The following is a 72,089-nucleotide window of genomic DNA, read 5'->3' on the forward strand; positions in this document are numbered from 1 at the left end:
CAGCAACAGTGTCATTAGGTATGGAAGAGGTGGCCGTAGGTGGGGACGGTTTAGTGGTGCTAGCCGTGAAAACCTGAGGAGAAACCGGATCAGGTTTCTTAACCATATAATCATGATCTGAGATAAGACCATTTAATTCAGAAAAGGCAGTAGGAAATTGACGTCCTAATATAGTGGACTTCAAGGTATTGTACTCATTACGAAGGCCGGTCAATACATGCATAACTAGATCCTTTTCTTTTACCGGTTCTCTGATGTTTGCCAAGGCTTCAGCATACCCTTACGCTCTTGTGAGATATGCTGTAACAGTTTCATCATCTGTCATCTGGATTCTGAGAAGTTGTTGTTTTAGCGTGTACTCTCGAGAGGATGTGTTGGGAGCAAAAACACGCTCCAAAGCCAGCCATAATTCACGAGAAGTGGTGCCCTGAACATGTTGAAACACACCTTCAGAAATTGTTGAAAGAAGCAACATACGTACATGGGCATCATTGGAGACCCACGTTTCATAATTAGGGTTCGGTTGGGTTGTGCGAGGGATTTCTTTGCTGGCAGAAGGAGTTGTAATGGTGGAATCTGGACACGGGATAGTTCCATCTACATAACCAAAAAGTTTATTGGTTACAAGAAAAGGTTGAATCATTGTTTTCCAATTACCATAGTTAGTGGAAGAAAGGGTGAAACCGAATTTGTGAGAGTTGTGATTGGTCTTTTCGGCTGTAGTGAAGGAGGGAAGCAACACCATTGATTTGTATTTGCTGGAGATCAATTGATCGAAAAAGAGGAGAGGAGGGTGATGGTGGCGGCTGTTTTAGGGTTGCAGAGCAAGGCTCTGATACCAAGTTAATCTTGGTAAAGATGTATTGTGTATTGTATTACGTAACATCAGATTACAAAGGATATAAGTAATAAACATAATTACACACAAGCCCTTCTAATATACTAATATGTATGTATATATCTAAACCGTCTAACACACACACATATATATATATATATATATATATATATTCAAACTAAACTGATCATCCAAGAATTTAAGCATATGTAAAGTACAAGTATTTTCCTCAAACAATATATACTTCAAGAATGAAGATAATCATGCAATAGATCCATGTAGGAAAAAGAACATGAAATAAAAGGTTTTTAATTTTTTTTAATAGTTTCACTAGGGAGATATTTGTGAAATTTACATTCCTTGATAAAAAGCATATGTATAAAAGAAAATGTATAAGAAAACTAAAGTTTCAATCATTTTCGTTCAAAATTTAGTGAAACGTTTTTTAAATGAAAAAGAAAAACATTTTGTCATGCTTTTGGTAGGAAATCCATTGCATAATTATTGATATATTTAACTGTTTACATCATTTTAGGATGAAACTTATACCTTTTTAAGATGTATAAATATAATTTGAATGCTAATTTTTATAATTAATGTGAAAATATCTTATTAAGCAACCACAAAAAGAATAAGTTTTATTGCATTAAAATATATGTTAACCAAAAATAGCAAAAGAGATAGAGAAACCATTTTTTCTAAAAAAAACATCACAACTTTGGTAAATAATATTCCCACCAACCCACCAACACTCTTTTAGAAAAAACTTCACTTTAGACAATAACATATTGATTTGTTAGCCTTTTCAACCAAAAAAAGTTAATGCAAATATTTTCTTTTAAAACTTAATTTGAAAAAATCATAAGTTAATAAACACTTTTGATAAAAAAAAATAAACACTTCTAAAGTTATTAGGGAATCCCAAAACTTTTCAGGGCGTCAATATAATCTCTAGCCAACCACATAATTAATCTCACACATAATAATCCCTAATTAACTAAATGGGGACTGTTGTGTTGTACTCACCACCAATCATGGGCCACCTGGTTTCAATGGTGGAGCTCGGAAAATTCATCATCAAACACCATCCTTCATACTCCATCATCGTCCTCACTCTCACCAACTCTTTCAACACCGGCAGCCTCCCCTCCTACATCCGCCACATATCCGCCACCATCCCCGCCGTCACGTTCCATCACCTTCCAGATATCCCTCTTGATCCCGCAACTTACCCTTCTATAGAAGCCGTAATCTTTGATCTTATTCAACGTAGCGTTGACAACGTCGTAGACGCCCTACAGTCCATTAATCCTACCTCGTTAATCATCGATCTTTTTTGCACCTCCTCCATGCCCGCGGCTGAAAAACTTAACATACCTGTGTACTACTTTATTACTTCAGCTGCTTGTTGCACTGTTGAGCTTCTATATTTAACGACGCTTGATCAGGATTATCCGGGAAGCTTTAAAGATTTGAACAGACTCGTGTATTTACCAGGAATGCCACCGATACCATCATCCCAAATGCCGGTAGCGGTTCTTGATAGAAGCTCTAAGGATTACTCTGGTTTTCTTGAAATCTCAAAATGCATGCCTAAAGCAGCAGGGATTATTGTGAACACGTTCGATTCGCTGGAACCCAAACCGATTAAAGCGATTCGTGACGGATTGTGCCTCGAAGGGCAGCCAACGCCACCACTTTATTGTGTTGGCCCGCTGCTTGCGGATGGAAGTGACGATTCTCATGAGTGTTTGGCTTGGCTCGATTTGCAACCTAAAGAGAGTGTTGTGTTCTTGTGTTTTGGGAGCGGGAGTTTGCTTTCGGCTGATCAGATAAAAGAGTTTGCTAAGGGGTTGGAGATGAGTGGACATAGATTTTTGTGGGTGATACGAAGCCCGACACCGAGTAAGGACGAGGATTTTGATTTGACATCGTTGTTTCCGGATGGGTTTTTGGATCGTACGAAGGAAAGGGGTCGTATGGTGAAGAGATGGGCACCACAGGTGAAGGTGTTGAATCATGACTCAGTTGGTGGGTTTGTGACACACTGCGGGTGGAACTCGGTGTTGGAAGCTGTACGTGCGGGTGTGCCGATGTTGACGTTACCGTTGTACGCAGAACAAAGGATGAATAAGATTGTGATGGTTGAGGAAATGAAGTTGGCTTTACCATTAGACGAATTTGAGGATGGGCTGGTGGTGGCGGCAGAGGTGGAGAAGCGGGTCAGGCAGTTGATGGATTCGGCGGAAGGAAAGATAATTAGGGCTGCGGTGAAGGCTCGAAAGGTGGAAGCGGAGAGTGCCTTGAGCAAAGACGGGTCCTCTCATGTCGCAATGGCGACGTTGGTCAATTCGTTACAACCGATTATATGAAGCCTCCCTCGCCATTGCAAGTGTTTAATGTATTGTCTTGTAAAGACAAACATGCATGTGGCAATTTATGTGGTTGATTTTATCTGCTTATATTGAATTACTGGCTTTTGAAACAACGTAATATACGAGATTTGTCAAATTTAAAATAAATAAGTTAAGTTATTTGAAATAAACGAACTAAATTAATGGTAACAGATTAATTTAAGCAATAAATACATGAAGAAAAATATATTATACTACGTTTATCCATGCTATATGTACAAAGAGGTTTTGTAACTACAATATACAAATTTGAAAAATTCCTTTACTCTTTATTTTGAACAATACAACATGTTGTTTATGCGAAAAAACTGAATACCTAAAGAACAAATAATCCCTATAAAGACTTTGCTTTTATTTATCATTATTGCAAAGCTTAAGATAAGACAAATAATTAATGATACTAAATAGTTAAATTTGGCCGTACTTCGTATGGTTGGAGTATAAACAACTACTATGTTAATCCATAAATTTCATAGTAAAAGGAAAACAACAATATTTACATAACTTGATTAATTAGCCCTTATTGATTAAATAGTTCGAGTGGCCTATGTTTAGTGTGGGAGGATTGGGTTTGATTTATTGTAAACTGAGGTGTGTTTGGATAGGTTTTTGGAGTCTTGTTTTGTTGTAGTTGTGTTTGTAGTCTAGTCTCTGACTAGACTTTGTTTGGTTGTCTTTGGTTGTGTTGCTTGTTTCTTAATATATTGTTATTCGTTGGCTGTTCAAAAAAAAAATTAGCCCTTATTGATCATAATTTTTTTGAGAATTAGAAGTTTAGAACCACTAAAAGACATGTTCATTCCATGCATTTTCAAGATTCAGTTAAAGCATAAGAGATAAGAAAGGCGTGAGCCCTGCTTGCGGTGCGCACATATGATGTATATATGTGTGAACCCTCGGGTGGGCAAAAGTGAAATTGCACTAATTTTGACGTTATTTTACTAATCTCGTGAAAATAACGTTAAAAGTGACGGACGGTTAATCAGGCATCATGGAGTGGCGTTGATAGCCGAAAGACAAGGGTACATGCACCGATCAGCCGGTGTCCCGATGATTGAGTGCTATGTGCCTTATGTCCAAGGCTTGATGCAAAACTACTATCGAGCCGGGGGTCTCACCGGAAGCAGCCTCTCTATCCTTATGGGGTAGAGGTAAGGCTGTCTACATCTTACCCTCCTCAGACCCTACTATAGCTTTGCTATTGGTGGGATATACTGAGTACGATGATGATGATGATGATGATGATGATGATGATAAGAAAGGCGTGAAATAAGAATGTATTCAGGGCCTACTAAATGATTTTGGAGGCTAAATTGAATTAAGATTTAGTGGCCATTTCATTAATTTTTTTTTCACTTATTACAGCTATAGGTCTTGAACCTGTGACATGGAGTATAACTTAGCAACAACCAAATTTACCAATAAACCAATACATAACTCTCATTTTACTTTGCATATATGCATATATATATATATATATGGAGAGGATCAAGAGAGAACTCTTTCTTAGAGAGATAATTAGAGAATTTATAAAGAGAAAATTTTAATTTAATTAAAAAAAATATTTTTTTATTTTTTTTCATCCTTCGTTATATGTTGTTAGTTTTTATCAAAAAAAATACATATATAGAAAAAAAACCCCTTGTGGTACACATACGCAATACATCGATTTTTTTATTTCATACATGCAATAATGTTGAATAACATATATGCAATTGTTTGTATAATTGTATATCTGTAATAGTGTTATATAATATGTAATAACTAAAAAATCGATATGCATATGTGCATTAGTATTGTATTACATATATACAATAGTGTGTATTGCATACATGTATGCAATAGTCTTGTATTTGTATAAATTTATATTAATAATGTGTATTGTATAACCCAATTTTACGTGTTGTATACTTGTATTATATGCAATGCGTACCACTTGCATATATACACTAGATCAACAATTTTATTAACGAACAATATAAATTTATTAGAATGTTGAAAAAAAAAACAAAATTATATAATATTTATTTTAAAGAAATGTTGAAAATAATTTTTATTAGTTATTTAATTCTCTATTTATGAAGAGTTCTTCATTTTCTTTTATATATAATTTGGTTAGGCGTGAAGTCCTCGTATAGTTTTAGACAAACCCAACTAATAATAATTTTATCACCATTACATATAGATATTCATGACCAAATTCATTGAAAATTATATATTTCACTGTTTTACATATAGTAAAATATAATCTTAATTATTTCCAAGATTAGACGAATCAACCGGATAAACCACCACCTTGGTGGTTGTCTTTGCAAGACAAATTCATGAAGCACTTAAGAGGATAAAAGAGGCATCTTCTGCATGGACTTAACCAAAGCCGCAAATGCGATACGAGAAGACCCACCGTCGCTCAACGCCATCTCTGCATCTACCTTCTTAGCCTTTACCACCGCCCGAATGAGCTCGCCTTCCGCTGAATTCATCAACTGCTTGACCCGCTTCTCCACCTCCGCCGCCACCACAAGCCTGTCCCCAGACTCGTCCAATGGTAAAGCCAACTTCATTTCCTCAACCAAAACAATTTTATTCAACCTTTGTTCCGCATACAAAGGCAATGTGATCATAGGTACACCAGCACGCACGGCTTCCAACACCGAGTTCCACCCACAATGTGTCACAAACCCACCAACTGAGTCATGATTCAACACTTTCACCTGCGGCACCCATTTCTTCACCACAAGATCCCTTTCCTTCGTACGATCCGAAAACCCATCCGGCAACAACAATGCCAAATCAAAATCCTCGTCCTTGCTCGGTGTCGGGCTTCGTATCACCCACAAAAACCTATGTCCACTCATCTCCAACCCCTTAGCAATCTCCTTTATCTGATCAGCCGAAAGCAAACCCTGACTCCCGAAACACAAGAACACAACACTCTCTTTCGGTTGCAAATCGAGCCAAGCCAGACACTCATGAGAACCGTCACTTCCATCAGCAAGCAGCGGCCCAACACAATAAAGTGGTGGCGTTGGCTGCCCTTCGAGGCATGATCCGTCACGAATCGCTTTAATCGGTTTGGGTTCCAGCGAATCGAACGTGTTCACAATAATCCCTGCTGCTTTGGGCATGCATTTTGAGATTTCAAGAAAACCAGAGTAATCCTTAGAGCTTCTATCAAGAACCGGTACCGGCATTTGGGACGAATGTATCGGTGGCATTCCTGGTGAATACACGAGTCTGTTCATATCTATAAAATTTCCAGGATAATCCTGATCAAGCGACGGGATATATAAGCATAACAATGGAACAAGCACCCGAAGTAATAAAGTAGTACACGGGTATGTTAAGTTTTGCAGCGGCAGTCATAGCGGAGGTGGAAAAAATATCGATAATTAACGAGGTAGGATTAATGGACTGTAGGGCGTCGGCGACATTGTCAACGCTACGTTGAATAAGATCAAAGATTACGGCTTCTATAGAAGGGTAAGTTGCAGGATCAAGAGGGATATCTGGAAGGTGGTGGAACGTGATGGCGGGAATTGTGGCGGAGATGTGACGGACGAAGGATGGTAGGCTGCCGGTGTTGTAAGAGTTGGTGAGAGTGAGGATGACGATAGAGTATGAAGGATGGTGTTTGATGATAAATTTTCCGAGCTCCACCATTGAAACCAGGTGGCCCATGGTTGGTGATGCGTACAAAACAATTGTCTCCATTTGGTTAATTTGGTGTGGGTGAGAATATAGTCTGGATACATATATATATATATATATATATAGATGGCTATGACATGGCCAACTCAACTACCTTCGTATTTTAAAACGATATCTAATAACTAGGGATGGTATCAATCATGTATCAGTATCAAAAATTTTGATCCTGAAAATCACAAATTATTGGTATAAGTATTGAAATTTTCGGTTCGGTACGGATATAATATCAGGACGGTACCGGTATCTAAGGTAAAATTTGGGAAATATCGTACCGTCAGATCTGATTATTATTATTACGTCGGTGTGTTTCATTAATCCGTTGAAAAAAACGATAAACCGTCGGATTCGACGGAATAACATGATTCGTGGCGCGTCCTGATAGGATCATTAATTAATCAGTTGGTTCAGAAACGGTTTCATCGGATCCGACATGATATTTAGGCTAATTTGGGTTTTTGTTTGGTATTGAGCTCTTTCTGGAAAATCATAATTAAAAGAGACTATTTTAGAAAATTTTCCCCAAATTAATTAAGATGCTCTCATTATTTAGTGCAAATACATAGAGGTGTACAAACCGGTTTAAAACTTAAAACTAGTTCGGGTTAAAATCGGTTCGGTTTGGTTAACAAAAGTCAAAACCGGTTTATGATCGGTATCGGTTCGGGTTGAAACCAGTTTTTTACCATGTTACGATAGGTTTCGGTTCGGGTTTTGATCGGTTTCGGTTCGAGTTTTGACCGTTTTTGTCCGGTTTTGGCTAGTTTCGGTTCGGTTAACCGGTTTTAGTGGAGAAAACTACAAACCGGTTCCAAACCTTCGGTTTGAATATGTTCCAAACCGGTTTCTACATAATCGGTTTAAACCAATTCGGTTTCAGTACGATTTTCGAGTCGGTTCGGTTAATCGGTTTGCTTGCCCACCTCTGCAAATACATAATTATTGATTATAATTTCTTACACATTGCCTAATTCGGCCGATAACTCACATCCACACGATCTACCTAAACCTTTCATTTCTTGCTTTTTTGTTAATGGCAGCTTTACCTTTTACTCTTAATCCACTATTCACTCACATACCATTAACACTGAGTTTGATTGAACGTTATATTATTAAATAGATTTTTTACTCGGCGTGTTGCGCCGTAGCAGTTGGAAAAATCTCAACGTTAAAACCTGGACGTCGGTTAAACCTGAGCGTTACGATGATAATCTGACACGAATCACGTGGTTGCATCGCCAAACTTATTCTTAATTATTGTTATTATATATAACTAGGGTATAGGCCCGCGTGACACGCGGGTAGAATAACTAATAATTTGGTTATTTATTTGTTTTTTAAAGCATGGATGATCACAATTAAAATATTAAGTTCTCATTCCTTATATAAAACTCTATATCACCATTCCTGAGATAGACTTATTCTTTTGGTTGCCACCACATTGCTTTGAGTTCTATAATAGCCTAGAAATATATATATTCATGGTTATCAAAGAAAAGCATTAGAGTTACTGAAGTTTGATTTTACACGTTTAAGGTACAGATAACCATTATGTTATTTTTAACGTATGACTACTTTATATGATAATTTTATAGCATGGATTTCTTTTTTTTTTTTATATGAACCATTAAACTTCAAATTGAATTGAGTTTTATTGAATCGCTATTCTACGTTTTTGGACCTCTAATGCGAAGAATTGTTTTGATATTAAATTTCGTCATGTGTTTTGATATTGAATTTCATCATGTGTTTTGACATGTTTTTGATTGTTTTTGCCTATTTTAAGGGTTTATCATTTTCGACATATTTTTTTTTCATGAGAAACGCGAATGAGTTGAGACGTATAGATTAATCATGGGAAAAAATACATCGTCGTACTACCGAATGCTACAGATTGATCGTAAGAATTACTGAATTATTGAATTACTTGAGACGTATGTATCTATCCCATGAGAGAAGATATCGCCCCAAGCATGCCATTATGCAACCTTGTGACACAGTTATTGATTTTATATTTTATTATTGATGATGAACTTTGATATGGAGTTATTGTTTATACGATTGATCAAAGCTACGAATTGATATGCTACAAATTCAAATTGATAAAATATGTTTAAGTTTACAAGTTATGATGAATATTTTTCCGTTATCCGTCCACCGAGCGTTTCGCTCGGACGTGCTCTTATAGTTTCACTAGTGTGTGGAGATATTTGTAAATTCACATTCTTGATATTAAGCATATAGAAAAAAAAAAATGTATAAGAAATCAAAAGTTTCAATCATTTTCGTTCAAAAGTTAGTGAAACATTTTTTAAATGAAAAAGAAAAACATTATGTTATGCTTTTGCTAAGAAATCCATTGCATAATTATTGATATATTTAAATGTTTACATCATTTTAGGATGAAACTTTTACCCTACTTTGCTAAATAACTAGTATTTTAAGCCCCGTGTTGCAGGGCGGGGCGTCTATTTCAATGTTTCCAACTATCACCATTGAAGTTGAAGAAACACCGTAAAGTTATTATATAAAACACCATAAACTCTAAATTATATTAAGACATGCAAACTTTGGATAGCATGTCTGAAGTTAAATAAGATACCACAACACTTTGTTCAATATCAAACCATAAACTCAGTATGTCAAGTTATTATACTTTATTAGGTAAAATTTATCCACACATTAGGACTTGTGTCACAACATAAACCAAATAACATCAAATTCCTTTTCTAACACAAATGACTAACCAACTTAATTTTGGTGGAACCAATCGATTAAAGACCACAGGTTATAAAACCCAAATTTACATCATAACTAAATTCAACTACCAAAACAATAAACTCATAAACATAGGACATTTTTGACAGCCAAAAGCAAAGCAGTTGTCATAAAGAAACCATATACTTGGGCCATCCATTTACGATGAAGGTTACCAAAGGTTCCAAGTCAGAACCCGGCAGCTACCGCCACCAACGGTCGCGAATCGAACATCGATAGCAATAGATGAAGACCGAGCAACGCCTCTGACGGGCACATCCCAGATAGAACCTGGCAGCGATAAATCCGTCCACAATCAAAGCGAACCAACAACAAATCTCATGTGCTAAAGCGGTGTAACATCCCGAAATTTCTAAAATAATGTTTAATATATTATTCGCGTCGGGTGAAATAAACGAGTTAGTGGAACGATAATAATACTAATAAAATATGAAGGCTAAGTAGGATAATTAGATGGGATTAGTTATGGACCAAAAAGGAAAGATGAGCCTTAGGTCCATGGGCTTAAGGGAGTACAAATACACCCTTAAACCCTAATCCTTTCCATTTCCATCCATCTTATCCATCCTAATCTCTACACACTCAAAAACACACACACTCATCCCTATTGCGGCCGTGAGAAGAAGGAGGAGATCCGAGATCGATTCTAGCCTAAATCTTTGATATACAATCAAGATACAATATCGTAGTTCATAACCAATCTAAACCGTGACCTAAAAACGGGCAAAGGTACGTTCTTTATCGTTAAAGTTTACGTTTTTATAAACGTTTAGTCTTGAAACTTAGAACGGGAATAGATCGGGTTTAAACGAGACGTAAAGTTGTAAACTCGATGCTAATAAATCCCTAAACCTGTGCGGCTCGATTAAATAAACCCTTAAATCTAGTATTGAACATTTTAAGCTTAAAGGCCCAACCTTTATAGTATGTATGGGATATATATATATATATATATATATATATATATATATATATATATGAACAAAAACGTTTGGGAGACGATGTGGTTGATGTCGAGCCGTAACCAGGGTATTAAAGATCACTGATGCTTGTTTAGATTGATGAAAATCATCCCGTTGCTGGACAACTTCGCTGCAGCTAAGTTCGAGTGCAGTAAGTTCGCCTGATGATAAGTTCGCTTAAGATTAAGATCACTTAAGATTAAGTTCGCTTAAGATTAAGTTCGCTTGAGATTAAGTTCGCTTAAGATTAAGATCGCTTAAGATTAAGTTCGCTTAAGATTAAGTTCGCTTGAGATTAAGTTCGCTTAAGATTAAGTTCGCTTAACATGTATGTCCGCTCATAAATACAAGGTAACGAGTCGGATGGCGAATCTTACTTAATTCATTATGAAGAATGAGCGTATGAATTAGAAAATAAATTAAAATCCTAGTGGAAAATGTGTTAAGGCAGTTATTGTAAATAAAATTTTTTCCAATCTGACTTGGCAGCTCGACCCCAACCGGGGGCTCTAGAACCCCGCTGCCCCCCGGACCCCCGTCCGTTGAGGGTTATAATTAAACTAGAAATACGATGAATAGTGATAGTTAATTGATACATGTAATCATTATACAGTTAGCCGTACACAGCTCAGGAAGGAATAACTTAGAGCAGAAGAAGCAGAGTTCAGGTGAGTTTCTAGCCCCACTTCCTTGTTATGTTTTCGGGGCTGTGTGCATACTCGATGTGATAGTTAATACACTTACCTTAAGTAGTAAGTGTATGCTTAGTATGATTTATATATGATGACTGCTTGACGGTGCGTGAACGATCTTCGTATATTGCATGTACCGCCAGGTGATAGTTAAAGATAGGATTGCTATAGAAATGATGTATGTATGATATGTACATGAACGATCTTCGGATATTGCATGTACTTTTGAGTTCTGATTACAGATATGTATGGTAAAATGTATGGATGATATTTGTATAATATGAGTAGGTATAAGGGATAGTTAGGTTTAGGTAGAAAAGGACTGAGCCCTAATAATACTCAAGGCAGAAAGGGACTGACCCTAATAATACTCAAGGAAGACAGAGACTGAGCCCTAATAATACTCAAGGAAGAAAGGGACTGAGCCCTAACAATACTCAAGGCAGAAAGGGACTGAGCCCTAATAATACTCAAGGCAGAAAGGGACCGGACCCTAGCAATATTCGAGGCAGAAAAGGGACCGAGCCCTAACAATACTCGAGTCAGTAGGGCGTGACGCTCTTTAAAACATAGAAGTAGGTAAAGTATGTTATAATATAAAAGTACGTGAGTAGGTATGAAAGAAAGATAAGCGGATTAAGAATATAGTATGTATCTTTGGAGGCATATGTTTACGAAATAAATGTATGTGTTGTATGATTAACTAGAACTCACTCAGCGTAGCTGACTTTTAGTATGCACGCAGGTGAATATGTTTATTGTTATGGCACTCGGATGGCACATGACATTGATTGAATGGCTGGCATCTGAAGATGGAAGATAAATGATGATTTAAATAAGATGTTGAATATTATGTTTTAACGAAAAGATCAAATGTTTTGTATCAAATGATTAAAGTTAACATTCCGCGAAAATTTTAATAAACTCTGATTTGTAGAACTGTGTTTATGAGCAAATCCGACGCTAAAGTAGGGTTACCGGGTACGGGGCCTTACAAGCGGAAATCAATTCAAGAAAACCAAGCCAACAATCAAAAGTTGGTAAGAAATAGATTTACAAATAGGCTTTAACATGTCATCATCATAGCCTTTATCAACCAAGCCAACCTATTTCACTACCACTCTATTGCCACCAACGGTTCCGAATAGATTCTCATATTGGTCATGGGTTGAGAACGGGAATGGAACTCTATGAGATCGAATCTCCCATTGTTCCTCAGTAGCTCAGTGGTAGAGCGGTCGGCTGTTAACCGATTGGTCGTAGGTTCGAATCCTACTTGAGGAGATTTGAAAATCGCCGTCAACACCCTGGTGTAGGTCCGGGATACTCCTTTGTTCCATAGCCCTGGGGCTATTTACAACTATCCAATTAAGAATTCTCAGATGTACTAGTACTAGCAGTGCATCAAAGATGCAGTCATCGATTCTACCGAGAGGCCACAATTGCTGCGAGCAAACATATTAATGACGAGGAACGCGTTTTTGTTATGCTACTAATACTTGTACTTGCTCTGCTATTCTGCCCCATCCTGGCTGAGGAAGAGTTACGGGCGCGTAAAACAAAAAAATACGCTGATGGGGGACGGACATACGCATACTATGTGTAATGCTTCACTCATTTACGATAAATAATAAATAGAAAGTCCATTCCATTTCGACAAAAGACCCACACCCAAGTTCCATAGCCCGCTATCCCGATCATGATTTTCCTACCCCAGAGGGAAAGGCCCTTCCCTTAACAAAAGACACAACGGATGAAACCACAGGGACACCACCACAGCCTACGACAAAATGGAGGTTGACAAAACGATTATTAAAGCGGCAACCGCCCTAAACAACCGTAACTTTAACAACCACCGTTACATGGGATTTTGAAGTCGAACCGGCCAACGTTGGCAAATGGAAGAATGGAATTAAACGATTGGTGGTACGCACGACCACCAGAACACCAACGCCACCAACGACTACAAAATGCAAGTCGCTAAACACTGTATCAGCCGACAACCATCTTCAACAGCATAAGTTTAACAGCCACCGCCACCTAGGAATTTGAAATTGAACCCGATAACGATGTCAAATCGAACAAAATGACCTCCGGCCACCGTCGCCTTAGGTTTTGAAATCAAACCCGGCAGTGACGGTGAGTTTAACCAAACGACCACCATCAACGACCTTAAACAGTGTCAGATGAAGCGGCGAACATTTATCCTACCAGACGACCACCACAACATGTGCACAACCCCACGATCACGAACATCCATCACAACTGAGTTTCATAGAAAGAGAGAAAGAAATGTTTGAGAAATGAATTCATAGTTTGAAAGAGAGAGAGAGAGTATAACTAAAATAATATATATATAAAAGCCTGTAAAGATAAAAATAGCTGGAAAACAGACACGTAGTTAAAAATCACTAACACCTGGCAAGCAAAATTAGTGACACTTGGCAAGCAAAACAACACAGCCACATATGTGATGAATACTTACAATTGACTATGCAGGATGTACAAACCGGATTGCACGACATCTCCCGATATTGTAAATATATAAATATATATACATCTTAAAAAGGTAAAAGTTTGATGGCCTGGTGCGAATATTATTTACCAAATTAGGGTAGATTCAAAACTATTTATTAAAACGTGTGTTTTTAAATGTTTACATGTTTTAGTAAATAGTTTTGAATCTATCTTTTCGTAAATAATATTCCCACTAGGCCACACACTTTTAGGAAAAAATTTCACTTTCTTGACAATAACTTATTGATTTGTTAGCCTTTTCAACCAAAAAGGTTAATGTAAACATTTTCTTTTAAAACTTATTTTCAAAAAATCATAAGTTAATAAACATTTTTGATAAAAAAAAACCGCAACTTTAAAGTTAAGTAATCCCAAAAGGCCAAAAGTCACTTTACGGTTCGTTAATATAATCTCTAGCCAAGCACATAATTAATCTCACACACAACAAACCCTAATTAACTAAATATGGACTATTGAGTTGTACTCACCACCAATCATGGGCCACATGGTTTCAATGGTGGAGCTCAGAAAATCCATCATCAAACACCATATTTCAAACTAGGGGTGTTCAAAACTATCCGAATCCAAATTATCCGAATATCCGTATCCGAACTATCCGAAAATTCGGATATCCGAAAAATCGGATTCGGATATCAGTTTTTAGATTTTTCGGATATCCAAACTATTCGAACTATCCGATATTCTAATTTTAATATTTTTTAATTTTATTTTATATAAAACATAATAAGAAAACCCTAGATGTGCCATTAACATATGAACATAACATCAATCATCTCTTTTCTTCTCTTCTACTCTTTTTTTCTCTTCAGCCACCATCGTCCGTCAAGCGTCAGCACCGTCGCCCGTCAGCCACCATCGTCCGTTTCCTCCAGCCACCACCATCGTCCGTCTCCTCTACCCACCACCATTGCCCGTCTCCTCCAGCCACCATCGTCGGCGGTCATCTCCACTGTCACCATACGTCTTCAGCCACCGTCAGTCCGTTTTAGTTTGGAAACTTGATTTGTTGTATGTTTGATTTATTTGGGTTTGGAAACTTGAATTCATGAGGTATGATTTTTATTATTAAAACAATTTTTTTTCTTTTTCGGATATTCGGATATCTGAGGTTCGGATATCCGAAGTTTCGGATTCGGATTCGGATAGTGATTTTCACTATCCGAAAGGTTCAGATATCCGGTTTTGAACAGCCCTACTTCATACTCCATCACCGTCCTCACCCTCACCAACTCTTTCAACACCGGCAACCTCCCTTCCTACATCCGCCACCATCCCCGCCATCACGTTCCATCACCTTCTACACATCCCTCATGATCCAGCAACTTACACCTCCATGGACGCCTACTCTTTGATCATATTCAACGTAGCATTGACAACGTCGTAGATGCACTATAGTCCATTAATCCTACCTCGTTAATCATCGATCTTTTTTGCACCTCCTCTATGCTTGCGGCTGAAAAACTTAACATACATGTGTACTACTTTATTACTTCATGTGCTTGTTGCACTATTGAGATTCTATATTTAATGACTCTTGATCGGGATTATCCAGGAAACTTTAAAGATTTGAACAGACTCATGTATTTACCAATGTTGCAAAAGTCGTTAGGCGGTCCCTAGGCGGCCGACCCCCTTTGGAGGGAGTACTCGGAGTACTCGGGGAGTACTCGGACATGATAAATATAAATAAAATTAATTTTTGGATAATATATATATTTCAAATATCATAAGTTTACTAATACTTATAACAAAATAAGTGAATATCAATATAAATAAGAGAAATACATTTTTAAACAATAAATTATTCTAAAAAATGTTAATCATTAATTAAAAAAATGATATTCGTTCTTTAATATTATGAAAATACGAATTATGTTGTATTTTTTAAGTTAAAATAGACCTAAGTTAACCGATTAGATGTGATTATGGCTAATGTTGACCACCTTTGAACAATTTTTAGTAACTAGGCGGAGTGAAAGAAACTCCCCTCGGCATCATACCTTGTAGTGAGTACTCGGCCTTGTAGACCTACTTTTACAACATTGGTATTTACCAGGAATGCCACCGATACTATCATCACAAATGCCGGCAACGGTTTTTGATAGAAGCTCTAAGGATTACTCAGGTTTTCTAGAAATCTCAACATACATGCCCAAAACAGCATAGATTATTGTGAACAAGTTTGATTCACTTAAGCCGAAACCAATTAATGCAATCCGTGACAGATCGTGCCTCGAAGGGTCAGCCAACGCCACCACTTTATTGTGTTGGCCCACTGCTTGCTGATGAAAGTGACGATTCTCATGAGTGTTTAGCTTGGCTCGATTTTCAAATGAGAGAGAGTGTTGTGTTCTTGTGTTTTGGGAATGGAAGTTTGCTTTCGGCTGATCGGATAAAGGAGTTTGCTAAGGGGTTGGAGATGAGTGGGCATAGGTTTTTGTGGGTGATACGAAGCCTGACGCCGACCAAGGACGTGGAGTTTGATTTGACATTGTTGTTGCCTGATGGGTTTTTGGATCGTACGAAGGAAAGGGGTCGTGTGGTGAAGAGATGGGCGCCACAGGTAAAAGTGTTGAGTCATGACTCGGTTGGTGGGTTTGTGACATACTACGGGTGGAACTCGGTGTTGGAAGTTGCATGTGCGGGTGTGGGTGTGCCGATGTTGACGTTACTGATGTATGCAGATGAAAGGATGAATAAGATTGTGATGGTCGAGGAAATGAAGTTGGATTTACCATTAGAAGAATCTGAGAATGGGCTGGTGGTTGCGGCAGAGTGGAGAAGCGGGTTAGGCAGTTGATGGATTCGGCGGAAGGAAAGATCATTAGGGCGGTGGTGAAGGCCTGAAAGGTGTAAGCAGAGAGGGCTTTGAGCAAAGACGGATCTTCTCATGTCGCAATGGCGACATTGGTCAAGTCATTGTTGCCGAAGATATGAAGCCTCCCTTCCCATTACAAGTGTTTAATGTATTTGTCTTGTAAAGACAAACATGCATGTGGCGATTTATGTGGCTGATTTTATATGCTTATATTGAATTATTGGCTTTTAAAACGGTGTAATATACGAGATTTGTTAAATTTAAAATAAATAAGTTAGGATATTTGAAATAAACGAACAAAATTAAAGATAACAAATAAATTTAAGCAATAAATACATAATGTATGAAGAAAAATGTATTATAATACTTTTAACCATGCTATATGTACAAAGAGCTTTTGTAATTACAATATACAAAATTAAAAACTCCCTTTGTTCTTTGCTCTAAACAATACAACTTATAGTTGTCCATGTGAAAAAAATTGAATACCTAAAGAACAAATCAACCCTATAAAAACTTGGCTTTTTATTTATCACTATTGCATAGTTCAAGACAAGACAAATAATTAGTGATATTAAATAGTTAAATTTGGCCATACTTCATATGGTTGGAGTATAAACAACTACTTTGTTAATCCATAACTTTCACAGTAAAAGGAAAACAATAATATTTACATAACTGGATTGATTGGCCCGTAATGATCATAATCTTTTTGAGAAGTAGAAGTTTAGAACCACTAAACTGACATGTTCATTCCATGCATATTCAAGATTCAGATACAGCACTTGAGATATGAAGGCGCAAAAAGACATTATATTCAGGACCGGCTCAACGATTTTGAAAGTTAAATCGAATTAAGATTTAGTGGCCCTTTCATTTAACAAATATCACTTATTACAGCTACAACCAAGTTTACTATCAGACGAACACATAAATTTCAGTTTACTTTGCCCATATATATCTATATCTATAATATATATAATGCATGAGATGTGGAAAAATTAAGACACCTTTGTTTAAAATGGTATTTCAAACATAAAATCTCACGTAATTTTAAATTCTTTAGAAATATTGTACAATTTTTCACCCTCAACTTTACTAGATTTTTGTTAAATTAAATAATATTTGCAAGTTTCGCCCCTCATCTTTCACTATATGTTATTTTTATTTTTATTTTAAATCAACTCTCCCCATGATTTTTAAACGGCCATAAATTTTTCACACCAATAATTTTTTAAAACCTTACATTATAAAAACGAGAATTTTATTCTCTTTAATTTGAGTATGATATTGTTGCAATTTTTTTCAATTAAAAAAACATGTTATGTATGGTTGTTCACAACTCGGTTTTGACGATTTTTAAGTTAAACATGTGAGGCAAACCGTTAGTAACGATTTTTTGTTGACGAAAATCGAAACTAAACTGTTATAAATTGAAACCGGAGGTTAAAGAAAAAATGAACCGTGAAACCTGGGATGACCGGTTTAAACGATTTTAAGTTTTAAACCGAACCATGAACACATATAATTGTTCAAAATAATTACAAGTTTCATTCCTTAAAATTACAACATTGGTCCTTAGTCTTTTACTTATATATTATTTTATTTTCACTTTTAACCCAATCACCCCACGATTTTTAATCGGTCATAACGTTTTCGTACGTTAATATTTTTTAAAAATAAATGGCATTATAAAAACGAACATTTTATTATCTTTAATTTGAGTATGATAATGATATAATTTTCGAAGTAAAAAAAATTATGCAAAAGTGTTTGCGGTTTGCTTTTGATGGTTTAAATTAAACCACGAGCCAACTTTACACGCTTTTTCATTGCCATCGAAAACCGAAACTAAATTGTTTCTAATTAAAAATCAAGTAAGCTGAACCATTACCAACGATTAGGTTCCGATATAGTTTGTACTTGCACTTCGATAAAAAAATTGAGTTTAAAATTTAAAATAAGAATTATTAATCTACATATACCTTCACTTCAAACTGAGCTTCAACTAATATATTATTAAGAGAATCATACTATGAACAAAGATAACTTTGGTCACATAAATAATAAACCTTATTAGAATAAATAGAAGGCAAAATCATAACAAGAACAAAGATTATAAAAAATCATACTGGAAATTTGGCTAAATTAAAGTTGTAATAGATGAGTTTGCTCGTATTAAATAAAACTTTGGTTAACTATATTTTAACTATGTCTAATATATATTATATCTAATACTAAATAAGTAAATAATTAACATTTCAATATGTACGGCCAGCTTCGGTTTCAACCACGAAATCAAACTGGTGAACGGTCTAACAGTTTCAAACGAAATAACGAACACCCAAAAATTTGTTACATGATTATCAAAGTATTTGTTTCTATTTCCCGCTACATCGCGCGGGCACTCTTCTAGCATATATATAGGGAGATATTAAGAGATAACTCATTTTTAGAAAGAGAGAATTAGAGAAATAACATATAAATAATTTTAATTTAATTAAAAAAACATGTATTAAATTTTTTTCTTTAATCCGTCTTATATATTGTTATTCTTCACTAGAAAAAGAGATAAAATCAAAAAATAAAAAAACTCATTGTAGTACACATATGCAATACATTGATTTTTTTTATAAATGCATATGTGCAATAGTGTGTATTTTATGTGTAATAGTGTTGAATAACATATATGTAATTGTATATGTGTAATAGTGTTATATTATATGTAAAAAAGTTAAAAAAAAACAATATAATGCATATGTGCATTAGTATTGTATTACTTATATGTAATATTGTGCATCGCATAAAGTATGTAGTGTTGTATTTGCATATATTTAATAATATGTATTGTATAACCCAATTGTGTTGCATTATCTATACAATATATAATGCATGTGTGAAGAACTTCTTAAATTTTAAGAGGTACAAATCACTATTGCTTAAAGTATAATTACAAATGCAATCAATTTTGAAAATCTATGGATAGTATAGTCTTTGCTTATTATGATCATGTACGGTTAAAATTTAACAATTTAGTTTGAAACATACTTACAATTATGGTCCTTAAACTTAAGGTTAAATTTTGTTAACTTATTAAATAGTTACATATTAACCCTCTTATTCTTAACCAACAACCCCACGAAATTTTAACGACCATAACTTTTTTACATGTTAATATTTTTTTTAAAAAAATTATACCATAAAAACGAACATTTTGTTCTCTTTAATTTGAGTATGATATTGTTATACTTTTTAGAATTATAAAAATAACATGTTATGTGACATGCAATTAGGGCAACAACGGATCTGGTGGGCTTGGGTTATGTTTCAAACCCAGTTATCCATTCACCGACGAATGGTTACACGTCCGACGTCGCATTACATGCAAAATATAGTCAAGCTATGTGCGTACTATAGTGAGGTCACCGCTTATGCGCTCGATGTCGTGTTTGTGCATGTACCTCGCCACATCGCGCGAGCACTAAGCTAGCTAGTATGCAATAAAACAGTATTGTATATATGCAATGCATACTACATGCATATATACACTATATCAACAGTTTTTTTTAAACAATATCAACTTATTAAAAGAATGAAAAAGAGAAAAAAAGAAAATTACATAATATCTATTTAAAAAAGTTAAAAATAACTTTTTATTAGTTTGTTAATTCTCTATTCAAAAGGAGTTCTTGTTTTATTTTATTGTAAGACAAACCCAATTAATAATCATACCATTACATAAATATATTCGTTGCCAAATTCAGTGAAAATTATATATTTCACTATTTTACACCTAGTGTAACATAATCTTAATTATTCTCAAGATTAGACGAAATCAACCAGATAAACCACCACCTTGGTGTTTGTCTTTGCAAGACAAATTCATTAAACACTTAAAAGGATGAAAGAGGCATCGTTTGCATCGACTTAACCAAAGCGGCCAATGCGATACGAGAAGACCCACCGTCGCTCAATGCCATCTCTACTTCCACCTTCTTATCCTTTACCACCGCCCTAACGATCTCCCCTTCCGCCGAATTCATCAACTGCTTGACCCGCTTCTCCACCTCCGCCACCACCACAAGCCCGTCCTCAGACTCGTCCAATGGTAAAGCCAACTTCATTTCCCCAACCATCACAATCTTATTCATCCTTTGTTCCTCATACAAAGGCAATGTGATCATAGGTACACCGGCACGCACGGCTTCCAACACCGAGTCCACCAACAATGTGTTACAAACCCACCAACCGAGTTATGACTCAACACTTTCACCTGTGGGGCCCATCTCTTCACCACACGACCCCTTTCCTTCGTACGATCCGAAAACCCATCCGGCAACAACAATGTCAAATCAAACTCCTCGTCCTTGGTCTGTGGTGGGCTTCGTATCACCCATAAAAACCTATGTCCACTCATCTCCAACCCCTTAGCAATCTCCTTTATCTGATCAACCGAAAGCAACCCCTCACTCCCAAAACACAAGAACACAACACTCTCTCTCGGTTGCATATCGAGCCAAGCCAAACGCTTATGAGAACCGTCACTTCCATCCGCAAGCAGCGGCCCAACACAATAAAGTGGTGGCGTAGGCTGACCTTTAATGCACAGTCTGTCACAAATCGCTTTAATCGGTTTGGGTTCCAGCGAATCGAACTTGTTCACAATGATCCCTGCTGCTTTGGGCATGCATTTTGAGATTTCAAGAAAACCAGAGTAATCTTTAGAGCTTCTATCAAGAACCGCTACCGGCATTTGGGACGATGGTATCGGTGGCATTCCTGGTGAGTAAACTACTCTGTTCATATCTTTAAAGTTTCCAGGATAATCCCGATCAAGCGTTGTTACAATCTTGCGGAATAATATGAACATATACAATATAAGAACTCTCAATTGACTATTATCAAGAACTGATTAAAATGTTTACAAGATGAATTGAAAAGAAACGAATTACAAAAATGAAAAGAAGAATGAACTGAACTAACTCTAATTGAGAAATCCCCAATTATATATGCCCTAATCAGTTAACAACGGTTAACTGATTAATCTTTAAGAATTACCAAAAAGACCCCTGAACTATTGAAGACTTGTCAATAATAGCCCAAAACATTATTAACTTCTTTAACCTTCAACAACAGTTGACTTTCATTGACTAACTATATTAAGTCATATAACATGACACTATTACACTCCAATTTCCAGCTCAACACTTAACAATCTCCACCTTTGAGTGAAAATTGAAAATTTCCATTAATGCCCCTGATGCTAAGTAATCTGCAGTAAATTCAAACAATGCAAAAACTTATTACTAGGAACACATTTAGTCAACATATCTGCTGCATTATCCCTAGTGTCCACATATTCCACCCTTACTTCCTTTGAACTTAGGACTTCTCTCACCCAATGCAACTTTACACTTATATGTTTAGACCTGTCATGAAAAACTTGGTGTTTAGATAACTGAATTGCACCCATATTATCACAACGAACCAATCCATCAGCCACAGACAAACCCAACTCAGACATAAAACCCTTAAGCCATATGCACTCTCTAACTGCTTCTGTCAAAGCAACAAATTCAGCTTCTGTAGTAGACAAAGCTACTACCTTTTGTAAAGTTGACTTCCAGCTTACAGCACCACCAAACACCGTGAACACATAGCCTGTAATTGATCTACCTTTGTCAATATCTTTAGCAAAATCTGAATCTACATACCCTTTAACAATCTGATCTTGACTAGAACAATTACCAAAAACCAACCCTATTTGTTTGGTGCCACTCAAGTACCTTAGTATCCACTTTACACCTTCCCAATGTAACTTCCCAGGATTACTAAGATATCTACTAACTATACTAACAGCATGTCCAATATCAGGCCTAGTGCAGACCATCAGATACATCAAACTCCCCACAGCATTTGCATAAGGCACATTTACCATTTTACCCTTTTCTTCGTCATTCTTAAGACAATCTAATTCAGACAACTTAAAATGCATAGCTAAAGGAGTAAGTACTGACTTACAGTCATCCATATGATAGTTACTTAGAACTTTCTTCAGATATGATTCTTGAGACAACTTAATTGTTCCAGTAGCCCTGTCTCTATGAATCTCCATACCTAAAATTTTCTTTGCTTCCCCTAACTCTTTCATCTCAAAGGCAGACATTAGAATTTTCTTTGTGTCATCAATCTGACCTTGATCCTTGCATGCTATTAGCATATCATCAACATATAGTAACAAGTAAATGAAATTCTTATCACTATATTCCTTATAGTATACACAGGTATCATAACAACTTCTTTTGAAACCATGTGACACTATATGCCCATCAAACTTCAAATACCATTGTCTTGGTGATTGCTTTAGTCCATATAAAGACTTTTGTAACAAGCATACCTTATCACCTTGACCCTTTTCCTCAAAACCTGGAGGTTGTCTCATATATATCTTTTCATTAAGATCACCATGCAAAAATGCAGTTTTAACATCCAGCTGCTCTAGCTCTAAGTTAAAAACTGCGGTAATTGACAATATTGCCCTTATGGAAGAATGTTTTACAACTGGTGAAAACACCTCATTATAATCTATTCCCTCCCTTTCCCTTTGAGTGAATCCTTTAGCCACTAACCTGGCTTTAAACCTTGGATCCTCTCCTGGCATACCCTCTTTTACCTTGTATATCCATTTACAATCTACCAGTTTTTGATCTTCTGGTTTTTCAACCAAAACCCAAGTTTGATTCTTATGCAAAGATAACATTTCATCTTGCATAGCATCCAACCACTTTTCTTTGTCATTGGAATTAACTGCTTCATGATATGTCAAAGGTTCATTTGTACATTCTTCTGCAGCAACATGAAAAGCTATTGCAGACAGATCCTCATCTCTATATCTGAGAGGCTGGACTATATTTCTTCTGGGCCTATTCACTGCAATGCTTTGATCATCATTTGCATCTTGTGATGGTTTAGTATTACCTCCTGGAGCAGATGAACTAGCAGCTTCTTTATGAGATAACTCCACCTCAACTTGAACTTTATTAGTCTCATACTGACTAATTACTGATTTACCCTTCACATCCTTATACATAATATCTTCTTTAAACACCACATTTCTACTCACAATAACCTTGGGACTACCTTCTTCTAATTTCCACAACCTATATCCCTTTACACCATCAGGATATCCTAGCATAATACATTGCTGAGCCCTAGGATTCAACTTACCCTGACTAATATGAGAATAGACCAAACATCCAAACACTTTAAGGTTATCATAGTTATCATGACTAGTCTTCATACCAGACCACATCTCCATAGGTACCTTCATATCAATTGCTGAAGAAGGAGACCTATTAACTATATATGCGGCAGTCTTTAAAGCTTCTGCCCAATAGCATCTAGGCATGCCAGCTGTAAAGAGCATGCATCTAACCTTTTCTAAAAGAGTTTTATTCATTCTCTCTACCGGTCCATTTTGTTGGGGAGTTCCTGGTATAGAATGATGTCTATCAATCCCAAATTGTCTACAATAATGGTTAAATTCACCACTACAGAATTCCAATCCATTATCTGTTCTTAGCTTCTTTATCTTTCTTTCAGTCTGATTTTCTACTAATACCTTCCAATCCTTAAACTTAATAAAGGCATCAGACTTATTTTTCAGAATATAGACCCATACTCTTCTTAAATAGTCATCAATTATAGACAAGAAGTATGTGGCTCCCCCCAAAGAGACATGTTTGGTAGGACCCCACATGTCTGCATGTACATATTCTAGTATTCCCTTAGTTCTGTGAATTCCTTTAGTGAATCTAACCCTCTTTGCCTTTCCCAACATACAATTTTCACAGCCCACTAGATCTTTTAATACACCCTGTTTTCTTAATTCAGTCAACCCTTGGTCACTCATGTGACCAAGCCTTTTATGCCACACCATAGCATCCTTGACTGACTTATCCTCTACAATAGACACAGAACCTGTTACAGACTGACCATCTAACACATATATGTTGTTATCCTTTCTAGTACCAGTCAAGACAACCATGGAACCTCTAATAATCTTGGCTCTACCATCTTTTAGACTAACATGACAACCATTCTTCTCAAAAGTTCCCAAAGATATTAAATTCCTTTTCAAATCAGGAATATATCTTACCTCATCAAGATTTATTACAGACTCATTATTCAACTTAAATGAGACAGAACCAATATCTTGAATTTGGCAAGATCTATTATCCCCTAATTGAACAATCCCTTGTTTTTCAACAACTAAATCTTTGAAACATTCCTTGTTAGGAGTCATATGATATGAACAACCACTGTCTAATACCCAATCATCTTTAGAACCTTGATTTGTAACCACATAGACTTCTGCACTATTATAACCATCTTGGAACCCTTCTGATGTTCCAGGATTCTTTTTATTACTTTTGAATTCAGCCTTCTTTTTCCTCCATTCAGGGCAGTCCCTTTTGAAATGACTGTCTGAATTACACACAAAACATCTTTTCTTTCCCTTTGACTTAGATCTAACAATAGGATTCTTATTCTTTAAATTCCTATGTTCAGATCTACCTCTGACAAATAAACCATCACACCTTCATCTTTTGTTTCACCCCTCTTGTGTAACTCTTTTGAGTTCATGGCAGAAACTACATCTTCCATAGACAAACTATCCCTTCCAAACATTAAAGTATCTACAAAATGTTCATATGACACAGGTAATGATGCCAAGAAGATGATTGCTCTATCTTCATCATCAATCTCCACTTCAATGTTTTCAAGATCAAGAATGATCTTGTTAAACTCATCAATATGATCTTCAAGGGACTTACCAGTTGCCATTTGAAACATATACAACCGTTTCTTTAAGTATAGACGATTTGCCAAAGACTTTGTCATATACAACGATTCCAACTTTGCCCAGACTTCGGCTGCAGTAAGCTCCTTGGAAACCTCTCTTAGAACACGATCTCCCAGACTCAAGATTATTGCACTATGAGCCTTCTCCAGGATATCCTTCTTTTCTTTATCCGTCAAAACTTCCGGCATATTTGGTTCACCCAACAGAGCATCGGATGCTCTGATGTACAAGAAGTGCACGCATCTTTACTCGCCACAGTCTAAAATCGTTCTTCCCGTCAAACTTTTCAATATCAAACTTCGCTCAGGTCACCATTCTTGAATCTTCAAACGAATTGTAGAGTTCGTCTGTTCGGAATCGAGAGCCAAAGCTCTGATACCAATTGTTACAATCTTGTGGAATAATATGAACAGATACAATATAAGAACTCTCAATTGACTATTATAAAGAACTGATTAAAATGTTTACAAGATGAATTGAAAAGAAAGAATTACAAAAATGAAAAAAAGAATGAACTGAACTAACTCTAACTGAGAAATCCCCAATTATATATGCCCTAATCTGTTAACAACGGTTAACTGATTAATCTTTAAGAATTACCAAAAAGACCCCTGAACTATTGAAGACTTGTCAATAATAGCCCAAAACCTTATTAACCTCTTTAACCTTCAACAACAGTTGACTTTCATTGACTTACTATATTAAGTCATATAACATGACACTATTACACTCCAATTTCCAGCTCAACACTTAACAAGCTTAGTGAAATATAAAAGCTTAGCCATGCAACATGCACCCGAGGTAATAAAGTAGTACACGTGTATGTTAAGTTTTGAGGCCGCATGCATGGAGGAGGTGCAAAAAATATCAATAATTAGCGAGGTGGGATTAATGGACTGTAGGGCGTCTACGACGTTGTCAACGCTGAGTCGAATAAGCCGAAAGCAAACTCCCAATCCCAAAACACAAGAACACAACACTCTCTTTCGGTTGCAAATCGAGCCAAGCCAAACACTCATGAGAATCGTCACTTCCATCCGCAAGCAGCGGGCCAACACAATAAAGTGGTGGCGATGGCTGCCCTTCGAGGCACAATCCGTCATGAATCGCTTTAATCGGTTTGGGTTCCAGCGAATCGAACGTGTTCACAATAATCCCTGCTGCTTTAGGCATGCATTTTGAGATTTCAAGAAAACCAGAGTAATCCTTAGAGCTTCTATCAAGAACCTGTTGGATTTTATAGACGTTTCGGGTCAAGTCAACGTGACCGACCCGAACGTGACCCGGACAGAGTTACACCGGGGGTAACGAGATATAAACCCACTTATACGTTTACGCTAACTGGGCCCGACACAATCTCATAATAGGACATGTTGATGGACTAGGCTTTTATTTGGTGTTTGGGCTTTAAGCCCATTGGGTTTAAATTGTTTAAACCCTAATTACTTTTACTATAAATATAAGAGATAATCCACCAAAGAAAAAAAAGAGGCCACCATCTTCATCATTTCCGGCGCCGTCGGAAAACCGCCGCCAGTCACAAACACACTCCCTCTACTTATCGGCGACCGGAAACACCACCACTACACTATACGAACTTCCGGCGACGTCCAGTACCTCACCGCAAGCTATTCACGTTTTTCCGGTGAACCCCGATTTTCCGGCGAACATTTTCGGCCACCACTAGCTTCACACAGCCACCGCCGCACACTCCTTTCAATCCCTATAAACACCACCGCAGCTATTCGTGCTCCGGTACTGTTTAAGAAGCGAAATCGTTTTTCCGGCAAACTCCATCTTCTCCGGCGAGCTCCATCTTTTCCGGCGATAGTTGTTTCAAGTTGTTGTTGCTGTTTGCTGGTGTTTGTCACTGTCAGTTCCTGTCCTCCACTACTGTACCACTCGCCGCCGTCCTACGCCGCCGCCGCTGCCTCCGTTGGACGCCGCTGGTCAGATTGTGGGTTCATTGATTGTGTCTCAGATCTAGCGTTTCTCGTAAACTCGCGGTGTAACGTCCCGGTTTCATACCGAGGTATATCGACAAACACTCTATGGTTGTTTATTATTTATTGTTCGTACTCGTATTTTGTTGTAATCGGATCCGGGTTTTGGGTTTTCGGTTTCGGTTCGGGTTAATCGTTAAATCGTTCCGCTGCGTTTTTTATAGTTCGTTTATATATCCAAGTTTATTAATATTGCTTAATAACTATCAAACGAAATCATTAATTAAAACGGGTTAAATTATATTAACCGTTTTCGTTCCGAACCACCGTTGAATCCCAACAGAACCGCTACCGGCATTTGGGATGATGGTATCGGTGGCATTCCTGGTAAATACACGAGTCTGTTCAAATCTTTAAAGCTTCCCGGATAATCCTGATCAAGCGTCGTTAAATATAGAAGCTCAACAGTGCAACAAGCAGCTGAAGTAATAAAGTAGTACACAGGTATGTTAAGTTTTTCAGCCGCGGGCATGGAGGAGGTGCAAAAAAGATCGATGATTAACGAGGTAGGATTAATGGACTGTAGGGCGTCTACGACGTTGTCAACGCTACGTTGAATAAGATCAAAGATTACGGCTTCTATAGAAGGGTAAGTTGCGGGATCAAGAGGGATATCCGGAAGGTGATGGAACGTGATGGCGGGGATGGTGGCGGATATGTGGCGGATGTAGGAGGGGAGGCTGCCGGTGTTGAAAGAGTTGGTGAGAGTGAGGACGATGATGGAGTATGAAGGATGGTGTTTGATGATGAATTTTCCGAGCTCCACCATTGAAACCAGGTGGCCCATGATTGGTGGTGAGTACAACACAACAGTCCCCATTTAGTTAATTTGGTGTGGGAGAGAATATTGTATGGATATCTATATATGGATATATGACAAGGTTGGTTCAACAACTTTGGTGTACATGAGTAAAAAAATAAATTAAAATGCTTTCACTCAAATAGATTAAAATGCTCTTATTAATATTTGTAAATACATGAGTAAGGAGTCTTTGTTTCATTTCGTTACGGACAACACCTATTGGGTTGGAGAGTGTGCATGAACTGTATACTGAAAGGTAATGTGACTCATGCTGCAATCTTGAACGGATAAACAATGAAGGACCATACTTGTATGTTATCCTGCATATCACTAAGTTCCACCCGCAATGTGACACATAGTTACCAACTGAGTCATGAATCAGCACTTTCACATGTGTTGCGCATCTCTTCCCCACAAGTCCTTATATTTCGTAATATCTAAGGACCTATATGCCTATGAATGATACTCTTTTCACTCAACTCGACATTGTTTAACTGGATCTCATTACATCGTGTCATGTCACCCACTAAGGTTTCCATATTAATTGTTAGAGTTTCTCTCACTTCCAAATTTGATGGAAGAGTTTTTTTAAGAGCTTGCGCTCCCTTGGCATTAGGGGTGTTCCAAGTCGGATATCCAGAGTTTCGGATATCCATTCGGATAGTGAAACAGATTATTCAAAAATCTGGAAAAATATAATAAAAACCCCGTTTTGAAATAATTTTAAGAATCCAAGTTTTACAATCCAACAAACTAATCACAAATTGTTGAAAATACAAACAAGCAAACAATTACCATACAATCTTAATAATAGAATCACTATTTTGAAACAAATAACTAATAATCTAACACACTAGTAGGCTAACAGCAACAATAAATTTGAAAACCTTATCGGAAATATGTGAGACACCCTAAAGAGAAAGAGCAGAAAGGTGGAGGTCCCATTCGGTCAACTTTAGATGTGAGCCAGAGGGGTAAAGTATGACTGATAAAAGAGAAAGCAGATAGATGGAAACAGAGCGTATGATATGTATGATATGTTGTTAGATCTAGGGTTTCATATATTGGCATGTAAAAAAACATTAAATCTAATATTTCGGATAGTTTGGATATTTGAACTATCCGAAAAATCCCAAAATTACTATTCGAATCCGATTTTCGGATATCCGAAATTTCAGATAGTTCGCATACAGATAGTCGGATAATTCGGATACGCATTTGAATTCGGATTCTTTTGAACACCCTTACTTGACATACTACAATAATTTTAAATATAAGTTCAATATTCTAGGAAATCAAAATATATATTGTATTTGTTATGTTGTAGTTACAAGAATGCACAAAATTACTATATCTTTTTCATTAAAACCGTTAAAATTTTATTCATCTATTTCATTCAACGAAAGATAATTTTTTTGATCTTATTACTCTTATCTTCCTTTTTCTCTCTTTTTATTTCTTCATTATCCATTTCCTTCTAAGCATTATTTATGCTAATTCGGTTACATTGATTTTATAATGAGTTATGTCATCTATTCATTCTAAGGAATTATAATCCATATTCACCATAAGTGTGAGCAAAGTAAGAATACTGAATCGCTTATAAATTAAAAATATTCCTGTTACCGAGGACATTCTTCAGGAAATGCCATTACTTCTTTTTTATTTGACACCATTGGTTTCTTGGATCTATTTAACCCTACTCCACGCTTGTTCAGATTTGATCTTATTAGAGCTGGTGAGATTTTAGTATCAAATGAATCTGAATCTTCCTCCCTTATTGTTTGGTATGAATTTTCATCGCTAGATACAAGAATTGGGAATAAAGTTGTTCCCATACATCCCTTTCCTTTACCGGATGGAGGTTGGACTTATTCTTGACTAAATTGACTATGGTGATCAGACATCTGTGCGTCCAACAAGATTAGGGATTGAAATGTGTATCTAACTTACCAATACTGTTGTATCTTATGTAACAATCTTAATCATTTAATGGTCATAGCCTTGTGCATTCAATTAAGTACCTAATTTTTTGAAACAATAGCTCTTATAAGATTGAAATTTATTCCTTATCAAAGCTTAGGTATGATTAAATATCTGATTTGTTAAAATTGATGGCTCTTATACCACTCTGTCACACATGGCTCCATGAGCCTAGGTGTGTGACCAACAGTAAGTATCTGTTTTGTAAATATATCAGAGTTTCGAGTTATTTTAACGAAAGACTTTTTGGATATTAAATACCCGAGTATTTCACTAGTACAGAAATTGGTCATTTTTAAACGGTTATTTAGGGTGTTTGAAATGGTCTTAAAAACATTATATATGTTGCGTTACAAAAAATGAAATCTGATATTTAAAACATTTCAATGACCGGTGTAATGGTGTATTATATCTGAAAAACCGTTAACACTTAACGGTGGTACTAAAAATTTACAATGAGACTCTAACAGGTGTAAATATTTGTAATATATAAAGTTAAAAAAAACATAGTATGCTAACTAAATACAACTGAACATTGACATTGTTGAGAAATAATTAGAATCGACATCTAACCGATGCTAATTAAAACATTTAACAACGAGCTATAATTGGTGTTAATATCCTTTTACAACAAGTCCAACCCGGTGTTTATAAATATTTACAATGTATTGCAACGGACCCAAAGCCAGTGTTTATATGCATTTACAACAATTACAATACCAATTGGTGTCTAGCTGGGTTGGATAAGGCTTGGGCTTTCCTATGGGAGGTCCCAAGTTCGAATCCACTCCGGGCGGCCTTGAGGTACCCGTCACCAATGAAGTTCTACTAAGACAGGGAAGCGGTAGTGGCGCGAGTTCGATCCTAAGGGTCAGCCCAGATCTGTCGCGGACTGAATGGAGGTGTTTTACCGGCGTCATACCTCTTGCGGGGTGGGGTGATGGGTATCCAAATGGGTACCGGGGTAAGAGTTCCCTCCTCCAACCTTTTTTTTACAACAATTACAATGGATCGTGAACCGTTTTATATTCAATGAAATAAATGCAGAGGCTTATAATCTGTACCGGGTCCTACCCCTTGTATAATACACTTAAATATCATGAAACTGAGACAAACAATTAGACTTTAGGAACACAATAAATTAAACATTAACATTCACATCCTCCTCGATTTGTTGGTCGGTATTTGGTTCATATGTTTCCGGATTTTAAGTGCGGGTACGTTGAATCGTTTGACATGAGCTTGACTCGTATTGTGTTAAATATCAATTGTAACAAACTATTTAATCAAAATTTCTTAACATAAACTATTTAATCATATAATCTTAACATAAACTATGTAAGCAATTTATTTTAATAATGCGTTTATAGAAAATAAAATAACAGGCTTCCTTCAAGATTTTCTAAATTTCTTTTTCTTTGTAAAAACCAATTACCACTTTAAACCACATAGGCTGTCACTTTTGCCTTAAACCCAAAACCCGATCATAAAAAACCCGAAACTGAACTGATGAATTTCAGGTTGATTCTTGGGTCTGATTTCTAGAATTTGGGTCAACCCAAAAAACCCGAATAAACTATTTGTTTAAAAACATTATATTATTATAGGGTATGCACATATACGGACCAATCTACACATTTCATTTGTCCCTATTCCACCGAAAAACCCGAAAACCCCGAATAAACTATTTGGTTCTTGGGACGGTTTATTGTTATTAGTCATTTCTATTTATGACTAATAACAACTGCGATCAATAATATATTGTTTTACCGGGTTATGTTTATAAATTATTTGATTATTTACGTAACGAATAAAAAAGAATATGTTAGATACCCAAAACCCGATTAACCTAACCCGAAAAACCTAAACCCGAGAAAACCGTGAAAGATTTTGGTTGAGTTTCGGATCTAACTAATACTTTAAAACCCGACCCGAGAACCCGAAAAACAAACTCAAAGAACTCCCCTAAACCAACATGGGTGTAAAAAAATAAAATAAAATAGTGCCCCTAATTCTCGGGCCAAAAATTCTTGGCTTCATATCCCTTTGATCATTTTTTTTTCTTTAAACCACTTCACAGTGTGTTCCGTTTCCAATAGTACTCTTATTACAAACCAGGTACGTTCACTTATATATATTGTGACATTTTTAACTAGCACGACGCAATGAACTTGGACAAAGCCACAAGGGAAGACCCACCTTCGCTCAACGCTGCGGCGGCCTCCTCTTTTCTAGCTGTAACCACCTCCTTAACTGCTTTACCTTCACCCCCTTCCATCAGCTGTCTAACCCGCCTCTCCACCTCCATAGCCGTCACCATCCCGCTTTCTGACTCATCCATTGGTATCACTAACTTCATCTCATCACTAGTCAATACCACTTTATTGGACCTTTGTTCTGCGTACAACGGCCACCCCACCATTGGGACCCCAGCACACACGGCTTCCAAGACTGAGTTCCACCCGCAGTGTGTAACAAACCCACCGATTGACTTGTGGTTGAGAACAGCCACTTGTGGCGCCCAGTTCTTCACCACAAGCCCTCTACCTTTTGTACGGTCCAAGAAACCTTCTGGTAGTAGTGCATCCAAGTCCGGTTGTGGTGGCTGCAGAAAACGGTCTTCTTTTTTGTCTGAAGGTGGGCTTCTCACCACCCAAATAAACCGAAGTCCGCTATTCTCTAGCCCCTTCGCAATCTCCTTCAACTGACCACTCGAAAACACACCCATACTCCCGAAACACAAATACACAACACTTCGACTCGGTTGCAAATCAAGCCATTGCAAACAGTCATGCGGACCATCACTACCAATAGCCACCAATGGTCCAACGCAGTAGATTGGTGGTGTAGGCCGATCTGGGACACAAAGTCCGTCGTTTATTGCTTTAATCGCTTTCGGCTCCAGCGAATCAAACGTGTTGATAATGATTCCAGCTGATTTGGGAAAGTGCTCGCATGTTTCAAGAAAATCGGAATAACTAGAAGTGGTTCTATCAAGAAGTGGGACAACCATATCCGATGACGGTATTGGTGGCAAGCCAGGTGAATGAATGAGTGTATGCATGTCTTTAAAACTTTTAGTAGTGGTTTTGTGAAGTGTAGGAACGTAAAGTACTAGTGCAAGGCAACATGCACCCGAAGTTAAGAAGTAGTAAACAGGCAGGTTAAACTTCTTAGCCACAGGCATTGCGGGCGTGCAAAAAGAGTCGATAACAAAGGCGCTGATGTTCGAAGATAAAGAAATAGATTGTAAAGCTTGATGGACGTTGGGGTTGCTACGTCGAATAAGCTCAGAGACAATGGCTTCCATTGAGGGTAGAGTTTGGTGGTCAAGAGGGATATCGGGCAGGTGATGGAAGGCGATCGCGGGGAAGGCGGCGGAGGTGTGGCGGACATAGGAGGCGGTTGTGCCGGTATTGAAGGAGGGGATAAGAGTGAGGACGATGATGGAGGATGAAGGGTGGTGTTTGGTGATAAGCTTTCCGAGCTCCACCATTGAAATGAGGTGGCCCATTAGAGGAGATGGGTACAAAACTATAGTTGTCATTTTTTGTTATTGCCTTGGCTCAAAGAAATGAAGAATGAAACGAGTAATGAATTTATAAGGATTTATGGAGGTTAGGTGAGTTTTTGAAGATAAATTTATAACATTTAATTTCAAACGTTTATTTTGAGTTACACCTCCAATGTGTCACAACTCACAGTGACAGTCTTAGGCTATGTATAGTAGAGAGACTATAAAATAAGATGATTTATGTTATGTGGTGTTTAGTCAGTAAAGATGAGATTTTTATTTCAGATGTATAATGGTATTTTAACTCAATATATATAACACACAAACACATACTAATATAGTTGTATTAAATTCCCATGTGATAACTTCTCATCGCCCCCGACGCGGTTTTCTTGCCCAAAACGCAACTTGTTGCCCAATTTACCGCCCCATTACGCATAGCCTTATGTTTAGGCACAACCACCACAAACTCAGTGACAGTCTTGGGCTATGTGTAGTAGAGAGACTATAAAATGAGATGATTTATGTTATATAGTGTTTAGTCAATAAAATGAGATTTTTATTTTAGAGTTGTAATAGTATTGTAGCTCAATATATCACACACAAACACATACTAATATAGTTGTATTAAATTCCCAGGTGGTAACTTCTCATCGCCCCCCGACGCGATGTTCTTGCCCCAAAACGCAACTTGTTGCCCAATTTACCACCCCATTACGCATAGCCTTATGGTTTGGCACAACCACTTAAGGTGTCCATTTCTATCCATTAATTCTAGCTACGATGGTGACCGAAAGTGGTCTTCTTTTTTATTTGATGGTGGCTTCTCACCACCCAAAGAAACCGAAATCCACTCTTTCCTAGTACAATCCATTAATATTTTAGATAGCCTAGAAATGTAAAGTAAAATATTATCAGTTTTAACGATTGTTTTCTGTTTATTTACTAATCGTATATTATATAATATAATAGGAAAAATTTTTAAAATAATCTGTTTTGACTATCATATTCTAACTTTAGCCATGGTTTTTAAAAAATATTGAAAATAATCACTTTAAAATCGTTGTCCAAGGAAATTTTGATGGATTCGACGGAATTCGTTAAAGAACTCGTGAACATGTAAAATATCGTCACGTGTCTACGTATTAAAGGATCCGATGAAATTTTTCATCCCCTGCCTCTCAAATTTCGCGGGATCCGGCAGTTTAACGAATTCCGTCAAATTTCTTAATACGTTAACACGTGACGAGATTTTACAGATCAATAATTTTCCGTCGACGGTTGATGAAATTATGTTAGATCCAACAAAAAAAAAGTGGCTATTTTCATTATCTTTTCAAAATTGTAAATAAAGTTGAAAAATGATAAAATGATGCCAAATGACATGACAAAAACGATGGAGCCCTCTGGCCCCATTTTCCATCAAACTAACACGACATGCATTATGTTTTTAGTTACTGTTTATGTTTTCGCTTTTCGTATGCTATAACTTTTCTTAACATACTTATTTCTACAAAGTGACGCACAAACATAAGAACTCTCAAATACTTGCATGGTTAACTCACACACAGAGAAAAATCCCAACGACACCAAATAATGGATATCAAAAATCCCAACGACACCAAATAATGGATATCGACAATATCACGCCGAAATCGAGAACACAAGTTATCAAGCGCCAATTAATTAAAACAAAAAGGACAACAAGAAACATAACATCGAAAGGATTTAAAACAACAAAAACATCATAGGCGAATCCCACGTTGACCGTGGATATGAAAGATTTTTGTTTCATAATAAATATTTTGCCTTTTAAATCATCAACGCGTTTGGACTTAATGCTAGTGGACGAAATGAAAGCTTCACAGTTAAGCGTCTCATGTGAGAGTAGTATCAAGATGAGTGCCTCCTGAGAAGTCTCCACCTAGACAGACAACGACAAACAAATTCTTGAGCTCTTAATGAGAAAAGTGTAAAATATTCGTTATACGAGGGGTCAGATGTTACATGTCACAAACACATCGACAGATTTGTGGTGGAGAACAGCCACTTGTGGTGTCCATTTCTTCGCCGTAAGCCCCCTATATTTTGTGCGTTTTAAGAAACCTTCTAGCAAAAAGCTATCTTTTTTTTTGTTTGATGGCGGGCTTTGACAATCTCACGGTCTCACCACCCAAAGAAACTGAAGTCCACTATTTTCCTGGTAACTCCACCAATATTTATATAGCTAAAATCATTCTTTTTTTTTCAAAGAACATACTGCATTAACCAATATTTAAATAGCCAAACTTTAAAAATTAAAAGCTTACATGATTCTTTTTACAAAAATAACTCAAGTAAAATTACGGGAGAAGTTAATATGGCCGATACATGTAATTTTTCAAATAAATTATAGATGTTTAATTGTGTTGTTACCGACAGCATGTCCTTTAAATAATCCGACATAGATTCAACGGCTATACCCAAAATTAACCATATAGAAACTGCAAAGGGGGGGGATAGCTCATGTTAAAGGATGAGGAATTCTTGAAGTATCACCCACTTTAAAACTTTCAAATTGTTTATATGTTTCTTCCTTATCACATAAACTATTATCCATTAGTTATGTGACAAAAGAATTAAACTTCTCAGTATTAATACACCTAATTACCTTTTGTATCTTACAAGATATCGGAAGGGGAATGATCATGGGGCGTGACACTCAAAACATCAAGGGTTGTACAATGTAGAAAACGTGACACGACATGAGACTGTGATGTTGCCATATGGAACTACAAATAGGGAGTCATGGTTATGGCATAGGAGATTGGGACATCCTACTATCAGTTATTTACATCTTTTATTTTCAAGGTTATTTCCTTCCAATAAAAACATTAAATTGTGAAACCTTTGTTTTGGCTAAAAATCCATATACATACTTTTAAACCAAATAATACATGAGTTAAATTACCTTTTTCTCTTATTCACTCTAATGCTTGGGGACCGCAAAAGTTGTTGGAGGACATAACTTTCGTTTTTTTGTTTGTGAGTGGATATGATTGCACTCATAAGACATGGATTTATTTTCTAAAACATAAATATGAAGTTTTTGATAAATCCACTGTGTTTCATGATGATACAAACACAATTTGAAACCAATATTCAAATTCTTCGAGCCGATAATGATGGGGAATTCATTAACAATTTAATGAAACAATTTTGTCAAAAGAAAGGGATAATTCACCAAACATCGTGCTCCCACACCTGAGAACAAAATGGCACCTTTGAACGTACAAATCGCATTCTATAAGAAATAATTTGTGCCCTCTTAATTGAGTCACAAGTTCCTAATTCCTTTTGGCCCTAAGCTCTCTCTACTACCTCATATCTTCAAGTCCTCTTATCAATCGGCTACCAACAAAAGTTCTTGACCTAAAAACCCCACTTCAAGTCCTTTCAGAATTTATCAAACTGCCCCCCCCCCCCCCCCCCCGCGCTCTTACTTTGCAACCACACATATTTGGGTGCTCATTTTTCTTCACATACCCAAAGTTAATATAACCAAGCTCGATTCATGTGCTGAAAAATGTGTATTTATTGGCTATGGTCTCAACCAAAAGGGTATCGCTGCTATTGTCCAAAAAGTCGTCACATTCATACTACCATGAATTGTGACTTTCTTGAAACTGATTTTTTTATACATCTCAACAAAGTGTTGAGGGGGGAGAAAGAGTATGACACACTGAGTTAGCTAAAATGATTTCCAGAGTGGGCCTCATCATCCGAAGAAGTCAATTATACCCAAAATAAGTCACCAACTTCACAACAACCTGATGGACCATCAGTCAATGTTCCAGACCCCAATCATCACGACCTAACATCCGAGGTAATTAATTCTTAAACATCTGAATATATAGCGGACAAGGGAACTCATGAAAATCAGGAAAATATTGATATAAATAATTATGACCGTCCAAACTGCTCGTCGCTTGAACTCGCTCGCCGCTCTCTCGGAAATTGCTCGCTCGTTTTTCCGCTCGATTGTAAACGAACCGCTCTACTCGGTTCGATTTGTAAACGAGCCAAGCAACGAGCAAATTTTTGCTCGGTTCGGTTCAGCTCGAATATTTTGTAATTTATTTATATATAATTATATATGAACAAATACATAAATATATAGACGAAGCACATAAATATAAGCTTACAATTTTTTTAACTCCTTTTCATTTTTCCTATTCCGTCAATTTTATATAATTATTTTTTCGTTTCAATTTTTTAGAATACTAGAAATTCGTTTACATGATCATTATATTTCACTTCAAACTTATTATTAATAAAAAATTACAATATATTACACGTTTGTCAAAAAACTACTATTTTATTTATAAAATATATATTTTACAACCTTCAAACTTGTTTCTTATTGAAAATTTTAAAGTGAAAAAGAAATAAATAATGCTCGAAATCTCTCGATGTACGATCAAAAAATGCTCAATTGTTCGATTTTGGCTCGTTTCTGTTTTCGCTCGGTTCGAATTTCAGCCATTCGATTCGGTTCGGTTGTAAACGAGCCAAGCAACGAGCAAGGCTTCGCTCGGTTCGGCTCGGCTCGTGAACAACCCTATATATAATACTGTTGCTTTGGCTTTACTCACGTCAGTGACATATTTCTATGCGGATCTTACCAAAAAAAAGGATTAGGTTATTTCAGGAAATATATTCTACCAATACCAATTATTTTAACTAACATTTTAGAATATTTCACAAAGACCCTATCACTTAGTTTTTGACTTTACGGAAATATATTAGCCTACGAATTAATAGTTGATGTTCTTGGTTCTTGATTTAGTACCTTCAGTGGTTCATATCCCGTCATGTTCCTTGGATTATGACAACCATGATATTGAAGTAGAACAAGCATTGCATGAGGAATAAGCATATCCCATTCAATAATAAACAAGACAAGAAGAAATGACCTAAATATATGTTCTTTCACCAAGAGTCAACAGAGAAATTCCAGTAAAACGAAACTCTCCAGATAAACAGTATAAATTTCTAGGTATCATTTGGTAAACATAACCGATGGAAAATCATCCAAAGAAGTCAAAGCCTTTACCTCTTCTCTTTACAATGAACAAATTCCAAATTCAACAGAACAAGCCTTGTTCTCAAAGAATTAGAAGGAAGCAATGGATACAGAGAAAAGCATTAATGAAAAACAACACATGAGAAATGTGATCTTCCTTTAGGAAAAAAAACCAGTGGGACGTCGCTGGGTCTTTACAATCAAACACAAATCCGATGGAACTACTGAAAGATATAAAGGACGCTTAGTTGCTAAAGGCTACACCCAGACTTACGAAGTTGACTACTTAGAAATGTTCTCCGTGGTAGCCAAATTTGACACAACCAGAGTTCTTTTCTTGATCGCTGCAAACGAAGGATGAATTCTTCATCAGGATGTTAAGAATGCCTTTCTACACGGAGAATTAGAATAAGTATATATATTGAAGCGTCGCCATGGTTCACAAGAAACTTCAAGGCAAAAGAAGTATGTCAGTTGAAAATTTTTTTTACAGACTTAAACAATCTCCTCGAGCTTGGTTTGGCAGATTCACTATAGTAATGGGGAAATATGGATATCAACAAAGCAACTGTGGTCGTACATTGTTCCTTAAACGGAGAGGTAATATTGTGATCTTTCTAATTATATGTGATGATGATATGTAACATCCCGAAATTTCCAAAATGATATTAATTATATTACTTAATAATAGAGGGAAAGTTGACTCGGGTTCGGGAAATAAATAATAGAGTAGGAGTTGGTATGAGTCGGGCTAGTGTTAGATTATTTGAGATGGGTTAAATGAGAATGGGCCTTAGGTCCATGGGCTTTAAGGGATATAAATATCCCCTAAACCACCATAAAACCCTAAACCTCATCTCTTTCCATTCAAATCTCTACACATTCAAAAACACACACACCATAAACGAGCAGGATCCGAGAGAGAGTAAACGTTAGTTGGTGCTAGATCGTCGTGACGAACCAAAGCAACAAGACCAGCTCGTGTTCGTAAGTTCGACTCGTTCAAGGTACGTTTATGGTTAGAAATCGTTCGTATAGGTTCGGTTTGATTTGAGAAATGGTAGATCTGAGTTTGTATGGTAAAAACGAATCCAACAAAGCTAAACTTACTGAAAATGGTTATGATTTGATGGGTTAATCGATTGATAAAAAGGACCCGTAACCTATATGCCTAAATCGCACCCTCTAAACATCGATGTTAGGTCGATTTGATAGTTGGGGTTTGTAGGCGCTGGTCAGACGATTCCATGGGTACCTAAATCGAGTTATTTGGTTAAGGAACGAAGGATTTAAGAGCGAACAGAACCTGCAGACGACAACTTCGCCTGCAAGCTAAGTTCGCCTGATGAACTTCGCCTGCAAGCTAAGTTCGCCTGATGAACTTCGCCTAAAGCTAAGTTCGCCTAAGGTTTAACTTCGCCTAAAGCTAAGTTCGCCTAAGGTTTAACTTCGCCTAAAGCTAAGTTCGCCTATGGTTTAACTTCGCCTAAAGCTAAGTTCGCCTAAGGTTTAACTTCGCCTAAAGCTAAGTTCGGTTAAGGATTAACTTCGCCTAAAGTTAAGTTCGCTTAGAAAATAAATTAAAACCTAATGGAAAATGTGTTAAGACAGTTAATGTAAATAAAATTTTTCCAAGCTGACCTGGCAGCTCGACCCCAGCCAGGGGCTCTGCCCCTTGGACCCTGCTAGGGGCTGCCGCCCCTAGACCCCGCTGCCAGGGGCGCTGCCCCCGGACCCCCGTTCGTTGTGGGTAGTAGTTAAGACTGGAAAGATGATATGAGTAGTGATAGTTGTTTGATACGTGTACTTGTTATACAGTCAGCCGTGCACAGCTGAAGAAAGGGATTACGATTAACGGTGAACGTAACCGTGTTCAGGTGAGTTTCTAGCCCCATTCCTTGTTATGTTTTCGGGGCTGTGTGCATACTCTATGTGTTGTTAATACATTTATCCTAAGTGATAAGTGTATGTCATATGTGATATGTGTGATAGATATGAATGATTGTTTGTCGGTACGCGAACGATCTTCGGATATTGCGCGTACTGTCAGGTTAAAAATAAAGGTACGAATATTATATATCGAAGATGTATGAATATTTCAAATGAATACTTGTCGGGGCGTGAACAATCTTCGGATATTGCACGTAACGACAAGGGGTATGGTTGTTAAATGAATGAGATAAGGAATGCCTAGAGTGTTCTTATGTTATAATGTAAGTATGTGTATATAGGTACACGAATGGCATGTGAGTTCTACGTTCGACATAGTAAGTTAGGATGGCAAATCCCTCTAGCTTCTGTCGGACATAGACTCGGCTGGTGATGGCGTAGTTAAGGACTGCGAGCCTTATACGTGAAGTAGATGATATAAGTAAACGTAGATAAGGACTGCGAACCTTATACGTAATGTAGATAGGCGTCAGCATAGGAAAGGACTGTGAACCTTATACGTGCTGTATTTGTAGCATAGGGGAGGACTGCGAACCTCGTACGTGCTATGAATTAGGTTGCAACATAGGGAAGGACTGCGAACCTTGTACGTGTTGTGGATGTATTTCAGCATAGGAAAGGACTGTGAACCTTATACGTGCTGATTTTGTAGCATAGGGGAGGACTGCGAACCTCGTACGTGCTATGAATTAGGTTGCAACATAGGGAAGGACTGTGAACCTTGTACGTGTTGTGGATGTACTATGGTATAGGGAAGGACCGCGATCCTTGTACGTACCATAAATGGTGAACATAGGTAAGGACTGCGAACCTTGTACGTGTTCACGACCTTGAGTACAGGTATAGACGGTGAACTATGAACGTACTCTCGGTAGACTGAGGTTAGTGATTGTAGATATGTATGTATGTATGGTAGCAAGTATGTATGTAGAACAGAAGGGTAACTAGTGAAGTATGGATATGTATCTACAGATATGTATGTATGTGTATGTATTGTATGGCGTTCGATTAACTAGAACTCACTCAGCGTAGCTGACTTTTAGTATGCACGCAGGTGAGCTGATTATAGAGTTAGCATGAGGATGACACACGGCATGGATTGAACGGCTGGCATCTGAAGAAAGAAGTAAAGATGTTTTAAATATAAAGTTTCGTGTTATGGTATCAAAGAAAAGATTTAATGTTTTGTAACAAATGATTGATGTTTTATATTCCGCGAAAAGTTTTAATAAACTCTGATTTGAAGAACTGTGTTTATGAGTAAATCCGACGCTAAAGTAGGGTCACCGGGTTCGGGGCCTTACATGATATGATCATTACAAGAAACGATGAAGAAGAAATGAAGAAATTGAAGGCAAACATGTTCACAGAATTTAAAATGAAGGACTTGGGAAGACTTATATGCCAGAAGAAATATATTCTTGATCTTTTAACTAAGACCGGAATGATTGACTACAAACCAGTAGGCACCCCAATGAGAGTCAATCATAGGCTCCATAAGGAATAGGAAGCATAATTGACAAACAAAGAAAGATACCGGTGCCTCGTAGGTAAACTAATATATCTCGCACAAACGCGTCCGGATATTGCGTATGCAGTTGGATTTGTAAGCAATATCATGCACCAACCTTAAGTTACCCACATGGAGGCAGTAATGTAGATTATCAGATATCTCAAATGAAAAGTAGGCCGTGAAGTTCTCTTCTAACCAAATAAACACATGAAGGTCCAACTATATACTGATGCGGAGATAAAGATGATGGAATATCAACATGAGGATATTTCACTCTAGTTTGTGGAAAATTTGTTACATGGAGAAACAAAAGGCATAACGTAGTAGCATTATCCAGTGCCGAAGTCGAATTCCGAGGAACTGAACGGGGCATTGTGGATTCTATATATGGATACAGAGACTGTTGACAGAAATCGGTTTTCCCCAAACCAAAACCAGTAGGATCATGTGTGAAAACAAAGCAGAAATACAAATCTCAGAAAACCCAGTTCAACACGATTGTACAAAACATGTAGAAGTTGATATGCACATCATCAAAGAAAAACTTGAAGCAAAGATCATAGAGAAACAATCCGTCCGATTAGAAGACCAATTGACAGATATATTAACATAGGCCGTCAAGAGAATATTCAGCAATTGTCTTGACTAGTTGAACATCGTAAACCTCACTACTCAACTTGAGGGGAGTGTTAAAATAACCAAATTTAAAGAGATCAGCTTTGATATTGTATCCCTTTGTTAAGATTACAACAGAAAGGAAACAGCTAGCACAAGACCGTTGGACCAAATCAAAGGAATTGTACATTCCCTTCATTGTTTATTATTTCCTTGTTTGGTTTCAACTTTTCCATCTATTTAATTTGAAATTCATGTTCTTTGTAAACACAATAGACTATTACAAGAAATACACACATTTATAGTGATTACATTTGAAGACAACACCCACTGTAAATAAAATAGAGATCAATGATGTGACGGATTATTAGGATGCGGGTACACTTATTAAAAACAATAGGAAGAGCATGTTAACCATTACTAGCTTATTTCGACATTATAGTGACTACCACAATGCAACTAACTTTGACAAAGCCACATGGGAAGACCCACCCTCACTCAACGCCTTAGCTGCCTCCTCTTTTTTTGCCATTACCACCTCTCTAACTACATTACCTTCACCTGCCTCCATCAACTGTCTAACCCGCTTCTCCACCTCTATCGCCGTCACCATCCCACTCTCTGATTCGTCCACGGGTAACGCCAACTTCATGTCATCGCTGATCAACACCACCTTATTAAACCTTTGTTCTGCGTAAAGTGGCCATGCCACCATGGGAACCCCAGCACGAACGGCTTCCAAGACTGAGTTCCACCCGCAGTGTGTCACAAAGCCACCCACCGACTTGTGGCTGAGAACAGCCCCTTGTGGCGCCCATTTCTTCACCACCAGCCCTCTATCTTTTGTACGATCCAAGAAACCTTCTGGTAGTAGTACATCCAAGTCCGGCTCTGGGGTTGGCAGAAAACAGTCTTCTTTTTTGTTTGACGGTGGGCTTTTGACCACCCAAAGAAACCGAAGTCCACTCTTCTCTAACCCCTTTGCAATCTCTTTCAATTGATCACTTGAAAACACACCCAAACTCCCAAAACACAAAAACACAACACTTCGACTCGGTTGCAAATCTAGCCAATTCAAGCACTCATGTGAACCATCAGCACCAACCGCCACCAACGGTCCCACGCAGTAGATTGGTGGTGTAGGCCCATCTGGGACACAAACTCCGTCAGTTATTGCTTTAATCGCTCTTGGCTCCAGCGAATCAAACGTGTTGATGATGATTCCAGCTGATTTGGGCAAGTGCTCGCATATCTCAAAAAAATTTGAATAATCAATAGAGGTTTTATCAAGAAATATGCTTGGCATATCCAATGACGGTATTGGTGGCAAACCGGGTGAAAGGATGAGCGTATTCATATCCTTAAAGCTTTTAGTAGTGGTTTTGTGAAGTGTAGGCATGTAAAGGAATTGTGCAAGGCAACATGCACCAGAAGTAAAGAAGTAGTAAACAGGCAGGTTAAACTTCTTAGCTACAGGCATAGCCCGCGTACAAAAAGTGTCCATAACAAATGCGGCGATGTTAGAAGATGAGGAAATTGTTTGTAAAGCTTGATGGACACTCGGGTTGCTTTGTCGAATAAGTTCAAAGATGATGGCTTCCATTGAAGGGAAAAGTAGAGGATCAAGAGGGATATCAGGGAGGTGGTGGAAGGTGATTGCTGGGAAGGTGGCGGAGATGTGACGAACGTAGGAGGCAGTTGTGCCGGTGTTAAAAGAGGGGATAAGAGTGAGGACGATGACGGAGTATGAAGGGTGGTGTTTGATTATAAGTTTTCCGAGCTCCACCATTGAAATGAGGTGTCCCATACCAGGAGATGGATACAAAACTATAGTCACCATTTTTGTGATTGCTTAAGAGATCAAGAATGAATGGAGTATGAACATATAAAGTTATACGAAAGTTGGGTGAGGTTTTGAAAACAACAGCTAAGGACGTACACTTTACAGCACTAGAAACGTTTTAAATGACAAGCAAGTAAACAAACGAGTGTTGTCTTCAATCTTATGGTTTCATGACCCACCGTGTTAATTAAGTTCGTATTTTCGTTTTTATTACCTGATGGCCTGGTAGGTAAACTATTCATAACAGTTGAAACCGACTGAACCACCCAAAATGAATCAAGTTTGCCATTTTAGATCTAAATGGTTTGGCTCACGATTCAACGGTTAAACCGTGCCATCCAGTTTGGAACTTAGAATTGGTCGTAATTAACTGGCCGTTAACCTTTTTTATTTATATGTTTCATTTTAGGAACATGTAACCATGTGTATGTAATTATGTATATATTTGCCTTTGAAAAAGGAAAAAAAAAAGTGGTTTAAATGTAAATATAATCGAATCATTGAAATGAGACGGCACATACCTGGAGATGATACGTGCAAAGCTAAAATTTCCATTTTTGTGATTGATTAGAGAAAACGAATTAATGATTATAATTAAGAGATGGTGGAGGTTAGTTGAGGTATTGAAAACAACATTAATGGTGTACAACAATATACCACGTTTCTTCTTAACAACTATTTGGATGATCTGAAAATGCATGAATAACAGGAGATTTCGAGACATAAAAATAATGGGGATGCTCAAGGAGAAACTTTGTTATGGTTAAAGTACTCCAACATTTTTTTAACTAATTTTCAATGTTGCAAAAGTCGCTAGGCGGTCCCTAGGCGGCCGACCCCCTTGGAGGGAGTACTCGGAGAGTACTCGAACATGGTAAATATAAAGAAAATTAATATTTGGTTATTATATATGTGTCAAATACCATAAGTTTACTGATATTTATAACAAAATAGGTGAATATTAATATAAATAAAAAATACATTTTTAAATATAAAATATTCTAAAAATTACTAATCATTAATTAAAAAAATGATATTTGTTCTTTAATAATATTGAAATAACAATTATGTTTTATTTTTTTGAGTCAAAATCGGCCCAAGTTCACCGATAAGATGTGATTCTGGCTGAGGTTAACCACATTTGACCGATTCTTAGTAACTAGGCGGATTTACAGAAACTCGCATCGGTGACATACCTTGTAGCGAGTACTCGGAGAGTACTCGGCCTTGTAATCCTACTTTTACAACATTGCTAATTTTAGTGGGGTGGTAGTTGTTTTGGGGCCGGGATTTTGCGGTCACAGTTTTGCCATAAGGTTTTCCTCAAGTGTATGTTATTAAAAGGGGGAGAACAACATTGTTCAATGACTGAAATTGTGTGAAGTTAAATTTTTAAGTGTTACCTTTTGTAGGAGACACCGCTACCACCATGCTAACGCTATTGAAAAAAAAACTACTAATCAACAAACTAGTTTAATGCATAAATAGTCAATCGTTAGTCCATGAATCTTATCAGCGTTCTATTATTATAGGGCTAGCGTAGGACATTCCGGCGTCAAGTTCTCGTTAAAGATCCTTGTTATCATTACCACCAAAAATTAGGTGAGGTGGCTCTTATTATTTTTACTATTTTTCGGGCGAGAAACATGCTTAAACTTATTTGAAACTTTCACTATGTACTTTTAAATCAGTGTTCCTATGTTTATATTGTGCATTAGTGATCCCAGATGTATATTGTATGATATTATCACTCATAAGTCCACTTTGTTCTAAACAATCATTTAACTGGATCGATGGATTAATATTGATAGTACTACCGGGGAGACCACCTCATTCATAGTTGGTCACGCCAACTATATAAATGTGCTGTAAATGAATGCATATTTTCAACTGTTTGTGTTAATGTTATGTGATAGTACATTGGCGAGGGTGTTGTTCGGGTTATTAGGCTAATAGGCTTGGTTGTAATTTGTAAACTCATGTAGATTACACTTTGGACACTTTACAAGTACTTATAAGTGATTAAAAGTAAACTTTACACTTAACTACATAATTGACTTTAATCTTTAATTCTCCATCTTTATTAAACTTGATCAGATAATTAACGGCTACCACGTTGCAACTAACTTGGACAGAGCCACACGGGAAGTCCCAACGTCACTAAACGCCATCGCGGCCTCCTCTTTTCTAGTCAATGCCACCTCCCTAACCGCCTTACCTTCATCCGCCTCCATTAACTGTCTGATTCGCCTCTCCACCTCCATCGACGTCACCATCCCTCCCTCAGATTCATCCATTGGTAGCATCAACTTCATTTCATCCGTCAACACCACTTTATTGAACCTTTGTTCTGCGTACAACGGCCACCCCACCATTGGAACCCCAGCACACACGGCTTCTAAGACTGAGTTCCACCCACAGTGTGTCACAAACCCACCGATTGACTTGTGGTTTAGAACTGCCACTTGTGGCGCCCATTTCTTCACCACGAGCCCTCTATCTTTAGTGCGGTCTAAGAAACCTTCGGGTAATAGTACATCCAAGTCAGGGTCCGGTGGTGGCAGAAAACGGTCTTCTTTTTTGCTTGACGGTGGGCTTCTGACCACCCATAGAAACCGATGTCCACTCTTCTCTAACCCCTTTGCAACCTCCTTCAACTGATCACTCGAAAACACACCCAAACTCCCAAAACATAAATACACAACGCTTTGACTCGGTTGCAAATCTAGCCAATTCAAACAATCATGTGAACCATTAGCACCAACCGCCACCAACGGTCCCACACAGTATATAGGTGGTGTAGGCCCTTCTGGGACACAAGCTCCGTCAGTTATTGCTTTAATCGCTTTTGGCTCCAACGAGTCAAAAGTGTTTATGATGATTCCAGATGATTTGGGCAAATGCTCGCATGTTTCAAGAAAACTTGAATAATCAATAGAAGTTCTATCAAGAAGTGGGCTTACCATATCCGACGACGGTATAGGGGGCAACCCGGGCGAATGAATAAGTGTATTCATATCCTTAAAGCTTTTAGTAGTGGTTTTGTGAAGTGTAGGCATGTAAAGGAATTGTGCAAGGCAGCATGCACCGGAAGTAAAGAAGTAGTAAACAGGCAGGTTGAAGTTATTAGCAACAGACATCGACGTCCAACAGAACATGTCGATAATAAAGGCAGTGACGTTAGAAGATAAAGAAATCGTTTGTAAAGCGTGATGGACGTTGGGTTTGCTAAGTCGAATAAGCTCAAAGATGATGGCTTCCATTGAAGGAAAATTTAAGGGGTCAAGGGGAATATCAGGGAGATGGTGGAAGGTGATTGCTGGGAAGGTGGTGGAGATGTGACGGACGTAGGAGGCGGTCGTGCCGGTGTTGAATGAGGGGATAAGAGAGAAGACGATGACGGAGTATGAAGGGTGGTTTTTGGTGATGAGTTTTCCGAGCTCCACCATTGAAATGAGGTGTCCCATACCAGGTGATGGATACAAAACTATTGTTGCCATTGTTGTGATTAATTGTATGAGAGATAAACAAGGAATGGAGTTGTGAACATATAAATAAAGATGAACGTTAATTGAAGTTATGAAAACAACATTAATGGCGTACAACACTACACCATCTTATCCAAGAGAATCTTATCTTGACAATAACTGTTTTGTAATTTGTATGCAGTTAGATGTTTCGGGAAAAACCTAGTGAATCCAACACAAAACAAAACAGGTTTTGGATCATAATAATAATAAGTTATTAAGATATCAAGTGATAATAACTACGCTACACTTTACAGGTAAAGGTATACTTGTATTACGTTAAGAATACGGAATATGTCACCGTGTCCATTTTTCTTTTGTACGTATTCATTGAACAAAACCACGTTTGTATGGTTGCTATTATGCTTATTATCTGAAGTTATCTAAAGTATGGATTGCCAATGAGTTGGTGGTGGAGTGGTAAGGGAGACTTGGTACGTGTTTCATGTGACCCAGGTTCGATTCATGCCTCATCATTTAGTTTCGGCGACACCGGCCAGGCGGCCACCAGGTGATTTCACCAGTCGGATCCTTGAACTGAACGGGTTTTATCACACCGTATTGTCGTTCCTTCAGGCGAGTGTTCACAGGCATTGGCCCGGTGATGGTTTTTCCCGGATCAAAAAGCGAGTATATCCCGATGTGATGAATTTAGTCTGTATCTCATTTGAAGGATTCATTGGCCGTTCAAAAAAAAATCTAAAGTATGGATTATAACGCCCTTTTTTAATACTAAATATTTATTATTATTGATCTGACTCATCTGACGTTCTAAGTCCATGACACTCTTTGAGTTTGACTCCGTCATGCATACGATACAATTGTTAGAATCCTACTCCATTAACTACTCCATTATCGCATATTGGCAATTTGGCATATCCCGTGAACTTGATAGATTATCGCATCAGACCTTTGTGTAGAAATTTGATTGTGGGATGTTAGATTATTATCTACATTGTTTTGGCTCTAATACGAGCAAACCTCTTATATGTTGATTCCACGTATGCGTCATTGGGCCATCAATGGGCATAGCACATTCGTGACAGCGTGACTATTCAGTGTTCACTGCGTCTCTAGATTGTATTATGTTCGGCCATGAAAGATTAAAGGAGTCGTATAGATCAATCCTAAGATAATTTGTTTCGTTTTGGTGAGTGATGGTGTGTGCCAACATACAACTCATAATTTGGTTCCCCACTAGGATAACGAACTTTTTTTCAAATTGGTGTTTATTCACAAAAAAAAAAAGGAAAACGGGGAAAGTCAAAAAAAAAATGGTGTATCCGCTGCTGCCATCAGCGGATTAGGACTGGGATTCGCCATTGGCAATGGTGGATCACATTGTAAGCTAAACCGTCACCGCCAATGGCGGATTAGGAAGAACATCTATACAATAATCAAAAACCCAGATACAATTTATTATTATTATCAACACACACTCTTCAATTCAATCCAAAATTAACGCAGTTCCACAATTAATCGAAAACCAGATACAATTGAAATGGGTACTGCTCGAATTTGAGTTTTGTTGGTGTTTGAATCACAATTGCAGCTCGAATTCGAAAACCCAGTTGGGAATTTGAACAATAATGCGAGAAAATTGGGGGTTTTGTTGATATTGGATTTCCCGATCTGGGTATTGCCGGAATCTGCGATTGGATGTCGCCGGAGAAGATGTTCTTGTATAGATGTTCCTTCCTAATCCGCTGCTGGCAGCAGCGGAAACACCATTTTCCGTTTTTCTTTTTGACTTTCCTCGTTTTCCTTTTTTTCGTGATTAAACACCAATTTGAAAAAAAATTCACGGGTCTGTGTACATTATTTGTTTTGTTTTGTGCTCAGTGGGTTATTAATTTGAATATTTCTTTCGTATTTGATGGATTCGTACGGTTATTCCATTTAGACCTTTGATATGATTCTCTTGTCTCTGTTTTTGTTATGATCATGATAACACTGACCATATCGCTTATGTTGCCTTTGTCATTATATATTTATATCAAGAGGCGGACCTAGCCTTTGGGAATGGGGGTTGCCGCCCACCTTATTTTTTTTTAGTGTTGTTTTTACGTGAAAATCCTGATCGTCCATCTTAAAATTAGTTTTAAGTCCCGGCGTTGCCCACCATGAAAAAATTTCTAGGTCCATCATTGTTTATATCATGTTGGCTTCCTTACTACAGATTTCACCAAACTACATCTTTTCGATCTTTTTGTTACTAGGCAATCTTTAGCTTAACCGTGTTTCTTTTTGTTGTTTTCTCTTATTATGTTACATGTACTCAAGGGGATCATAGAATGTGTGATGAGAGTAAATCAATAAGTTGGTATACAGAAGATAAAGAAATTAATCGACTTAATTAGTTTAACCAGGTACTTGGGATTTCTTGGACAAAACTTTAGAAATCAATAGTCTTACGGTTTCTTTGTCATGATGTTAGGATATATTGATTAAGGAATAATGTTTTATTCAGATTTCTATAACGGTACTCCCCCACATCACACCAAAATTTCGTAGTTTGAGATCTCGAACGAATTCGAGGATGGGCGTCCACAAACGAATCCTTCCATGCTTAAGGATGGCCAATGTGGTGTCCCTCGATTCGTTTGATAACTTGGAGATGGTCTTATTGTAGCTTGACTACATTAATTCTTTGCAACTTGACTACCTTAGTATCCGTTATTAACCATAATTGTATTGTTAATAACTTAATACTCCCTCCGTTCCAATTTAAATGTTCTAGTTTGACTTTTCAAGTCTTTTTTTTACAACTTTGACCGTAAATATTTTTGTTCGTGTCATATAATTCTTGATGAAAATTATATGAATGGATTGAGTTTTAAATGTATTTTACATTGATATAATTTTCATCAAGTATTATATGACACGAACAAAAATATTTACGGTCAAGGTTGCAAAAGAAAGACTTGAAAAGTCAAAATAGGACATTTAAATTGGGACGTAGGGAGTATGCATTAACGACTACCACGATGCAACTAAGTTTGACAAAGCCATACTGGAAGACCCGCAATCACTCATTTTCATTTTATGTCTTATTTTTATTACCAAGAATTCATATAAAGAAACGAAGACACCCACAAGCACCATGGGGCCCCACATCACCCTTTTTTCTCGGTTAGAAATCTGGGACGATGGGTGCCTACTATAAATTCTCCTGTGATTATGGATGGCCAACGTGGTGTCATCTTCGACTGGTAATGTCGAAGATGGTCTTATTGTCGTATTCTAGTGTTGTAATATGACTAGTGAAATATACAAGATAACCTAAGTGGTATAGTTAATATACATTAACGGCTACCATGACGCAACTAACTTTGTCAGAGCCGCAAGAGAAGACCCATTATCACTCAATGCCATCGCAGCCTCCTCTTTTATCGCCATTGCTATCTCCCTAATTGCTTTACCATCATCTGCCTCCATCAACTGTCTAACCCGCCTCTCCACCTCCATTGATGTCACCATCCCGCCCTCAGATTCGTCCATCGGTAGTGCTAACTTCATTTCATCGCTGGTCAGTACAACCTTATTGAATCTTTGTTCTGCGTATAGCGGCCACCCCAGCACACACAGCTTCCAAGACTGATTTCCACCCACAATGTGTCACAAACCCACCAACAGACTTATGGTTGAGAATAGCCACTTGTGGCGCCCATTGTTTTACCACGAGCCCTCTGTCTTTTGTGCGTTCCAAGAAACCTTCTGGCAGCAGTACATCCAAGTCCGGCTCTGGTGACGACAGGAAACGGTCTTCTGTTTTGTCTGATGGTGGACTTCTCACCACCCAAAGAAACCGAAGTCCACTATTCTCTAGCCCCTTCGCAATCTCCTTCAACTGACCGCTCGAAAACACACCCAAACTCCCAAAACACAAATACACACACTTTGACTAGGTTGCATATCAAGTCAATCCAAACACTCGTGTGAACCATCAGCGCCAATCGCCACCAACGGTCCAACACAGTAGAGCAGTGGCGTAGGTCCATCTGGGACACAAACCCCATCAATTATTGCTTTAATTGCTTTTGGCTCCAGTGAGTCAAACGTGTTTATGATGAATCCATCTAACTTTGGAAATTGCGCACATGATTCCACAAAATGGGAATAAACACTAGAGGTTCTATCAAGAAGTGGGGCAACCATCTCCGACGACGGTATTGGTGGCAACCCAGGCGAATGGATGAGCGTATTCATATCCTTAAAACTTTTAGTAGTGGTTTTGTGAAGTGTAGGAATGTAAAGGAATTGTGCAAGGCAACATGCACCAGAAGTAAAGAAGTAGTATACAGGCAGGTTCAAGTTCTTAGCCACAGGCATTGCCAACGTGCAAAAAGGGTCGATAACAAAGGCAGTGATTTTAGAAGATAAAGAGATGGATTATAAAGCTAGACGGACGTTGGGGTTGCTTTGTCGAATAAGCTCAAAGATGATGGCTTCCATCGAAGGTAAAAGTTGGAGGTCAAGAGGGATATCTGGCAAGTGGTGGAAGGTGATCGCGGGAAAGGTGGCAGAGATGTGGCTGACATAGGAGGCGGTTGTGCCGGTGTTGAAGGAGGGAATGAGAGTGAGGACGACGATAGAGTACGAAGGGTGGTGTTTGATGATAAGTTTTCCGAGCTCCACCATTGGCACGAGGTGGCCCATAGCCGGACATGGATACAAAACTATAGTTGCCATGTTTGTGATTTCTTAGATATGAAGAATTAATGGAGAGATGGTTGAAGTTATAAGGAGAGGTTTTGAAAAAAAAAACAAAACAAGTAAACAACAAACTCTAGACGGCACCAAATAAGTATTAGTATTGTCTTGAATTGTCCACCATTTGTAACCTGATTTTTGTATTTACTTGAAAATTTTAAATAAAATGTATTATTTTTTTACCACTAGTCTTTTTTATATTGTTAGTATTGTAGCCATCAAGAGTTTAAGTCTTCTTAGACTATAACGTCTATATTTCCTTTTTTATTTGTCTCGTTATAAGTGTCCATTTTAAAATTTATTAGTCATTTTCCAAATTTACCCTTAAACACACACAACTAACATTAGTAAACAATATTGATGGACCCATTTTTTAAGGGTATATTATCATTTGGTAAAAAAAAATAATCATTCAATTCAACTTAAACTTTGTGTTTTTCAAACCTGGACATTTATAATAGAACGGATAGAGTAGTTTTTGCCATTTTTACCATATTAATTAGCTCAAGCTGATGCTTTTGAAATTAAAAAGTAGAAATCATGGTCAAACCACACCATATTTAAAAAAAAAAAACACGCCAAACAGATTGGTCCGGCCGATCCATCCAATCATATCGGTTCAGATAGTCATTTTCAAAATTGTAGCTAGCGGTTCGGTTCAGATTTTTTATGAAAATCAGCTTCAACTCCGTATGAACACGGATAGTCGTTCACTCGTTCATAATTAAATAGCCTAACATGTGAAAAAAGTATTTAACATGTGAAAAAGTCTACACAAAAACAGTCGTTAATATAATTGTTTAAAATCTTTCAAATCTCTTAGGCTTTGATAATTATAAATTCTTTTTCATCAATGGAACTTAAATACGGTGTCGCTTACAAGATGTCAACATTATATGTATATAACACCCAAAATATATATAATAATAATATCAATTAAAACAAAAACTAAAAAACCAAAATATAATGATAATATACACATTGTGGTAGCGATGAGCTCGGTACTGAACTTCCCAAAAAGTACGGTTTGATACCGGTATAGAAGGCGAAATTCAGAAAATACCGTTACCAAAAACCCAAAAAGTTGGTATTGACTCAACACCGGTACCCAACCGTTTGCTCATTTTACTATATTTTATTCTATTACTATAAACTTTCTTTTCAAATGCAAACACATGCTCCTCTCTAATCTTACTCTTAAATCTACACCATAATAATATCACCTTGCTAGTGCAGCCATGGATGTAGTAGGTCAGAGTAGACTAAACCATGTAAAAATCATGTGTTCTTATTTTCGGTTAGCGATTTATGTGTGCGCGAGAGAGAGATTGTTATTTGTGCAGATCACCACCGGTCAGAATTATTCTGTTCCTCCTACCACCACCGGTCAACAGGTCAACATAAGTTCATTTTATGTGTTTCTTTGGTCTGATCAGAAGGATCAAAAACCAGAAACATTTCAGACAAATGAAACTCGGGTTTGACCAAACATTAAGTCAACAAAAATGTTAAGAGAGTGTTGGAACATACACATCCCTAACAGTAAATTGGTAAAACGTAAAAAGTTTCTAAATTATAGGCTAAAACCTTGAACATAATTTTCTTTCAACCCATTTGACCCCTTACTTATAGAGATGATAGTATCAGCTTAAATCAACCAATTTACAGAACATTTTTTCAAATATAAAACCAAAATTCAATCAGAAACAATGAACATTTTTAATAAACTTTCAATACCAAAATATCCTCAGAATTCGTGTTTATTGAACTCCTAAATTCGAGCATTGGCAAGATAAAACACTTGACCTCAAACACATGGTTATTCAGATTTTAGACAACACAAACAGCAGTCCTTGAAAAGTAAAGATTCAACATTCTATAAATAGAAACAAACCTTTCGCTTCAGATAAAGAAACAAAGCCCAAATACCTGAACCAGCGGGGCTCACGCTCGGGCTCATTGAGAAGTTGAGGGGACCGCGGGCTCATCTTTCTTGGGAAGAGCACCCGATTTATCATTCATGAGAGCCTCCAACGTCTTGTAGAACTCCTCGGGAAGCGGACCGGGTCGGTGCAGTGGCACGTGTTTTGGAACAGGGGCGTCGTTTTCAACTACTTCACATTCGTAGTCATCAGGTACACCCCATGGGTCCCACTCTGCAATTTTTTACAACAACATGTTAATAGAAATGCTCATGTTTAAGAATGAACAAGATCATACAATCTTGTAAATCTTAAATAACTTCATATTTTAAGATTTACAAAAATGAAAACATATAATGCACATTAAATTAGCAATTAACCTTTACTTGTTCATCTCTAATCATTGTTACCAACATAAAATGAACAAACATAGTAAACTTCACAAAATTTTAACCGAAAAATAATAAGGCTTAGATCAAAGTCTATGATAGCATTATTAAATCTCTTGAGACCTATAAACGGTGAACCAATCGGCAGGAAGTTTGTTTATCTACGTTTATATAAAAAAACAAGCGAACATGAACAGGTTCTTTTCAACATTTATTTTAAACCATAGTTATCAAATGTGTTAGGCGCACTCAATGTGCATAGGCCTCACCTAGGGCCTAGGCGCAAAAAGTGAGGGCCTGATGAAAAATAAGCGCACTTTAATAAAACATTTAAAATATATTATGCTTATGAAAAATAATACCATTCTTCGAATGAAATAAACAAAAGCTATTATATAGCATTTGATATCATATAATTAGTATCAAAAGTTCTAAAAGAGTCAAGATTCAAATGTGATTCCAAAACTTGAATAACAAAATGTATCAACCTAAAGCCTTAGTTCTGCAAATCTAAGTTTCTATAGAAACCCTTGCGTTTCTTTTGCTCGGCTTTTATGTTGTCATGTTCTTGGCATAGGCAATGCCGAAGTGCTCGCTTAGGAACTAGAAGCCCATTTATTGAGCATCGCCAGAAATATGAGTGTAGGCGCAACAAGCGAAGACTTTTAAATAACTATGATTTAAACGAACGATAATCAACGCATCTCCTTCGTTCATTTACATTCGTGAAAGTGTGTTTACATTTGTTCATTTGTGTTAGTTTGTGTTCGTTCGTATATGTTCATTGATATATTCAATAAAATAATTAGGCCCGCTACAAAATAGCTTAGTTTTATGAACTTAGAAAATAACCTCTTACAATTTATAACTAATTTTAAGAAATTTTTAGGCCCAAATATTGATGTTAACGTTTACTTTTAATTAGCGTATGCGTGTTTATGTTCATTCATCTATGTTTGTTCGTTTACTTTCATAAACCGTTTGCTTATTCCTAAACAAACATAAACGAACACCAACACACTAACTTTCTTAACAAACAAACACAAACAAGAAAACCTTGGCGGTTTAATTGTTCGTGTTCAATCGTTTGTTCGGTTCCTTAAACAGCTAATTTGACAATTGATTCAGAAAGCAAACTCAGATTCTGAAGCTAACAGTCACCATTGAAGCATCATTAGTTAACATCTTAACCCAATTGTAAGAGGTGACTGTTAGCTAATTTGACAATTAATTCAGAAAGCAAACTCGTGAGCAGTACCTTAAACGAATCTAAACTATCCTCCCATATAAGACACAAGCTCGCTAATTCACTTAACAAACAAACATGAACAAGAAAACCTCTTTCATTTATATTTAAAAAACAAACGTAAACGAACACGAACACGCTAATTTTCTTAACAAACAAGAAACTCATTCAGTTAAATGTTCATGTTCGATCGTTTGTTTGGTACCCGAAACAACTAATTTGACAATTAATTTGTCAACACTCAACCTTTTAACCAACATTTAAGCCAATTTGATTTTCAAACTTAATATTCAAAGATTAACATCAGTAACTAGATTCATACGACCTATTAAATTCATCACTAGCCTCAAATTCATAAGCTTAATTGATAGCCATGCAGTTAATGCAAAAAAATGTCTGATATCGGCATGGTTATCAACGGCGCTAGACACACTCAAGGTGCATAGGCCTCGCCTGGAGCCTAGGCGCAAAAAGTGAGGCCAATAAAAAAAATTAAAATATATTATGTATTAGAAAAATGATAATATTATTCATATAAAATAAACAAAGGCCATCATATAACATGTGTTGGTTAATCATCGATCTCGTTAAAGTTCCGTTAATTATTTTGTTAGATTATTATAGAATATGTAAACTTTGTTAGAAAGTTCAGTTAACAAAGTTAGGGTACAAAGTGTAATTAGTTAATAGTTTGTGTAAAAATTGTAATTAGAATATTAGAAACGATGCGACGGCGGTTTTACTGTGGTTAACCGTCGCGACCTTTACCGGAATAACCGTCGCCCGTCGGTGGGTATAAATACCTCCGGCCACCAACATTGTAAATCACCCGTTTCAATTACAAATCAATAATACAAGATTCGTTTATGTTATATTTGTTGTTATTTACGTATTATTGTTCGTTTAATCGATCCTGTGGCCCTCAATTGGTATCAGAGCAAGGCTCTAAAAAAAACCCCAAATTCGGAACCCTAATCGGTAGTAAGATCGAACAAAAATAACATACCTGCATATTAGATTTCGTAGACGGATAAGAAGAGCCGATTAAAGGGCGTGATCAATTGGCGAAGTTCCAATCACTAGAAGAATCCGATTAAATTAAAACGGCCGGCGTGGCTAGTATTAGTCGGAAAAAGGAACGGCAGGAAAGTTAGACCGTTTCAGTTTTTTGTGAATACATTCACTAAAGTCAAATAGGAAACGTTCATCTTTGAAAGTCAGTATAGTATATTAAAGGTTAATTGTTTGTTATAAACAATTTTTATTTATTGTTATTAGCAAAAAAAAAAGTATTCAAGATATTATTATTTTTTTAGAAATAATAATATAGAACTTGAATAAAATCGAACCTTTGTGATTCGAATAGCAAGACTCCGAACCTTCGTGATTCGTTGAGAATAAGTGGCTCCGAACCTTCGTGATTCGTAGAGCAAGAGTAAGACCTGTGTGGCATCTAAGACCTGTGTGGCAATCTAAGTCCTGTGTGGCAAACAAAGACCTGTGTGGCAAATAAATCCTGTGTGGTACAAATCCTGTGTGGTAAGAGTAAAAACCTGTGTGGTTCAGTCGAGTAAGAAGTAAGAAAATATGTCTAGCAAAGAAGATTCATCAAGCGGATCAACAAAAACTCGTGAGCAAGGGAATATATCTCTTCAATGTCCAAAATTGACTGAGTCAAACTATACGACATGGGCATTATTGATGGAGACAATCTTAAAGGCATATGGTCTTTGGGAAGCGGTAAGCTCAGAAGAAGAAGTTGATGAAAAGAAGGCATATACGACCAAGGCAATGATCCTACAAACATTGCTAGAAGATATTTTGATGCAAGTGGCACAACACACGACAACAAAAGAAGTGTGGGAGGCGTTAAAAGTTCGACACCTAGGAGCGGATCTAGTTCAGAAAGCACGTCTACAGACATTAAGGAGCGAGTTGGAGAAGTTAAAGATGAAAGAAAATGAAACCGTGAGTGATTTCTCTGGAAAATTGGGAAGCATAAGAGCCAAATTTAAAAGTTTTGGTTCCAATCTCAAGGATAAGATAATTGTAAGGAAATTACTCAATTCGGTTCCAAAGAAATTTCTACCAATTGTGGCATCTATCGAGCAATATTTGGAAATTGATAAAATGCCATTTGAAGAAGCGGTAGGAAGAATAATAGCTTTTGAAGAACGCCTTAAAAGTCATGACGAACCAGAAGACGATAACGAAAGAAAGCTTTTGATGGCTAGTAATCATCCTAAGAATTGGCGTCATGGAAAAGGTCGTGGTAATAGAAGCCAAGACAAAGATCAAGGAAGAAAACCTTTCAAAGAAGAAAGAAGACGTGGAAATGCGAGTCGCGGAAACAAAGACAAAAGTGATCTCAAGTGCTATGAATGTAATGAATATGGTCACTTCGCATATGAATGCCCAAAGTGGAAAAACAAAGAAAAAGAAGATCCGGAGGCTCATCTCATACATAGTTTAACTACACTACTATGAAGACAAAGCAAGCCGTGTTGAAGATCGAGATTAAGGGTGTGATTGTTGGTTAATCATCGATCTCGTTAAAGCTCCGTTAAATATTTTGTTAGATTATTATAGACTATGTAAACTTTGTTTGAAAGTTCAGTTAACAAAGTTAGGGTACAAAGAGTAATTAGTTAATAGTTTGTGTAAAAATTGTAATTAGAATATTGGAAACGATGTGACGGTGGTTTTACTGTGGTTAACCGTCGCGACATTTGCCGGGATAACCGTCGCCTGTCGGTGGGTATAAATACCTCCGGCCACCAACATTGTAAATCACCCGTTTCAATTACAAGTCAATAATACAAGATTCGTTTATGTTATATTTGTTGTTATTTACGTATTATTGTTCGTTTAATCGATCCTGTGGCCCTCAACATGGAATACCAAAAGTTCCAAATAGTTAAGATTTAATGTAATTCCAAAATTTAAATAACAAAATGTTCAAAGTAAAGTAGCAAAAAATTCAAACACCAAAATATCAAAAGGTAATAAAAACTAGAGGTTTAAATGATCAATGTTCTTGATCCGTCATCAATACCAAAAGAAATGTCGTTAACTTCAAGAGGCAAGGGCCTACAAACTAGATACGCATATATTGAGCCTCACCTAAAAAATGGCCTAAGCGCAAGAAGATCGGGCTTTTAATAACTATGAATATCGCCATATCGGTAATTTTAATATCATCCAGAATTTATATATATACCATTAACAAATTACCCTTTTGCAACTTACAAAACACTGACATATGTAGCAAGTAGAAACTGATTAAGACTTAGAACACTATCACTAAAAATTGACAATTAAGACTCAAAACACTGATATCGGGAATATCTGTGATATATCGGTCAAAATCGCCAATAATGATATTATAGCAAGGGACCGATGTTGTATATATAATTCCACTACTTGATTCGCACAGCCATTTGTTAACCTAATCCCTAATTCCTAATATCCATCGTCAATCAATCAGTAAACAATTAGGCGGAAACCGTACCGATCATTTTATCGATAAGTTTGAGTTCATCCTGAGCCTCTTCAATAAGCTCTTCAACCTGACCACACCCAAGCCGCTTCTCAATAACCTCCCAGTCTTCCTCCTCTTCGCAGACCTTCAAGCGGTGGCGCGTGAAGCTTTCGACGGCCTTCCGGTAGCCTTCGTCCTCCGGGACTCGTTGGATCTCGGTTAGGGTTTTGGTGTACAGGCCGATTAATACCTCGCGTGCGTTGGGGACCACCTCCAGGCCCACGATTCCGGTTGTTTCCTTCAGTTTCGACATCATCAGTAAGGATGATGGCCGAGCAAACCGCCGGAGAAACATTTTGCTTTAGTTTGGAGATAGATCGGTTGCTGCGTTGATGGAAGCTGTGAATAGGTTTTGGTTATAGTTATATTATTGTTTTGGAAATGGGTCGGACCTGTTGACCCGTTTTTATTCGGACCTGTTTTTATTTTTATTTTTATTATTATTATTATTTTGTGAACACCCAACAAACAAAATTGTCTAAGTACTCGTATAGATTACCCATAGCAAAACACTTCCGAGTTATCTTCAGTTCTGGAGAAAACTCACTCGCCCGAAGGGTCACTGGTGATAAAACCCGGAGGCCCTCAGGATCGAATTAAAGATTACAAAGATCTCAGTCTTTCTTTAGTGAGTCACACATACACACTCTAAAGTGTTGTTAACGGGGTTTGAACTTGAATCCACGTTAAGAAACACAAGCTTCTTACCACATTGAAAATGACATTCGTACATGTTTTATTATTATACAGGCATAGGAATAAGTGAATAGTATTTTTTTTATTAGTGTACATTTAGATGACTTAGGTGTTCTTCGGGTTTGTTTATCGAGTTTCGGGTTTTTTGGGTTTGGTTTTTCGAGTTTGCTTTTTCCACATTTGGTTAATAAGATTTCGAGTATCCAAAAAAATAAAAAATAATAATAAAAAAAACTACAATGTTAAATTTAAAACAATATATTATTCGTTGCTCGTAACATAAATAAGTAAATAACCAAGTAGCAAACCAGCATAACTTGATAAAATAATTCAAAAGAAAAGTAAAATAAAGTCCAACCATAACCGTCTTCAATAACGTGTGATTGGTTGTTCGATTAAGTTGCTAATAGTCGAAAATGGAAAGCATAAACTAACAATAAACAGTCGATCCATAATATGTAGAATGACAACAGTCGATTAGAGTCAGATTACAATAACTTTAATGGCTAAGGCTTAGCCTATTATAACTAAAAATATTTTTGGTTTTAAAACTAAAAGTTTATTCGGGTTTTTTGGGTTAAACCCGAAACCCCTAAATCAAACCCAAGAAGCAACCTGAATTACTTTTGTTAAGGTTCGAAACAGTCTTTTTTTGGGTTCAGGTTTTCGGGTACGGGTTTTCTCAGGTCGGTTTTTGGGTTCGGGTAAAAATGAAAGTCCTAATATCACTAATGGACAACACTAATAGCAAGATGGGCGGTGCAGGTTTCCGAATTTTTTTGCTTTTTCGTTACCCGATATTCTGAATTGTTCTGATTCACTCAAGAGTTACAAAGGTTTTTCAAGCAATTTGTCTTACCTCGATTTGGAATATTTGGCAAGAAAGAAATAAGATGATTTACGAGGGAAATCCGGTAAGCTTGAGTAAAGTGGTGGGTGAAACAAAAGCTTTGAGTTTCTTTGGGTTTGTAATAGATCGAAGTAGTTAAGTTTATCTTGGGACTAGTGGGACTTTGACGTTATGTTGTAATGTCGGTGGTTTTTACTTTTGTTGTATGAATTTGTTGTAAAAAGGTTTTGTGTGGGGCCTAGTATATGTCAGCTTCTTGTTGGCCTCGTGGGCTCGTTTTAAGGCTGAGGGGTGTGGGGGCGCGAGAGGGGGCGCGAGTGGGAGCGCCAGCCAATAATATTGTGACGTGTGGCAGAGAGAGAAACTTGATAAGATGGGTGTTGGTAGTGGTGCTCGCGCCCCGGGACATGGTGTGGAGGGGCGCGAGAGGGGGCGCGAGCGGTTTTTTTTTTTATTTTTTTATAAATGTATTAAAAAAACGTATTATTAAAAAAACTCATAAATTATTTAAAAAAACACACATTAATTAAAAAAACACATTAATATCTAAAAAAAAATTAAAGTACTAAAAAAAAAACATTATTCTTATTCTTCGGCTTGGTCTTCTTCGATCAACCTCTTCCGGATACGTTCCTTTTGTTTTTCCATCAGCATTTGGTCGACCGGATTTAGGTTACTGAAGTCTCTTGTAAGGAATTCCAAATCTCTCATTCTTTTTTTTTCCTTTTTGTCATTAGAGACCACCTCCATGGTTTTGTTGAATTTATTGAGGGATTCAACAAGATCGTTGATGTTTACGGCTTCCCCCTCAGCCGGTTTTTTGCCCCTGGCGTCCCTTCCCAATGGCCGCCTCCTCGGCGGTGAAGACGTTTCCTCCCCCGCAACGTTTAGGTCGAATCCAACCCGGCAATCCGACCCGGCGGAAGTGCTGTACGCTCCAGACGAACTAGTTTTAGTCCGTTTCGGCCCTACTTCCGCATCAACGTCCGGCGCCACCAGCTCAACCCACTTAGAACACCTTCTCAACCTCTCCCACACCTTTACATCGTCCCACGTCTTCACCGTCCCATACCTCCGCAGGCACTCCTGCTTCCACTCTTCGACAGTGAAATTATAAACCGCCAAATCGTCACTGCCACTTGGTCTCATACGACCGGCGTTCCTGTTGAACAGATTAGTAAACAAGCCGACAAATTTTCTGATTTCGGTCCACCGACCCGAAATCATATCGGCGTTCCGCTCTGTACTCCCAACGAGCGAATAGAACGTCTCCCTAACCTTTGTCCAAAAGACCTTGCTCTTTTGGTAGTCCGCTGCAAAATGCATAAATAAATTTGTAAGTCATTTAACTTTTTTATTTAACTTTTTTATTAAAAATCATTTTTAAAAACGTTAAAACAATTACCGCAACGCCGATCCTCAGAAGTGACTATCCAAGCCCGACACAGGGCTTCCTTCTCATCCGATGACCACGGAGTGATTTTCCGTTTCGTCCTTCCGGTCGAAGCCGAACCCGACCCGTCCGTTGCAACTTGTTTTTTCCGGTGGACGCGTCTTCTTTGTCCCGCAGCTTCACCTTCTGGTTCTTGTGTCTCCGGAACTACAAAGTTAGGAGACGGTTGTATGTTGGATGGTTGAAAGCCGGATGGTTGTTGCGACCCCGAATAAAACATCGCTTGGTCCGGTGCCGACCATAAATCGTCGTAACTGTAATCTGAATCTAGGTTTGGGTACCAATTTCCAGCCATGTTTTTAAAAAAAGGTTTGGAAGATGGGGTGATTTTGGGTTTTGGGTGTGGTATGTGATATTGGTATGTGATATTGGTGTTGGTTTGGGTTTGATATAGGTTTAATAGAGAGAAAATTGTATGTTTTATATTGTTGTTGGTTTGTATTTGATATAGATATATATAGAGAAAAAAAAAAAATTTTTTTTATTAAATAAAGAGCCAACGGCTCATTTTTAAGACTCCAACGGCTCTTTTCACCATTCCCAAGCCCATTTACGCCCCACGAATTCCCGCGAACCCCCTTGCGCCTGCCTCTTTTTCCGCGCTCGCGCCCCTCTCGCGCCCCTCTCGCGCCTCGGTGGTGTGGTGCTCGCGCTCCGGGGCGCGAGCGGCTGGCCTCTTGCGCCCTTTCTAGCGCTTCACACCCCTCAGCCTAATAAATTGCCTTTTTCGTTGGTCATTAAAAAAACAAAGAAAGACCACTAACCCAACTGATCATTTATATTTCTTCTTTCGCAAGAAACTCACTATATGTGACCTAACCTGGAAACCACTCCTTTTTCAAAAAAAAAATAATAATAATGAACTTTTTGAATATCTTACCTCACAAAATTAAACGATTTTCTAATTACACTATCACATTTATAATGTTTTTTTTATATATATAGAGAAAAAACAAAACGACTTCAATTACAAATAGTATACTTATTCACACATCTATATCTATATAAGGCAATGTGTAGTGGAGGGGCTACAATTGGAGACGAATTTTGACACGTGGCGCCCAGTCGGCATGGAGTGGAAATTTGTTTTTGAGGTGTAATGGTGTAGGGGCTACAAGTTGGGCCCACATTGTGTTTTTTTATTATTTTCTTTTTATAATTAAACTAATAAATAAAAACCAATTTATTTAAATAATTAAATAAAAATGTATTAAAATTAAAAAATAAATACAAAAAATTACATAAACTAAAAAAAACAGACGAATAATAAAAATAAATTATAATAAAAAAACACACCAAAATAAAAATACACATAAAAATTTCTATAAAAAAACTAATCTATTCGTCTTCATCTCGTATTCGTCCCCGTCCTCGTCATCGTCCTCCTCATCGTCCTCGTACTCGTCTTCGTCCTCCTCCTCAACGGGACGATTATCCCACACGTGTTGAACCAAATCCGCCTTCAGTTGGTTATGTATATCACTTGATGTGAGCTGGTGAATGTTATACGTTCGTTGTTCTTGGGTTGGTTCAGGGAACTGTTCTGGAACGCTTCCTGGTATATAGTGTTGACATATTGTTTTTCCCTCGTCTTCTAAAATCATATTATGCAATATGATACACGTATACATGGCATCGCTCATTTTTGCCAACGTTCATACACGACAAGGGTTTTTCACATAATGCCAACGTTTTTTTAGAACCCCGAAACACCTCTCGATATCCTTTCTCGCGGACTCTTGCTTATTCTTAAAATAATATCTTTTTTCTTCGATAGGGTCTTGAAACGTCTTGACGATGATCAAGTACTCTGGATATATCACATCTCCCAAATAGTATCCGTGACGATAGAAGGTATCGTTGGCATAAAACGGTAAGACCGGTATGCTACGGCTAATGTAATACTCTAACACGGGTAACGCGTTGAGAACGTTTATGTCGTTGTTGGACCCGACTGAGCCGAAGTAGGCTGACCAAATCCAGAGGTCGTGTGAACAAATGGCTTGAAGACTAACCGTTGGCACTCCTTGGTCACCACGAGTGTGTAACACCCCGACCGATGGCGGATTATACATCGGGGCGCCACGTATTGTTTCATTACTCGTGACACTATTTGGGTGTCAATATTTAATAAATATATTTTCATTGCGCACGCGCAGAACATGAATCGTAAGGTAACATAGATCATATCATAACTTAAAATATTCAAATAACATCATTTGTCTTGTTACATTTTAATCTAGGTCCAAAGAAAACATCCTACGTGTCCTTGAGATTTCCAAAAGCAGCTACAGCAAACCTGAACATGTGTTAAAATAAAACGTCAACACTTGCGTGTCGGTGAGAAATCAAGTTTAATAGATATAAATAGATAATAATAAACACTGCGCGCAACATGTGCTTAACTGGGGTTTAACATAGGGTGTAATCAGATTGTGATCAAGCCTTAGATCATAGCTCATAGTTCAATCCGTGCTCCCAATTGAGCACAAAAACAAGAAATCATACGTGCATGTGTAACAAAACAAGAAAACCGTAAATGATAGGTCTCCCGTGTTCATCTAATGGATCCATGAAAACTTCGGAATAGGCCGTCAAAGCGGTTAATGATTCACACATACAAATAAACAGCCAAGTAAACGTCCATAACACATGGGGTTTTGCGCACATAAATTTCATAAACAAGTTTAAGACTCAAGTTGTACGAACACATGAACATCCCAAAACGTTAAAAATAAAATGGGATTAAGTACGAGATTACTCACCTGAAAAAGGTGTGTTGAAAGATAATGCAAGAACCAACTTTTAAACAAGCACAAGTTAACCTATAAATAAGAGGTTATTGGTTTAACGATTGGTTTTTATGTCTTGAATATATGCAGTAAGTATCGATTTTTGTTAGTTAAACAAATTAAAACAGAATATATATATATATTTATATTTACCTAGATTCTGGGCAGAACAGAAGAGAAGACGGAGGCAAAGAGAGGAACGGCGATCTTCGGCAGAGAGCAAAGGGAGAGAGATTTGGGGGAGAGTGTTTAAGTGTAGTGTGTGTAGTGTAAGAAATTAGCTTAATTTATAGGAAAACCCTAGGGAACACAATCCCTTGAAAGGGGGAAAAGATCTTATCAAATCAGGCAAAAGATTATAAAAAAAAAGTACAAGAAACCAAAAGCAAAAGATATCAAAAGATATGCCGGCAGCTGCAGGGGATGGGGAAAAGCTGACAGGTTACAGGTCAAAGCATGGGAGGTGTCAGATAAAACACTGTTCAAGACATGCAAAAGAAGATTTCAAAAGATTATGTCAGTCACTTTTTCTGTCAACCAATAGGATTGGTGCGCATGCTGCGCCGAAAGTGGCTTTTCGGACAGATGTCGGAACTGACCTACAGTGCTCAAACAAAAGATAAGATATTTCAAAAGCATACAGGCTGGCATAAACAGAAGAAAAGACTTAAGGTTTAGCGCGAGAAGACTCGAGCGCGCGCGCGAGGGCGAAGGCAGACAGAGAACAATCCTTAGCGCGCCGCGGGAAGAACTATAATTCTTAGCGCGCCGCGGGAAGAACTATAATCCTTAGCGCGCCGCGGGAAGAACTACAATTCTTAGCGCGCTGCGAGAAGAATTCGTCTCGCGTATCGCAGGAACAGCCGGTCTTCACGCAGGCTTCCTTGCAAAGAGTCTGGCGCGTGGAGCTGCGCAGACATCCTTAGGCGGGAAGAACCAAAGGACAAGCAAAGAGAAAAGGGAGTTCAAGGCTTAAGGGTTAAGCACAGGGGCGGGACGGCGACAAGGGAGAGAAAGAGGCGGGACGGCGGAAAGGAATTATTATTATTAGTAAGTAATATAAAAATATATATATATATATAATTTATTTAAATGTTAAATTTACAAAGATTAATAATCAAATTTTAAATCATAAAAAGAATCGAATTCGAAAACGGGTACCTGGGTCGGGTCGGATTAGGCAGTTGTCACAGAGTGTATTGACCTCGTCATGCGGTTGGACAGTTGGCCCACTCCCAATGCATGCAATCTATACTCCCGATCATGCCTGGAAAAGAATGTTTGCTTTTGTGTACATCATATATGCGAGTCAGGTCGTTTGAAGTAGGAATCCTCAGATAACGACGAGAGTATAATTGTATTATCCCTATACAAATAAATTATTAAACAATATTTATATATTATAAACAATAGTTAATACAAACAATTTAAATATTACCGATGCAAAAATTCTCCAACGCATCTCTTGTTGTTTTCTCAGCAATCTTTAAATACTCGTCATTGATATCGGTCATTTTGCCGTATGCAAGGATGCGTATAGCCGAAGTACACTTTTGGATGGCGGAGAATCCTAAATATCCTCTTGCGTCGGGTTTTTGTTGAAAATACTCATACTCCCGCTCCATATCTCCAACGATGCGCATAAATAAACGCTTGGACATCCGAAAACGACGTCGAAACATAGCGTCGTTAAATGTAGGTGTGTCGTCGAAGTAGTCCTTCATCAAACGAGCGTTCGCTTGCGTACGATCCCGAAGGATATATGACCGTCTACGTGGTGCCGTAGATGGAGCAGAGCCGGACACCATGTTATTGGCGACGGCCCGAACCGCGTTCGTGACCTCTAAATGCTCTTCCGCCACTTGTCAGTGAATCTGATGAATTCTTCGACTCTCACTTATTAATTGATCCAAAATCTCGGCAGAGTTCGTGGAATCCGGGGAACTTATTGAGTTTGAAGAAGTATGAAAATAATAAAAATGATTGGTATTTTTATGTTTGTGTTTGTGTATGATAGGGTGAAAATGGTTAGATAAAGTTTTATATATATTAAGTTTTTAAATTAATTTTTTTTTATATTTAGCCGTTACCCAACGGCATTATTATTATTATATTATTATTTCTCCCATCTCGCAGGCGATAAATTCTCCCCGCCCCCGCCCAATTTCGCCCGGGGGGCGGTGTTCCACCCTAAATTCGCCCCAACATCGCCCTTTTCTCGCCCACTACGTTTAGCCTAATAATTAACATTACGACTACCACATATTAAATTAGTGTACACTTGTAGACGACTACACATTAAATTGGTATACATTTGTAGGCATGACATGCACATCCTTTCCCAACTAGATACACACGGGTATTTATACTAGTTTCAGTGCGTCAAAATGTTGAATATTTGTTGTTGACTTAACCGAAGGTGATGTATTCGACGTAATTTCACGAAGCGAATGAACTGAGAATGTTCCCGATGAACCTCCAACCCACGACCAAGATTTGTTTTGTTCATTCCCGGTTAAGTTTAAAGACTTTCAAATGATTTATATTTGCATACCTGAGTGATGAATTTGATCAAAATATTCAAACCTGTGATCTTGATTTTAATCTTCATTAATAACAGCAGCCTGAATTAATCTCTAAATCGTATGAGAACTTTCAAATAAACCTATTTCTCAGGTTACACGCGAATCTCTCGTTATTGGAATTGAATTTGTATGTTGTGAATTCTTTCAAGAACATAATAGTAAGTTAGTAACGGTTCTAATTGATTGATCATACCATATATGAGTATATGACCAACAATCCACCATCATATCTTAATTAAGATTAATGTCATGGGCTTTACCCAAAAACCCAATTATTTATTAGCCCACCACATAACATTTTAAGGCCCAAGTTATTATTCCAATAACGTAGTCTTAATAACAAAACTCAAATAACATCTAGAATTAAACGAACCCATACTCCCGCGTCACCCAACCCATTTAATCTCTAATGTTATTTACTTTATCAATAAGTTAACCCAATATACTAAAATACATGTTGATAAAACTAAAATCACAATCATTTATATATAATAGTGTCCATGTTCTTACTTCTTCTTTATAAACATCTATTCAACTCGCCAACCTGTTAAATTCATGTTATTAGTCGCCCATGGTACATCTTTTTTTTCAAAGCCGGAGTTAGCAGTTCAGTCTAAACTTTTATTAAAATCAAATAAAAAGTTAAACATCACTACTTTTATTTGTTGATTATTGATGGTAGTTCTAAGTGTTATGTAATAGTGTAACATAACTCCAAACTAAAATACTAGATACAAACTTTACTATTCCAATAAGTGTGTTAATTAAACACAATTTAAATCATCATAACCTGACTTCTTGAACATCTTCATCATTCATTTCAGTTTCATCGTCCTTTAGTGACGTCGTGGGAGAAAAGCTAGAGGTAGTAGACGCCTGAGATGAGGTAGAACATGCAGGTTGTTCAGGCAACCCGGTGGCCAGCGGACTAAATGTAGTGCTCCTGGTGGTGCCTGCGAGAGAGCTGAGGCGAGTAGGTCGAGGGTGCAGATGGTTACCGGAGTATGATACAATAAAAGTGGATCCGTCTGCGGGGCTTCGCTCTACCCGCTTCCTTGCCGAACAGTCTTTTGTTGTGCTACACCTGTAATAATTTCTAAATACCCAACATTTTAAATTTCCAAAAGTAAAAGCTTTATCAATTGATTAATCAACTAATATATCACTAACAATGTCCGCATTGCTACAATTTATTCTTCTCACATGTAGACGTATCATCAGCGACCCCTATGAATTGAGGGTGCCTCAATGATGCGCACCACACATGCGCATGCCACCTCACTACGGATCATGTAAAGTCCGTTAAACTACTTAACCCAAACGCGACATGTTATCCTTTTTAATGGTCTTTAAAAAAAGTTAAAATTTAGATTTAAAAAGACGAAAAGTGTTACAAGTTAAAGTTAAAAATTTTGGGTTTTAATTTTCCCCTCACTAGTCACTAGTGACTACTAAAAGTTAAATTAATTTAACCTTTGAATTATTGATTGTTTGAATTTTAACTAAGTCACTAGGCATTACTGGTATACGCAAGTGAACATAAAGCAGGTCAACTCAAACACGACAAGATTTTATGTGTCAGGTACTCAAATTAAAATTAAAGAATTCAATCCGTTAACCTAACGCGATTAAACCTTAATATATACCCACACTTAATTTTGACTATCAAAGAAAGCAAACCTTTCATAAGGTGAGCCTTTGATTGGCTTTTGACCATATTTTCTCCATGCCCATCCATCATTGCTCACTTCCTCTTCTCTCATCTCAACCACCTTTCTATCATTTTTACTTTTCCTTCAACCATAATTAATTAACATGATCATTAATATTAATATATAGTATAATTATATACCAACAAATATATTTATATAAGTCACACATTTATATATGCCTCAACAAGTCATATATTACCTATTTCTACCATGATGCTCAGAATCCTGCGTTGAAAATGAAATTAAATTACTAAACGTGGACGACAGTTGTTCATGATCAGATCGTCCATCAAACGAAATTAAGGTAACCTCGGTGGTACCGACACCTGCAACAGGTGGTGCATCTGAAATCTTTTCAGCTGCAGCCGCCGAAGAAGCGGTGTTAGGAGCCGAACAGCTCCTAACAACCGCATGCAAATCCCATTCATCATCCATATGAACTAGTAATTAAAATGATGATACATATATATATACATACATACATATATATATATATATATATAGTTTTAAACCTAGACGATGTCTCCGGCCGAGCCGGCGCTGACTTATGAAGAGATGAATAATACACAAATAATATTGTGTTACGAAGAAATATAATATGGGGTCTTGATAATATGATATGATGGATTATATGGTGGGAGTTAGTGTGAAGTCTTGTTGACTTTTGGTCACAAAGTCAAAGGTGGGACCAAGATAACTTTGTATGGATCAGCCAACAATCGTCCGTATATTTGTTGGTGTTCGGTGAAGAGTTCAACTCGACAGGCAAACTCTGGTTCTTCAGTAGTTTGGTTTGGTATGTCGTACTGCCGTTAAATAGAATCAAATGAGACTTTATTGCTTTTATTTCTTTTCAAGTTACAATATTTAATATTAAAAAAAATAGATAAATTTTCGTGACTTTTGTGAAGAATTTATTATGTGCTAGTCCTGTTGATTATTGCAATGAAAATAAGGTTGTCGGTTCGAATCTGAGTCAAACGGGTTTTATCATGTCTTCTTTACGTCAGAGGGTTTTGACTATTGAGATGACGCTACTGGTGTTAAGTGGCATCAAGGGAGAAGATTCTTCTGATGGTGCGGGGAGGACCTGTAAACCAGGGGTTATGCCCTTAAGGAGAAACTCGTTTCTCCGGGGGTTCCAAACCGAGGTTGGTCGCAAGCTGGCATGTGATCACCAAGTCATACTGTAGATTGTCGTCGTTCAAATAAAAGAAAACTACATTGAAAGATTTAAAGAATTTGATTACTATTACATAAAGTTTTTCCTATATATTTGAACAAAAATGCTACTAGATGAGGGACGATACACGGGGTTCAAATTTTTTTTTATTAGGTCACTTTTTGAATATTTACGATAAACGTAAGCCACTTTTAGTATATTCTAAGTTGTCAATCAAAATAAAAAAGAAAGGGTATGGATATTTGGAAGGATGAGAGAAAGAAAGAAAAGAAAGAAAAAATATTGATCGATGATATAGATATATAATTCCAATATGTAAGGTCCATGAGTCATCTAAAAAAACTGCGTAATAACATAAAAATTGAAATCAAGTATTAGGTCGAGTTCAAAAAGTTCTCTGAGCTCAATTGGATTAGCTCCCAGATGCACTTGGAATGAATATATAAAAACTATTGTAGAACACAAAATTTGAGTAATCGTAACTTATCATAATCTTCATCTCATATATTAATGATATCACGTATTGTCTTGTAATGTTTTGCTAGAGCAAGGAAACATGCAATATGTCTTTAGACTAT

General features: G+C 37.3%; 1 protein-coding gene, 1 non-coding gene and 8 pseudogenes across 2 annotated transcripts; 3 read left to right on the top strand and 7 right to left on the bottom strand.

Moving 5' to 3' along the window:
* Nucleotides 1-1,787: 1,787 nt before the first annotated feature.
* On the top strand, nt 1,788-3,210 carry LOC143625433 (UDP-glycosyltransferase 88B1 pseudogene; annotated as a pseudogene).
* A 2,253-nt stretch (nt 3,211-5,463) lies between these two features.
* Nucleotides 5,464-6,983, bottom strand: LOC143626438 (UDP-glycosyltransferase 88B1 pseudogene; annotated as a pseudogene).
* Nucleotides 6,984-12,604: 5,621 nt separating this feature from the next.
* On the top strand, nt 12,605-12,676 carry TRNAN-GUU (transfer RNA asparagine (anticodon GUU)). Its single transcript has one exon. It is a non-coding gene; the product is annotated as a tRNA-Asn (tRNA).
* A 1,696-nt stretch (nt 12,677-14,372) lies between these two features.
* On the top strand, nt 14,373-16,867 carry LOC143625445 (anthocyanidin 5,3-O-glucosyltransferase pseudogene; annotated as a pseudogene).
* Nucleotides 16,868-20,499: 3,632 nt separating this feature from the next.
* LOC143626446 (UDP-glycosyltransferase 88B1-like) lies at nt 20,500-28,450 on the bottom strand (annotated as a pseudogene).
* A 4,104-nt stretch (nt 28,451-32,554) lies between these two features.
* LOC143625456 (UDP-glycosyltransferase 88B1 pseudogene) lies at nt 32,555-33,956 on the bottom strand (annotated as a pseudogene).
* A 9,319-nt stretch (nt 33,957-43,275) lies between these two features.
* LOC143627943 (UDP-glycosyltransferase 88B1 pseudogene) lies at nt 43,276-45,046 on the bottom strand (annotated as a pseudogene).
* Nucleotides 45,047-47,007: 1,961 nt separating this feature from the next.
* Nucleotides 47,008-48,647, bottom strand: LOC143628051 (UDP-glycosyltransferase 88B1 pseudogene; annotated as a pseudogene).
* A 2,947-nt stretch (nt 48,648-51,594) lies between these two features.
* LOC143626451 (UDP-glycosyltransferase 88B1 pseudogene) lies at nt 51,595-53,126 on the bottom strand (annotated as a pseudogene).
* A 1,711-nt stretch (nt 53,127-54,837) lies between these two features.
* LOC143628059 (putative NADH dehydrogenase [ubiquinone] 1 alpha subcomplex subunit 5, mitochondrial) lies at nt 54,838-60,592 on the bottom strand. Its single transcript, XM_077097738.1, has 2 exons — nt 60,211-60,592; nt 54,838-55,298 (listed from the first exon to the last, which is right to left on the bottom strand). Exons 1-2 carry the CDS (start codon nt 60,533-60,535, stop codon nt 55,099-55,101), a joined length of 525 nt encoding a protein of 174 aa, XP_076953853.1. The 5' UTR covers nt 60,536-60,592; the 3' UTR covers nt 54,838-55,098.
* Between the last annotated feature and the right edge of the window lie 11,497 nt (nt 60,593-72,089).

Source organism: Bidens hawaiensis, unplaced genomic scaffold (genome assembly GCF_021521415.1).
Source record: "Bidens hawaiensis isolate Kalapana, Puna unplaced genomic scaffold, B.hawaiensis_p1.1 tig00000458_1, whole genome shotgun sequence".
Taxonomy (NCBI): domain Eukaryota; kingdom Viridiplantae; phylum Streptophyta; class Magnoliopsida; order Asterales; family Asteraceae; genus Bidens; species Bidens hawaiensis.

Excerpts from the sequence above, each read along its gene's own strand:
- LOC143628059 (XM_077097738.1), bottom strand. The coding sequence starts at position 60,535 with ATGTTTCTCCGGCGGTTTGCTCGGCCATCATCCTTACTGATGATGTCG. Across the intron at positions 55,299-60,210 it reads ACTTATCGATAAAATGATCG|AGTGGGACCCATGGGGTGTA; the intron begins GTACGGTTTCCG and ends AAAAAATTGCAG.